At 44.3% G+C, this 60948-nt stretch overlaps 1 protein-coding gene across 1 annotated transcript; it reads left to right on the forward strand.

The window, feature by feature from the left end:
• The first annotated feature begins 19209 nt into the window (after positions 1-19209).
• Positions 19210-40105, forward strand: LOC142772268 (uncharacterized). The gene is made up of 8 exons (XM_075874467.1): positions 19210-19222; positions 21752-21980; positions 24367-24523; positions 31760-31872; positions 32960-33098; positions 34609-34776; positions 36691-36813; positions 39709-40105. Exons 2-8 carry the CDS (start codon positions 21760-21762, stop codon positions 39901-39903), a joined length of 1116 nt encoding a protein of 371 aa, XP_075730582.1. The 5' UTR covers positions 19210-19222; positions 21752-21759; the 3' UTR covers positions 39904-40105.
• Positions 40106-60948: the final 20843 nt, after the last annotated feature.

Raw genomic sequence — 60948 nt, forward strand, 5'->3', positions numbered from 1 at the left:
TCTAGCTAACAAAGAGAAGACACTTCAAGAGGCTGCAACAGCAGTTGAAAACTTTGCGAAGGCAAGCGGGCTCAGCTGTGCCCCAGAAAAATCTGAAATTATCAGGGTACATGGAAAAAGATACAGAAGTAACGGAAGCATTGACATGCACATTGAAAGTGTCAAAGTACGTGAGGTGACTGTCGCACGTATTCTGGGTTACTGGGTTCAAAGTAATGGACGAGCGAATCATACAACAAACATATTAAAATCAGCCACGAAACAAGTTGCACGAATGATCCATAAAATAACATACCACAAACAGGGCATTAAGGAAGGAGACACAATTAGATTAGTACAGGCACTTGTATTGTGTAAGGTTACGTATAGTCTACCTTTCCACGTGTTAAACAAATCAGAAGAAGAAACAATCGAGTCTATAATTAGGGGCGCCTACAAAGTGGCCATAGGGCTACCGGTAAGCACACCAACCCAAAAGCTTTCGGACCTCGGTATATATATTACATACCCTGAGCTAAAGAGAGCGGTACTGAATGCGCAGAGAAATCGTCTAAGTCAAACGAAAGCGGGGAGAGAGATACTTTCTAGGGTGGGCTTTCCGCCATACCCCCAGAACATGGACGAGGTTCTTGTAGAAATCCCGGATCCCGTCCGCAGCAAGATCTCCATCTCACCGCTGCCCAAGAACATGGACGTAAAAACAAACAGAAAGCGCAGAGAGGAGAGAGTGCGATGGCTCCGAAAAACATTCAAAAACAAATCAAATGTTTTGTATGTGGACGTTTCGAGGTACAATTTTAAACGGTCAGCTGCATCAGTACTTAGCAACGACAACTGCATGGTGACATGTGCATCACTGTACACGTCCTCGATCGCCAAGGTGGAATGCTTTGCCATTGCCCTTGCAATCAAAGCTCAGGAACAAAGAGATGAACCGCAGACAACTATCATTTCCGACTCGCAGGAAGCGTGCCGTTTCTTTTTAAGAGGCCGCCTTCTGATAAAAACAAGCAAGTTCTCAGGCGGGAGCTTGACGAACAAATACAGGCTGATCTGGTGTCCAGGACACGCAGGCCTGGAGGGGAACGAAAGTGCTGACGTTTGTGCTCGAGGGCTCACGAACCGAGCAGAGCTTCGATAGCACATTCAATCCTTTGAAACACTCCAAGAGAAAGCTATCGAGGAGGATAATGACCCATCCAGAATGGCCCCTCGCGAAATTCTTGCTAACCAGTGAGGCATGCGACAAAAATACAGCACCCCCCACACATCATTAGAGGGAGAGGACGCGATTGACCTCCACCAAATTCAAATGGGAGTCTTTCCCAATCTTCAAAGGTTACACAAAATTTTTCCAACGCTGTATGGGCGTGCTTGTCCGTGGTGTGGCGGCTCGCCATCGCTCTACCACATTTCATTGGGATGCCTAAAACGAGCACCAAATTTAGATACCTTTTTAGGTCAGTACAAGCTTTGTAATACTTTCGAGCAATGTGAGGCAGAGCTCGCCAGCTCTGACCCAGAGGTGCAGCTTGCACTTCTGCGTCACGTCAGACAGACGGCTGCAGCCAGTGGAGCCCTGGACTTGGGGCTCCACCCATCAAGCTCATGACCCCTGTCCCAAACCCTTGCAAATAAAGTTTTTCCTTCCTTCCTTCCTTCCTGTTCGTCCCTCGTAGTCGTAGCCGTAGTTGTATTGTGTAACCAGTCTTACGCTTTGACCTCCAAGGTGGTACCGGTGGGAGATTTCTCCTGTGCGTTGTTGAACAATAAAAAAATTCGCAGCGTGCGCGTTAACTAAAAGCCGAATTCTTCTGTCTCTCATTCCCCATTAGCAACCATTGGCATGTTCCAGTAGGAAACGTTAGTCGAAATAGAAGTGTTAAAAGCCGACTTCTGCTGTCTCTCATTCCCAGTAGCAGCCATTGTTTACCTCCAAGGTAGTGCCTGGTGAGATTTCTCCTGTGCGTGATTAAACAATAAAAAATGTTTGTTCAAAACGCCGTTGATTGATGAAATAAGCTACCGAAAGACGCCAGATGTTTTCTAAATGCAAAACGAAAAGACACCAGATGTTTCTAAAGCAAAACAAAAAGAAGACGCCAGCTGCTTAACGAAAGACGCCAGGTGTTTTCTAAAGCAATGGTTTTGTAATCAATACCATATCGATACAGGTTTGTAGTTGCCGATGCTCGTTGCTGTCGGTGTGTGCTCGTAAGGATAAGGATGCCGAAAGGCGGGCGCGCAGGGCAGTGGCGGCGCGCGCTCGCAGACAGGACTCTGAAGTGAGAGCACGCGAGGATCAAGCGCACCGGGAAGCTGCGCGACTTCGCCGACAAGATGCTGCTGTACGAGAACAAGAAGCCACATCAGCAAGGCAGCGTCGGAAAGATCCCGCCGTATGTAAACAAGAAGCTGCAGCGGCACGTCATCATCGGCAAGATCCTTCCGTACGGGAACGAGAGGCCACATCAGGAAGGCAGCGTCGGCAAGATCCTGCTGTACGGGAACAAGAAGCCACATCAGCAAGGCAGCGTCGGCAAGATCTCGCCGTACGTGAACAAGAAGCTGCAGCAGCACGTCAGCGTCGGCAAGATCTTTCCGTACGGGAACGAGAGGCCACATCAGCAAAGCAGCGTCGGCCAGATCCTGCCGTACGTGAACAAGAAGCTGCAGCGGCACGTCAGCGTCGGCAAGATCCTTCCATACGGGAACGAGAGGCCACATCAGCAAGGCAGCGTCGGCCAGATCCTGCTGTACGGGAACAAGAAGCCACATCAGCAAGGCAGCGTCGGCAAGATCCCGCCGTACGTGAACAAGAAGCTGCAGCGGCACGTCAGCGTCGGCAAGATCCTTCCTTACGAGAACGAGAGGCCACATCGGCAAGGCAGCATCAGCAAGATCCCGCCGTGCGTGAACAAGAAGCTGCAGCAGCACGTCAGCGTCGGCAAGATCCTGCTCTACGGGAACAAGAAGCCACATCAACAAGGCAGCGTCGGCAAGATCCTGCCGTAAGTGAACAAGAAGCTGCAGCGGCACGTCAGCGTCGGCAAGATCCTTCCGTACGGCAACGAGAGGCCGAGGGAGCACGTCAACGTCGCGAAGCAGATCTTGAAAACGTTCGACAATGGGAAGCGGCGGAGAAGCACGCATATCGCCAGGTGAATTAACGGAAAAAAATTTCACGGTATTACTTCCAGGAGCTTCGCCCAATCTCATCATCATTCACCTCGTGGATCTGCCGTCAATTTTTTTATTCCATAAAAGGTTTCTCGACACCATAAGGTTTGACTATGATGTCCTTAAACACATTTGTTCTCTGATACACTCTGCTCTCTTCTTGTCCTTTAGGATTACACATATCGTTTTCCTTTTCTTTAGATGCCGCGTCGTCCTCAACTAAAGTTGAACCCTCTTTGTAATCCTCCTGGCTTCCGCTCCGTATTTCTGCTCCCTCTAGTGTGTTTATAAGAAACGCTATGCCTACAAATGATACCGACCCGACGGTACCTAGTAGTGCGAGTAGTTACTGTAGTAAACAAAAGAGCTCAATAATGTGCAACTCCGGAATAATGTTCGCTAACTATGATTCTTTAGAGAGTATTTGAAACGGTTTTTTCACACTCCGTCTTTTTTAGACTACTGCTATTGTAGCTAATCATTCGTACCATAATTCCTTCGAAAGACCCCATATCTACGGAGCACCGAGTAATAAATGAATACCCTCCTCGTCCGCTCCACCTATCACCCTCAACTACCCCAACTCTTCTGTCGAGTGCACGAGTCTTTGCTCCGCCTTCACGGGGCCTGTGCCGCACGTTCAACCACCAATCAGATCAGCAGCCACTGTGACATCAAATAGGCAGACCATGTCGCTCATTGAGAGGGTGGTTGAAAGCGCGTTTGACCAAAAACAGCTATCTGCAGTGATTCGCTGCTCCAAAGCGTTGTGATAAATTACACAGGCTATGCGGAGAGCTCAAATCCGTTTGAAATTATCCTTTGGGGCTTGGTCTAGCGGCCTGACGTGTTTGCACAAACTGGATCAAACTGTTTCAGGATCCCATTAACGCGAATACAAGTAGATGGGAGCTTTTCCAATATTGCGGAGCATTACAGGGGCCCGGCTTCGTATGCTGCCGTATGATAGGCATGCTGTCGTCGTTGCTAGGCGTTCTACTCAGCAAGTATTATACTGAATGCATGCTAGTCTTCTTCCTCTTGGTACTTTATTGTCTTGATGAAATTTAAAGAAAGTTAGGAAGCAAGCGTGAAGTGGAAAGAGAAAAAAGGAGAGTAGTAGAAAAAATAAAAAGCAAGAAAATTGAAGAAATAGATAAATTAAAACTAGGAAGAAAAACAGCAATAGACAGAAAAGAAGGAGAGAAAAAAAACAGAGGAGGAAATAAAAAGAATACCGAAGACAAACGGTAAAAGCTGCTAAGCTCCGATCTTCCTTCAAGCTTGGCGGCCCTCGTGCGAAGCTTCCTAATTTCCTTTTACTTTGCCTTAATCCAAATGTGCATACAATCGCGTGTAAAATCAAGCCTTCCAACTCGAGCTCAGCAGTTCAACACTTCAGCAATTCTCACAGAGTGGGTGTTTGCCGCAGAGTCTAGGATCTCTCCCACTCTACCCTGGTCTATCTCAGCCGCTGAAAAGCTACAGTGGCTGCTACTACAACAGTTTCATGTCTGCAACTCTTGCCGTTGGTCGTACATGTCTAAAGCTGGCTAAACTGGCGTGCTAACCAAACTTGTTTCTTTAATATACATCATTGCTGTCATGTGACACACTTACACTTCGAAATATATTACTTAGTAGACCATGTCGGCAGAAGAAAAAGATGAAGAGAGGCACACAATGTGAAAAAGCAACGCAGTGATTCAGGGACAATCTGCGTTTCAGGAAACGTTTCTCTATGCTTGGCGAATACTCAATGAGCGCTGCTCAATAAAGCACGAACGCTCTCTCTTCGGATACCCATTTTCTACGCACTCCGTCTCTCAAAAGCTTCCAAGCTTGATGTTGGTAATTTGTGCTCCTCCCGGCGCATGCAAAACATTCTGTGCCACACTACCACCAGAAGACTGTCGGTGAAATTTAAATTCCTAGCACAACGTTATTCTCTGCAGCTCTTTAATAAAATTGAATGCCCCGTTTCGCTTTGTGTTGGTGCTTCGCAAAATGGGGCATGCGGCTCTACAGTATACCTGTGTCACGCAAAGAAAAAAAAAAGAACACACACAGATCGTCCTTGTTGTTTCGTACGTTAAAAACACGGTGAGAGATGCACAAAACATCTGCGGATGACCGCGGTGAGTCTTGTTTTTATATTTGAAAATCAATAGGCTTGCACGGCGGACGCGACGGACTTCTTAGTTTGATTGTTCGAACGGTTCTACCACTTATGCCCAAGGCTAATACGGCAGTGACAGGCCATGAATCTAGCATGGGCTAAGAGAAGTGTTCCGAGGGACCTGTAGAAATAATGAATTCAAACTAAAGATCTACATGCCATATTATGGAATTGTAATAATTATGTAGCCTCATTATCTCGACTGTGTTATTGCGTAGTTGATTAACTCTAGTGAGCACAACACCTTTTTACTATTCTTGGTTACTTATGATGTACAAATAGTTTTGAGTGTTCTTTTCTTGTTCTTGTTCACACAGAACAACGAAGCGGGAAAACATCAAGCCTTCCAACACTGCAGCTTGTAGTTTGCCGCTCCACGTCTCGCAACAATTCCTTACCAGCGACACTAAAGTAAAATACTGAGGTGAGCTAGATTGAAAGATTACACTTCTGTATCAACTAGTGCTTCATTCCTAGTGAGAACAAAACGTTCGTAAGCAAAAAAAATGACAACGACGAAATGGAAAAATTAAAATGCAGCCCTTGGTTGGGCCCAGGGGGCACTTCATTAAATATCCACAGATCGTCGGTTCTGATTACTTTAATACTATTGGTGCGCACAGTGAGAAGTTAGTTATAAAAATTTGGACAACAAATAATTGTACTGTTCGTCAAGCTTGTTACTTAATTCGTGAAGATCTAGGACGCCCACTGACTCACAGAATTCCACAGCCGAAATGTTGATGTCAGATTTTCCGCTAAAATGGACCAGAAGCGCCAACGGTTCTTGGTGGCTATTTTTGACGCAACAATTTTGTTTTTTAACGTGAAAAAAGTCGCGTTTGAGTCCGCCACAACTAAAAAAAAAACTCTAATGAAAGTTAACGTTTGCCTTCAGTTGCATTCAAAATAGAGCTTTCATTTTCTTCTTGCGGGCGATCAAAGAGTGGAACAGCTTGATCCGACGTTGCCTTGATCACCTTTATTGTTATATGCCCATTTGTAACTCGCTTCTCGAAAAATCGAGACTAACCGGTTATCTAGGTTACAATATTTTGCGATATTATTGCAACAATAAAGAATTTCGTATGGCACAGGTAGGTGACTGTGCTACAGCTAATACGCGAATGAATCACACGACCTAAATATTAAGTGAGGCGAAAGAAGAAGAAGAAGGCCACATCTCAAGCCGCAGCCATGAGTAAGCATCAGTTATGTATTGATCTCTGTTAATTTACAGCGCGTACAGCCGGTGTTTTCTTATCAATCACGTATATTAGGTGACATACCCACCTCTCGGCATTTACGCTGTCGCACGGCAATGATATCAAATTCACTTCTTAAATAATCGAAGGTCATTTAGAGAGCCTCTCAAAATGCAAAAATGGGTGTTCATTTGATCATGGTGTTTTTCGCCTTTTCGGAAAAATTTGCGACACCAGCAATCCGTTCAGACGACGTCATGAGGAAATAAGCTGTCGATATTTCCGCCTATGAGTGACATCACTTGTTAATTGTTTTTTACGTTTCTTTTACACTGTCGCGCACCCTTTTTAGTTGTCTCGCTTGACTATCGTTAACTATAAATTGATTTTAATTGGTTTGAGTGACTAAATCAAGTGCGTTTACCACTAAATCAAGTGCGTTTAAACGGCGGCGTTTATTCTCGTGTATCACTCTGCTCATAGTTTTGTCTGATCTTGGAAACCATGCAGAACAATATGTGCCATTGCATTGCGCGCTCTTAAAAAAAAGGTAGCGCTATTTACTAACTTTTCAGACAGTAAAGTGCTGCCAACGCATGCGCTACCTAAGCAGTAACTGCAGGTAGTAGACAACAGACATTTACTACCTAAGAAGCCTTCTGAGCCTAATCTGTGGTCGACTACCTTCAGCTACCACATAGGTAGCGAATGCCTTGGCAGCACTTTACTGTCTGAAAAGTTAGTAAATAGCACTACCTTTTTTAAGAGTGCTTGCTATAAATGCATGCAGTTGCGCTTCTCCTGTTTTGCTACAAGTTGGCACAGCCTTTTCCGGCGGCTACTCAGTCTTGAGCCGTGTCCCCCAAGGCTATGTGTAACCATTTTGCCTTGAATAAACCAAAGAAAAAAAACCTTACCGATATAACAGCACGTACACGAAAAAGCGCGAATCTTGATAGCCTCAACGCTTTATGCCGTCATACTAATAATGATAATTGTCGTGGTTCGACGTCCCAAAACCAAGATATGGTTATGAGGGAGAACCTAGGGGAGGGCTGCGCCAATTCTGACCACTTGGGGTTCTTTAACGTGTGCCTGAAGTCAAGTACGCGGGCCTCAAACAGTTTCGCCTCCACCGAAAATACACCCGCTGCGGCCGGGATTTGATTCCGTGATTTGGGTCAGTACGTAGTGCTGACATTGTGCATGCGTTTTACGGAAAAATCAGCGCCGGCCATATTGCCTTTCATGGTGAGACACTGCACAAAACGAAATTGGGGTGCTTTAGGAACTTTTTATACGTAGAACATTATCCTAAATGGCGGTCAGCTACAATGATGCATACAGAGACGTGTTGTGAGCTGCAAAACTGTGATAAGATGTGTGATTTTTCAAACAGCTTTGCGAACAAAAACATACGTACAGTCACGCACAATACGAGTTGCAACACGTCTTCTTTACTCAAAATCATGCCAGCACTACAAAGTGGTGCCTACACACATATAAAAAGGTGAATCAAACGCTCTCAATTTGTGCTACCTTCTGAACCAATTTAACAGTTGGCGGTCCAGTGGTTCAACCTCGGGGTCAGTTTTGAAACATAGAGCGTGTTGCAGGTCGTATCGAGCGAGAGTGCACGTGTCGGGTTCACAACTGACATGTTAGCACGAAGTAGGTCACGCACGCAAGTTTGTTTAAACCAGACTTGTTTGGATTGAAACTGCTGCATGCTTATAATGCACCTGACAGTTGTTGCAACGTGCACTGAACGCGCTATCTTGTATGCGAGGGTTACTGGGAGGGCAATGGTTTTCCGAAGCGCCACTTGGTGCTTTGTTGTATATGCGTTGTGGGAACTTAGTTATCACACGCGTGCTGCTTAAAAAACGCCCGCACCAACTGCCTCATGCTTGTTTAACAAGCCAGTGTAAGTGACTGGAAAAGAAAAATTCAGTTTTATTGTTAATTTTACTAACTTTCTACAAAGTTTAGGTGCACTTTTACGATAATCTGTGCTGTTCAACCTCTGCCTTTCCAAACGAGACTAGCACTACTAAAATAAATGAGGAAATCAATTATATTGTACATTTCAGTTTATTCTAAGGATATGCTTGAGACTGTGGTGATCTCAACTGTATACTGTCTACTCTCAAAACCTAGTCAAGCTAATTTGAACATCGCAGGAAAATCCTTAATTTTATTTTCATAACTACTCGAGCATGCTTCTGTTTTTCCTTTTTTTGTTCTTGAAGGTGAAGAACATGATGAAGACGAAGCTTTCGGTAAGCGTTCGCCTTGAATTCCTTTAACTGTATATTTAGGAGTTCCTATAGTGGCAGAATAGATAGATACAATTAGCTACTTCGCGAAATCTTTCCACACTAGAACATTCTCTGGCATCTCGTTTCGCAAGGCCAAACATTCGTGCTAAAGGCAATCAAAGTACATATGGCACAGTAAAGCATACACTGTTTCCTAACTCAGATGCAATGCCGTGGAAGCCGCCAACGCTTTTTGATGCGTTCGTATACCAATAAATAGATCAGTTATTTTACTAATTTATTCATGAGCTGTGCATTAGAAATAAACTAACCCATCATTTATACGTTTGTCAATACATGTCATTCTAGATTTTCGATCGCTTCCTTTTATACCATGATCTCCATGATCTGTTCCGGTAGCACGCTGCTGCAGAATATCTTGGAGGTCATGTTTAAAAAAACGAAGTTCAAGTGCGAAGCACGCCGGTTAACGCAATATGCTGGCCGATCTTCCAGCGTATGACTCATAAGTGAAACTGCAATTTGTGAAATGCAGCTACAGTGAAAGTTACTTGAATGTTTCATTCCTCCACTGGTAATTTAGTGAACAAGCTAGCCAGGCATATTTTTAGTAGACGCGAAGCAGGTCTTCGATTCACGTGTACAACGCCATACGTACGTGCGTCAGTACGAACACGCCACAGCGCGTTTCCCTGGCTGCAGTTGTTGGAGCTGAACGTCACGTCACAGCTGCGCGTTGATGTCACGCTCCTCTCGCACGCTTCTCTCACAGGTGTGCGTTGACGTCACACTGCCTCTCACCCGCAGCACGCTCACCGCAGCATCCGCAGCGGCCGGCTCCTCCACCTACTCGCAACACACTTCTCTCTCGCTTCACCGTCTCCATTGCCCGTAACGCTGGACCGCACATCGAGTGGAAACACCCTTTCGGATCGTTTGTTTACGATGAAACTAACGCCAAACCCAACCATGTTTTTGCGTATCTAACAAAAGTTCACTTAAGTAAACGCTACACCAAGTTTCGCTTCAAACCGTTGAACCTTCAATAGTTGAAATAAAAAAAAAAGAGGAATTGGACATTGGCCGGACACGTATGGCGTCTGCAGTGTAACCGCTGGTCCTTAAGGGTAGCTGACTGCATTTCAAGAGAAGGTAAACGCATGAGCGGGAGGAAAATAATTGAGATTGGGCCAATGGAATTAAGAAGCTTTTCATTATAACGTGGCTGCTGAAAGCAGAAGACCGAGTTGATCTGCGAAAGATAGGAGAGGCCTTTGCCCTACACGGGGCACAGTCAGGATGATGGTGACAATTTTGATGATGATGTTGAACCGTAGCTGCTAACAATGCAGAACAGGATACGTACTCTGAGCATGTCGATGATTTGCAGATGAACAACCCGACGAACGCCCACTCTCCGAACGTAAGCATTCTGTCACATGCAAATTAGTTATCCAACAATCTATATACGGTAAGTATATACGTGTGTCTCTTTTTCTTGTTTCTGCAGCGGCATCGTAAGTACAGAGCAATGCGATGGCGGCTTCATTCTATCTATTACTTCTTGCGGAAAATATCTTGGACAAAAACATGTTGCTCATTCATGTGAAGGGAATAATTTGCTAAAAGTTCAAGAATTTTGAAGTGAAAAGGAAACTAGCGCAAGTTAAGCAAAGGCGCATTGCTGAAAACAATGGCAGTACAATGACAGAGCAAGCAGTGAATGCTCATTGGAACGGGAGGATTATTGAAAAAGAGAAAAAAAAAGATCAGAAGACAACAAGAGGTGCGTAACATATTAACACCATCTCCCACTAAAGGGAACCTTGAGTAGCAAGCGGAGTGGCGCATGAGTCGACTTGAATTACCGTTCATCACGGGCACATAGCCTGATGTTAACTCGTCTTTGCAAGCAGAGCACGCCATGAATTCACGGTAGTTACTGTTGATGTCACTCGTACCAAAATGTTAACACCACGCGTGATCACGTGGGTTCATTGCTCCTCTGCAGAGCCTCGTACACCGACGCCATCACGCGATTGCTGAGAGATGGTAATGAGAGACCACAGCCTCTTACGCAGGCCCGAACTCACCAGCACTTGAGTGCGTTCTGGCAGTGCTTGGGCCAGCTGCGAAGTAATGGTGGACACGCGCACCAAACTGAGCTCAAATCATACGCTTCTTCGCATCTAACAAAATCAGTGCTCATTGCAGTAAAAGGTCCCGATGATTTGCCACCTACTGTTCCTCACTTTTTATATTCTCTCTAGCATCTGAACACAACATAGCGTAAAGTACAAACTTTACGAGGCAAAAAAAGTGGGGGCTAAGTTACTAATTTAAATATACAATAAAAACTGAATAATAAAATGAACAAGAAATAGAAATAAGTAATGTGTCGTGCGTTCCATGAAAAAAAAAACAATCGTGAGCTCTGCTGAAATGTCATGAATTGTCGGCGAAAAAAAACGTGTTACACAAATGCACTATGTGTATCTACACCTCATTTTCACACGAAAGAAAAAAACCATTGACAGAAGTGCTTTTGCAGCACTTCAGTAGTAAGCATCCACTTCAAGTAAGCATCCACTGACGTAACTATAGAAATTTATAGCTTGACGGATTTTGTTGTACGATGAAAGTTGCAAGAATTTTTCGGGAGCTTCAAACGCTTTCTTTCCTTTCACACAAAGGAGGGGGGGGGGCGCAAAAACTGCGCTCATATGGCAGCGCGCGTCATTAGCTTATGAATTTCGTTTCTTTTTGAACTCATGCGTCACTTCTAGTGTGATCGCGAACGTGGTGGCTTTACTATACTCTACTGTGCATGGCTATAATGTGGCAGGAGCTTCTTGGTACACACCCGCTAGGCTAGTTGTTGACAGCTTCTTTGTTTTTCAGATCGCAGCAAGTGTGGCGTAGTTCGCAGCCCCCACTGGTGTCCGCAAACACAACCGCACAAGACAAAAAATAAGTCACAGTTTCGGCACAACGAATAACCAATGAATGCGATAGCAACACATCAGAATTTTATACGAAGTAAGCTCATGATATGTAGGACTCATACAAAATGTATTGAAAACGGTCCATTGTGCTTCAAATAACAGTAATGCCTTAACCACAATATCTAAAGAGATAACGTAGCTTATGGCGTGAAAAAAAAAACCACGAGGACATAATTGAGCTTGTCCTTTTCTCGTGTTTTTTTTTCGCGCCATAGGCTACGTTAAGAATGAACCAACCCACCCAACAAGTCGCTCATCTAAAAAAGTGTTGTGAATAGTTGACTGCGTGACGTCCGACAGGAGGCGAACTCCAAGATCGGCATCGATATGCGCGACAAGCCACTGGTTTTCACATTAAAGCACATTTACGGTAAATTCTATACCGACTATCACCGGCACAACCTGTAGGCACACCGAACGAAAGTTGTACAGCAAGAAGTTTTTGACGTCTCTTAGCAAGTTTTCCGGTGAGCTGTACGTTTCCGCGATGTTCAAGTAGTACAATGTTTTAACGGCGCAATCATCGCCACAACTCATCTGAAGCAGCGAGTTGACTTTGTACGCCTAAAGCGACAGTGGCGTTGTGCATTTTGATGGTAGATGAATTCACAGGCACGACGAGACCATCAACTTCCGGAATAGTCCTGGACATTATGTGAACAACTTTTTATGTTCATTCGGAGTGGAAGTGGCACCAGAGACATTTTGGAATGCTGCTTTCATCCAGTTGTGTGTGCTTCAGTGAACCCACCCTTCCCCTGATCACACATCGGACACGTCAACGCCTAGAGAAATCATGTATGGCTTCTCGAAACAAAGTACATGCTTTGTTCAAGAATGTTCCTTGTAAGTTCATAGACAGTAAGCCAGTGGGAAATTATGTATATGCATAGGTCGCTGTTAGTGTGATGGACAGTATAAGCGGCATGGCCTAGTTGGTTAAAGCAGTGTGCCGAGACGTGAAAGGTCGAGTTTATTACACTTTTTTCTTCTGAGGTATTTTTATTTATGCACTTTATAGTTTTATACATAAATATACATATTCAGAGCATTACGGTGACGGCAACATTAGCCAAGAGTGTCTTTATATTTAGTATCACAGCAAAACAAAATAAAACCTATTCATAATGCACCGTGGTTCGAAACTGGGACCCCTTCAAGGCAGCCTAGTTTTCTACCACAGAGAAAGACCCCTGTTTGAAACACCTGGTGTCACAGCAACAAATTGTGCAACAGCAGGCGCCAAAGAAGGCAAATTGTGTAACGAGGCTTCACACAATCGATATGAGTTCTGTAAGGGTCGTTGAATGCTTCCAGCCTACTAGGAAGGGCTTCCAAACACTTTACAATGAATTGAGCCATTATTCTTCCAACCCATTATACAAATGACTCGGCCACTGCATTTAGAAAGATTAAATTGACTTAGTTTGAATCCTGTTTTCTCTATTTTGGCTCGCCCTCTTTCAAAATGACGTGTATGTCCGCGTGTATTGCAGGTCAGCTGACAGTGCAGAGCATTGGGCCATACCGCTTGGCGCAGTGGGTCTCGTTGGAGGGGCAGTCGTCCTTGCCGTTCTCTTGATCGCTTTGCCAGGTTTGTGTTTTCCGCAGCACATGCATGCCGTCGCTTAGTGTAATATAAACCACTTATAAATGTTTAATAGGACCCTGTGATTCTTATTCTCTTCATGTTTCTTCACATGGCAATGCGTATACAAAGCAAGGCTCACCATCTCAACAATACCCCGTCAAAAATATAAGCCTGTGGAAAAAGTACTCTTAAGCAAATTTTGTATTTTTGGTGACTCGCTATAATTACTCAACTGCAGTGTAGCCAGCCAAGACAACCGAAACTCTACATGAAAACTACAGTCTGAGATTCCAGGTTTACTCTTAGTTTGTTCTTGCCCAGTTTCTCGGACGGGTTAAGCGTTGTTAAAACATAAATTGTTGCAATAAGCAGAGCGGAAAATTTTTATAATTATACACTTTCATTTTATATGTACCTTTATGCACTGGTAATATAAGAGTGCATTATAATATTAACCTTCTTTTATGCTTATACTTTCACAGCCAGCAGTTTGAAAATTCATTTTAAATGCTGCAGCCAACAGCGTACAACAGGACGGTTGAATTGTGCTTTTAATGGTACTGTTTGTTTGATGCATTTATCTGCTTTGTATTCGTGCATTTACGTAAGAAAACAATCGCGAATTCTTTTCAAACGCATACTAAATTAAGGAATGCTAGAACAAACACAATATTGTTATTAGTGTTGTTAATAAAGCAACGACCTCTTTTGAACTTTTGCGCATTCTCGTACCAGTCACTGCCACTGCAGAGCTGGTCACAGTGCAGCCCACCTAACCTAGGTTGCAACAGGCATGGTGGGTCGTAGTTATGTTAAGCTGTTCTACTTTGAAATAGTCGATCGTTTATTCGGCACGCTCTTCTCCTTTTTTAGATGACGCCGTTTTCACTTCCATTCTCTAGGTAACTTCGCTTCAACTTTCGGTTTTGAAGTTCAATGCCGCTGGCCACTTACAAACTTGCTTCTCGCTCACGCTTCGGTGCCTCGTGTAGTCCGGCTAAGGAAGGCCCCCGAACTAGTCTGGTCAGTAGTGAACGTCAAGTGAAGGACAAGGATACGAAGCCTTCATTGTATCCTCCATCTCTCCTAAACATTGCGACAGTATATGAAACAGGGCGCGTCAAAAACTGTGAATTCTCTCTTTTTTAATTTTTAAAGCATCGAGGGACACCATTGTTTCTCTTCCAAGCAATTCTGAGTGAGCACATCTGGTTTCGCGGATATTCATAACAATTTCTACAAAAGTACAACTCAATGCTTCTGGTCCTAGTTATAAGCTTTACTGGACATACGTGATACGATTGCAAACCTCGAAATTGTAAGTGCCCATTGAGTATGAGGGTAACAAATAAGTATTATTTGTTGTGGCGTGAATCTTCAAACCAACGTTACGATTATGAAAGACGCCGTAGTGAAGAGATCCTCTAATGGCGACCACCAGGGGTTCTTTAACGTGCGCCTTGGTATAAGTGCATGGGCGTGAAGAACGTTTCCCTCCGTCTGAAGTGCTGTCTCTGCGGCTGGGATTCGATCCCCCTACCTACGGGTCAGCTGTCGCGCACCGTAACTACAAGACTACCACGGTGATTGGTATAATTGACCACTTTCACTCAAGTATTGCCGGCAGCTGAGGTCGTTGTTGCAGCTATAGCGCAGAAAGTATCAGCAGCATGCTCCCCTGCATGGCCTTTGAAATTACTTAGCGCGTGAAGCAGTAAGTTAAACCATGAAATACATCAGAACGCGCAAACGCTGAAGTGCAAGTGCTGCCACAGAACACCTGTGTAAACGATGAAGGTCACGTGTAATTTATTCGTTTATTTGTTCAACGAGCGGGGCGCGCTTTCCTAGTTCTCGTACTGGGTTTGATTACAGGGTCGTCCAGATCAGCCGCTTGGCAAAGCGAGGATACGCCTAAGGCTGGTTGGGGAGGCCCTGCACCATCGTCGACAGCATCACTGCCCCCACAAAAAACTACTGCATCGCCACCCAGTGTTGGTATGTATTTGCCTTAGAAGCAAATGCTCACATAGATCATAAGAGAACATAACTGGCTGTCGCCGCTGCTATGCGTGAGACATCAGTATTTATCTATGTAGCTGCTCACATTAAATTTTGATCTTTTTAATTATTGTTCGCAAATCACAAAGGAAGGTTTGTCAATTTATGGAGAATAACTTTCGGGATTTTCTCATGTCATGCATAAAACACCGCAAAAGTTCAAGCGAAAACTGACGATGTACTAATGTCACTCACGGTGCTTGACTTATTCTAAAAGATGCCACCACACCAAAGGAAGCGAAGCAGTCCTGATAGAATGCGGGAAACTTTATCCGTTTCTAGCGCTTTCGAGGGTAAATTATGAAAATAGAAAGAATACAAACACGAGGGGGGGATGCTAGCCTTCAAGAAATTTCACCCTCCACAAAGCAGAAAAGAAAGCACGCCCCGAACTCCTCGCCGCTGCTTAAGTAGGTCTCAAACATTATTTAAACTTTTCTTGTTCGTACGTCTAAATAACACATGAGGGGTGAAACACGATGTGCATGGTTATCGCTTTCAAAAGTGCCCTATTCTTAATGTAATCATGCGAATGCTAGCACCTGCGAACGACAGTCCCTTAGCTTGTCGTCCATGGATCACCCACTCGGATGAACATGCTACAAAATTAAAGATGCCACGAAAAACGCTGGTATTGCAAGGAAATAAATGCATAACATGCTGTTTCGAAAAAAAAGAAAGGCAATCCTCTTTTGTTAATTGTGTTATTTGCGTCCTGGTTACTTTCTGTGACTTTGTTCTGCTTTAGATATAGCACTGAGATCCCGCATTTAGCATCAGTTCAAAAATTGGGAGACCCTTAAGGTTCACCTTTAAGAGCTAAACGCGATAGCGCAATCTGGCCCCTAGTGCGCCCTTCAACCGCCAAGTGCATACATATTAATGTGTTTTGTTACACACATGCACACACGCACACAAACGCACGCGCGCGCAAGCGCGACATATCTATGTAGTAATGGTATAGAGGTTTTCGATCTATTTAACATCACAATTATAACAACGTCCTGAAAATATTGTACAGTGATTTAGCCACATGATCTTGTATTGTGAATTGCGCAGAGGCGTGAGACTTGTTTTCGTAAATGGTCATATTCTGTCGCCCGTCTAGCGTTAGTTATCTGGCATGTTCTTCGACATGTTGTTCGACATGTTCTTCTGGAGACCTCTTCCGGCCAACCGCAACAACCATCGCCTTATGATCGGTGAAATGGCAACTACAGTACTTCACTTCTTTAATGGTGTCATGAGAATTGAAAGCTAAATCTCTGCAAGTGTTATGGTTTGTTGAATTGACATTTCCTTGAAGGAGTATAAAGAGTCTCACATGCCTCACAGGTGGCAGCACATTATCTGGTGTTTGCTGTTTGCTTAATTGACGCCTCAGGAAAGGAATGATATTCTTTTTCGCTAGATGGACATAGTTGTCCATTTTTTTACATGTTTGAAAGGTCCTGCGTGTTTTAGCGGAGATGGCTGCACTATCCCGGCGTTTTTTTGACGTAGTTTGATTGCCTCCCAAGTGCACCTACAAATCGCCGAATGGGCTCGTTTTCGTCGTGACACCTGTCGAACAAAATGCGTTACAAAGACTCCTTCCACTACATGGCATTTATGTAGCTTTTTTTTTTGAAGCACCTGCGAATAACATCGTGGCTTTGTGGTAGGACACCTGCTTGCAACGTGAACGGCCCGGGTTCGATCTTCGAGGGGACTAAAAATTTTATTCTTTATTTTATTTGCATTTTTCTCAATTTTTCGTTCACTGACAATTTTTCGCTCACAACCAACGGTGCCGACGCCGACGGCGGAATTCCTGCGGCAACACCTCTTTAACGCTTTTGCGTTAATAAAAAAAAGACGCAGCGTTTCGAGCAGTTACGCAAGTGAACAGAAACAGCGCCCATTCTGCTGCGATTGTTTGTCTGTCCAGTAATCGTGGCTACATTGTGGTTGCAGTGATATCTATGTTGATGAGGGGCGCGGTTATGACCGCACAAATTAGTAACAGTCCTCTAATGCCGGTTTCATTTAGATAGACATCAAACAAATTATTAGCCTAACAAGAATACTAAAGGCCCTTCTCTATACATTGTGCGGCTTTTTATCGTTACTTTCGCACAAACCGTTTTCGCAAAAGGCTAAGAAAAACAACTTGCTCAAGTGTAACGCTTCTTAACGTAGCTATCACGACCTGAAGGTATGTTTGGCTTGGTTTGGCAAAGATCACCTAGAGGTTAATAATTAGTAATTGCATTGCAGTTGTGTGCCATTTTGCAGGGAACGTTAGCGGAGTAACACACACTTCATCACCAGAACTAGGCTCTTCATTGTTAGTTTGTTTGTTTGTTTGTTTGTTGCTTGGTTCGTTATCGTTCGCTATGTGCTGTTCGTCGCCTCATCTCCCCGCATATATGAGTGCTTCTCCTCGACGCACCATGGGGAGAAAGATCGTGCCCACCCGCTAACAGACAGACAGGTTGTCGCTCTGTCTGTTTCTATTGCCAATAGAAACAGGCAGCGTCTGTTTCTGCATAGAAACAGACGCTGCCTGTTTCTATTGGCAAACAGACGCCTGTTTCTATTGTCTGTTCTATTGCCTGTTTCTATTGTCGTTGAGCGATCGAACCAGTGACATCACTGTGGCCGCTAGGACTGGCGGAAAGGCACACGGAAGAGCACGCGGGCGTCTGTATGCGGTTAACCTTCTCCTTGTAATGTGCTTCCGAGGTGGCGAGGAAACTAGCAAGGACAGCTGCGACGACTCTCCGTAGTGGATCACGTGGCTCGACGTCACATATCCCAAACTTACCCGCTGCCTGTTCAAGGCCATTGCGGCGAGATTAAGGACCTTGTGGAACATGGCGTAGAAGAGCTCTCGCTACAAAGTTGTTCTTTTAGGAACACTGAACACCTCCAAGGCATTATTTATGCTCCTTCAGTTTATTTTGTTGAGATATAGCTTCATGAAAACTTATCACCTACGGTTTCCATTTTGTTTCTCAAAGCTTCGTCTGTTGCGAAATACTCGTTTCAAATTATCGCTATTTTTTTTTCACAGTGACCAGGTCAAAGGCCACAACAAAAGACACAATGGGTAAGCTTTGTATAGTGGACCTTTCTTGTGACCCTTTGAGGGAAGCAATAAGGCTAAGCGTATTTGAAATCATAGATACACTTGTCAGTGTCAAAACATATTAGAAACTAGTAAACTCACTCAGTGAGGAGAGTTAAGGATAACTGCTTGAGTTACACTCATAAATCGAGTGAAAAAAAAACTTAAGCTCAAAACTTCAAAATAAAAATTTCAACTTGGAAGCACAAAGCATAGGTGTGTGATATCACCAGACGAAAGAAGCAAAAAGTTTTATTGTATGCGTAAACAAAGGAATAATACCATCTTTTCCTCAACGTGCATATTTCTTTTCCTTAAAAGTGATTATTACCATATTAATATTATGTTGAAAGACAATTGCATATTTCTGTTGTCAAGACCGTTTTCTCAGTTCTTAAAAACACAGTTGTGTTTTCTTTATTCACGTGGCGGTGTGAATAAACAATCAGATCGTTCAGCGGATACTTTAATGGGATGTAGTCAATCTAAATATCTTGTGTAACGTAAACCTAAGAGTTTAGAGCAAATGAAAGGGCCCTGATTTTGCTGTGAATCAGCAGATAACAACGTTGACCTCCATTGTTTACAGCCACAACGACGACCACGTGTAAGCTGTGTACATTGTCTGATTTTTTAAATAAATATTGTGTTGCCATGGTTGCCTTTTAAAATAAGTATATGGCAGAGCCATGGGGTCATTTAGCCATTCTACGCGCAAACGAATCGATTAGGTAAACACCAATAATAAAATAGATTTTGTCCTCTAGCTGGTTTGAAGTATTAAAAGCACTAGAAAAAACTAAAGATAAGTAAAAAAATGTGCATCAAGAAAGTTTGTTGATAAGTTTCTGCAGGAATGGAAATCAAAAGTCATGGTCCCTCCCATTAAGGCTAATGACAACACTAGCGTATCGCAAGGTTATAGCAAGCCTAAAAAATTACGGCATATTCACGGGGTGAATGATGATGAATGGGCGAAGCTCCGGAGGGATTCATCGGTAAACTGTGAATCTTCCGTGTAATTCGCCCAGTCAATCATCATGTAAAGACGTGAGAAACGCTGTGTGTGTATATACACAAATAAACTTTTATTTGTTCTTAGACGATGGATGGCTTGCGATGTCCCTTGCCTCGCACGCTCGCACATCGGGATTCTGTCTGCGAGCGCGCGCTGCTGCCGCCTTGCGCTCTCTCCGCTGTGCAGCCTTATCCATCCGGTGACTCCGAGCGCGCGTCAACAGCGAACGGATTTTATTACAACGCTTCCCCTTGCGTACGTCGCCGCAGTAAATCGAACGATTGCCTTCAACCAATGACACGTGCCATATGTGACATCATTCCTATTTTATAAGATCTCGCGTCTTTCATCAACTACAAGTACCGCTTCATAGTTTATAACATCTTGCATCTTTTCATCATCAGCTACAAGTACCACCATTTAGTAAACACTACAAGAACTAAACGAGAGGTGGCTACATACAGGAGACGGTACCGCCATCTAGTGAACACTGCAAGAACTAAACTAGAGGTGGCTACATACAGGGGACGGTACCGCCATCTAGTGAACACTGCAAGAACTAAACTAGAGGTGGCTACATACAGGCTACAGGGGACGCACAGCCCACGCCCTAAGGAGCTTCGCCCCTAAAAAGAACAAGATGCAAATGTGAATACATAGCTAACACATTTACCTATATATATATATATATATATATATATATATATATATATAAGGAAAGAAGTGTACACTTAAGGGCTCGTTTTTCTGTGTTTCACACAATAATATTAGGATCTAACAGACAATAATGCCAAGGAAAGTATAGGGGAATATACTAGACTGAATCGTAAAGTGAACATGAAGAAATGTGGGTGAAAAGATAACTTGCCGTGGGCAGGATCCGAACTTGTGACCTTCGAATGACGCGTTCGATGCTCTACCACTGAGCTACCACGACAGCTATCCCCCAGCCACTTTATTGGGTTCATATGTGAATTAGCGTGGGAGTGTCAGTCAGCGCCACCAGTAGCCATTGCGGCGAGTGTAGCACACTCTTTTGAGCCTATTTGGCGTCACGTAACACGTGAACTTATTATGAATGGGCAGCTGACCAATAGTCCCTCGTATACATCCTAAAGGCACCAAGTCTGCCAGTACGAGACCCTCGTTAATGAAGTAAGGAAAGAAGTGTACACTTAAGGGCTCGTTTTTCTGTGTTTCACACAATATTATTAGGATCTAACAAACAATATAGCCAAGGAAAGTATAGGGGAAGATATTAGACCGAATTGTAATGGAAATATGAGGAAAGTGGGTGAAAAGATAGTTTGCTGTGGGCGGGATCCGAACGTGCGACCTTCGAATGACGCGTTCGATGCTCTACCACTGAGCTACCAGGACAGCTATCCCCCAGCCACTTTATTGAGTTTATATGTGACTTAAACGCGGGAGTGTCAGTCAGCGCCACCCGTAGCCTTGGCGGCGAGTGTAGCACACTCGTTTGAGTTTATTTGGTGTCAAGTAGCACGTGAACTTAATATGAGTGGGCAGCTGACCCAATAGTCCCTCGTATACATCCTAAAGGCACCAAGTCTGCCAGTACGATATATATATATATATATATATATATATATATATATATATATATATATATATATATATATATATATATATATATATATGCGTTGATGGACTACCTATTTCATGGCTGAACATAAAATAAAAACAAACCACCATGAAACAACTGTGACAACCGCTGGGGTGTATGTGGAGCATGTTGCAATGATAATAATTATCGCTCAACAATTTTATATGATAATTTTATTGCTTATTTCTTCGCAATCGACTCCCGCTTTCATTAACATAAAAATCGTTTTACAGTCAATTATATATATATATGTTTACTATGCCTTAACACTTATTTAATGACTCCCAAAGATAACAACTGACAATATTCCGTATAAATACCAGCTACAGATGACGGAGGCACCGACAAAAATTGATTAATCGGGTTGAATAAATCTTTGTTTTTCATTACCAACACACGGCGAAATGCGCATGGTCAGAATACGTGAGGCTGTGCGGGCTATATCAATACATATAAATAAAGACTCACCCGTCACGCTCTCGCTGTTCCAGTTACTCCGATGTGGAAGAAGCCGCTGATCTGCATGTTCAAGGCCACCTTCGATCCGGGCCTCCTGTTTCCCGAGGACGGAGTGTGTGACCTTAGCTTCTTCGGGGCGCTGGAGCAGAAGCACGCTTTCCTGAAGGACGAAGGAGGAGAGTACAACGCGGCGTTGGACGCCTTTTTGGCGGCAGCCGGGAAGCAAGACAAGACCGAACACGGAGTCAGCCTCGACCACTCGTGAGACTAATCATTTTAGAGACTATAGTCTTTCTTGGGATACTTCAACAACAAAAAAATATTCGCATATCTCTTCGTTTTTTTATGTCTGTTCAACGATTCAGCCACATTGCGAAAGTTTTAAGGGGAGATGGAGGGCGTAGACGACTGAATATGCAATTTTTCAATTTTTAAAGCACCGTATTTTCGTATGATTGACAAGTGCTTTCAAGAAGCGGTGAGTTCTTCATGATGTTTCAGAAAGCCTTCAAAAACAGCCAGAACAGGCTTGATCCCGTGTCTGCACTGTGTGAACTCGAACTTTAATGGTACTTTTTCTGAACACTAGTTTTTCTTAGAAAAGGAACGTTGTCTCTGTAGACCCTGAAGCTATGAAATACGGACGTTTCTGACCTTTTTTCTTAATATCATACTCCCTTGCTGAAACAAAGAATGTTGTTGCCACCAGAATTGTATTTTTACTAAAGTTCGCTTCAAGCAAATGGGCCTAATATTCTAGTGATGAAACTTATATTTTTAACTAATCAATGGTCGTGTCTACTATTATTTTTTTGATTCAGAAGGAAAGCCTGGGAAAATGTATTAATCAAAACTGATTTCACTGTTTTACAAGCAAAACCTTTTTCACGATTGTTCTTTCGAAAATAAAAACAAACAATTTAATTTTTATTATTTTTAGAACTGCTTTGTGATTTCGTGCCAAATTGACAAAACATATAGTAAAACCCCCATTCAAGCAGCTTGAAAAGTTTTGTGTGCTTAGAAAAATTCACAACTTTGCCGCAAAGGCCGAGCAATGAATGCGATAGAAACAAATTGAAAGGCCACGCGCAGAATGTCAAGCAAATTAAAACGTTCCTCACGTTTCTCACGCACAAATGACACACGAAACGTACACACAGGTACACATAAACGGGAATAAGATTCTCAGTTGTTACTTCGCTGTGTTTTAAAGCGCGCCCTTTTCACAAACGAAGGCTGTGCAACGATTGCAGTGACCTTTATCACCCGGTAACTATACAATATACTCGTTCCGATAAAACCCAAAGGCTAGCTAAAATGCGCGATTCTCCCCACTGCAAGATAAGGGTGCGCGATCGAGCTTACACCCCCTTATTCTCTACGCGGGCCAAAGTACGCGTGAGAGGTGAGAGCCGCCGCGTGCTCACTGGGCCATTTTGCTGATAAAGCTGAAAACAATATAGTCCCCTCCCCACGCCCCCCGAGATTCTCGCCAACAGCAGTAAGTGGTAGATATGAATAGCTTGCCGTTTGAACTATGAAGGAGGTTCCCTTTGGTGGCTCAGTGGTTAACGTCTTGCATTCACGACGCGAAGGTCCCACGTTCGATTCCGCGCAGCGGAGTCTTTTTTTTTAGTATTTTTGCGTTTTTATATATAAAGATATACGGTCCATGACACCGACGCCGGCAGTGAAGTCCAGCTGAGAGTGTTCATATATCGCAATAAAAAAGATGTTAAGTATCTAGAGTACCAGGTACTCTACTGTGGCACACCGTAATGTCGTTATCTGGGCTTCAGGCACGAGGATAGAATACGTAAAGATTACTGATCGACAAGCAGTAGGATTCGAACACCTGCCTGTGCTATCCACCTCCCTTTAAGCCCATGCTGAAGGCCCACCCATATTGATCTGGCAGTTGCGTTTATACTTGTGAACATTATTAAGCAAAAGTCAAATATTGCGCAAAATTGAGGCCTACCCTTAATAAGTAAGCGTTATGTACTGTGTTTTTTTATTAGGAAAATGCTTACATACGTGATTCTAAACACCGAAGTGTAGAACCTGTTCTTGCTCGCGACACTTATGCCCGGAAATCATAGTAAATCGTAGATTTACTCACTAACTGTGGGTAAATCCTACTGTATTAATGTGGCAATCATACCAGAACTCCCACTATTCACACAACTCCTTTCTACGCCCATCACTACATCGGTCAGTCCCACACTTATATTTAAAGCATTACTTCTTTACCGCGAGGTGGCCGCGCTGAAGATATCCGACATCGAATGTATATTGTAGAGGCCCCACTTAATGCCACTTCATTCAACTTCACTGCACACAGCCAGCTTCACTGTTTTATTAGTGTCGTACAAGCATAGCTGCCGAACTCGCAGTGCACTGCCGTCAAGGCTCTGTTTATAGAGCGTCGAACACGCAATTCAAAAGTTGTTAGTTGAGATGCCTCCAACGAAAAGATAGGTTTTTTACACAATTTCGTTCTTTTCAATATGCGTTAGAACTATCGCGCTACAGTTGAAAAACAAAAATGTCCCCGTTTGCATTACTCTGCTAAATTATGTACCGATTTCCTTACCTGTCTACGACAACTGTTTTGATTCTTTTGTTGCTTTTTTTGCTACAGATGTCACTTGAAGACAGCTGAGGTTTTGAAGGATCCCGTCAGCAAAGAAACTGTGAAAAAGCTGTGGGGAAAAAAGATTTACCACTGGGGATTCTTGACAACAGATGTGTACCGCGTGACAGAAGTCAACATGACACTTCTGTTTGAGATTCTAAAAGTGAGCATTTCATAAATCTTAAAAATAGCCACCACGTCGAACTTGATGCGACTAAAAAATGAGGAAGGTAGAAAACGTGCTAACTCTCTGTGATGTTTATTATGCATTTAAACACGCACTACGACGTTAATAATCGTATCAAAATTGTGGTGTCAAGTTGTTTCAGGAGGCACTTCAGTAAAAAACACAAAGAAATATTTATCAATGAAGATTGAAGATGCAGTTGGAAAACCTAACGTTTTAAGACGAACATTTAACATACAAATGATGTGCGTGAATGCTTATGATTGCTGCAGTGAGAATACTTGAAGGATCGTTGCTCGTTTCATCGAGTAGTTCAATAGGGAGCGGATGGATATGCAAACATGTAATTATGTAGTTTTAGCTTTTTGCGGCTACAAATATGAGCCTATTCGTGATATGTGCTTGGTCTTGTTTCAATTAGTGCCACAGGCAGCATTTCAAGCTACTGCCTACAATAAAGATAGGGATTTGGATTTAGGAAATAAGGCTACTTGTGTAATACATAAGGAACTATGGTGTAGTCCTTTTGCAGGCGAGTGTAGAAGAATGAAAGAAGATAGCAAAAAAAAATAGAGACACTCCCTTCTCGAGATGTGAGTACACACTCGACAGAGCGCTCGGCCAGGATACCTCTCTTCTGAAAGAAAATATCGATTTGTGCATGGTGGCTCTATGAATAGAATACGGTACCTCTAACGTTGGAGACGTACGCTTGAATTAACCTCTTTTTCTCAAGCCACCGCTTGTGGCTATGTTGCCGGGGAAGAGGAGGGATGACCTACAGATGACCATAGTTGTGGCAGGATGGTGGAGCCATCCGCCTGCAATGTGGAATGAGATGGTTTTGATTTCCATTGTGGCCTGCCACGCTAAGGATTTTGTAGGAAAGGTATGTTGAGCCCCAGATCGTGCATGGTAATGTTTGAGCACAGGTACTCATCACGAAAAGCCATCGCTCCAGAGGTCGTCTCTCCTTTTCGGTTGTTTTTCTTCGTATCACAACCCTCTTCCTCTTGCTCCGTGTTGTATGCGTTGTAATAATGAGTGCCTTTCCTCACGTCACAAATGCTGGCTCGTAGCACGCTTCTCACTAAAGCCGCACGCTTCAAAACGGCTGCTCTGTTTTGACGCACGGAAGCTTTTTCGCGAGCTCTGTGTGCGCTTCAAAGAGCAATGCATAATATTTGAATCCCGAACTGGTATAGTTATCAGGTTGTGGGAAATCGCACGACACATGCGTTAAGAGCATTTGTATTGGCGCGTAAATTTCGACCACTAACGATGTCATCTTGTTTCCAGGGAATACAACATCGGGTGAAAGAGCCAAGTATAAAGAGTAACTGTATTTGTTGGAGGCTTCTTCAATCGAAATTGGTTTAGTACCGATTGATTTACCGGGTGTGACAGTCTCTTATTGATGTAATAGAAGGTTTAAGCACTGCGCACGCGCAGAGGTCAGGATTTTTTAAAATCTTCAATCTACTTTCCATCATAATAGGCGTTACCAACAGTCTGTATAGAACACATGCGCTGTCCGTCGTTTTGGTATTGTTATTTATGACACTGTTTAGTGCAATTACTCTCGCAGTATGACTTTATAACTTGATTATTTGACTTAGACAAGCCAGCGGAATTCACAATAGCAGTTATCTCTCCAGTGGATGACTTTCAAAGTTTAATTCAACTCTTTCCCGATCTCTCTTTTTTTTACGTCTGTCAACGTGTCCAGGCATTACGCACTCGCTACTGATAGCGGTAAGAAAGTATACTAGAAGGAAACAGTGCGAAAAACAAGAAAGTAAACAAAGCAGGACACACGCCCAAGGCTGAGACCCCTCCGCCATCCTGCCGATTAGCGGCCTCTTGCACAATCGCATTGAAGGAACAGGGGCTTGCAATCTTTGTTTCTGGTTTCTTTTAATCAACGACTGCTTGTTTTGCTCACCTCGAGATGACGCGAAATGAGGCTTTCGTTGACCTCGCTCCCACTTTCCATAAAACGTACTGCCAGCAGCCACCGGAGCATGCAGGCCACGCACGCCCATGTTCTCTTTCATACAAATTGGCACTGCACACGGCTTCGTACACATTCAATATTGTCGCGGTACAGCGCGAACCAAAGGCACAAAAACGTTGACACAGCGACTCTCAGCAGCCGAACAGCAAAATCGCCTTCTTTATCTTCAATCAGCCAGAGCTCCACTACCTGGTGTCCGCCAAATCCCCTTATCGTCGTTTTGGTCCAGTACACTTGCGTCATTTGCCCCCCCCCCCCCTCCTATTGAGCATCGCCCCGATGCTAAACCAGTAGTGCAGTTTTTTTGTCTGTTCTTTAAGAAGTGTCTTGCGCAGTCATTACCTTTCATAAGGCTTCATGCGCACAACGTGAACTAGTTCAGGACGGTGCTGTTGAAGCCTCGTACTATATGAACTGTCGGGGACGACCTCGTAAGTAACATCACTCAGTCGTCGCAGTACTAGATATGGCCCAAAGTATCTCCTTAGGAGCTTTTCAGAGAGTCCTCGTTTTCGTATGGGCGTCCAAACCCATACTCTGTCGCCGGTCTGGTAAACGACTGTTCTGCGGCGAGAATTGTAGCGGCTCGCGTCGTACTCTTGTTGTTGCTGGATTCGCAGGCGTGCTAGTTGCCTTGCTTCTTCCGCTCGTTCTGTAAACATCTCGGCGTCTGGTTTAATGTCGTCGCATTCGTGCGCTAGCATCGCATCTAACATGGTTCTTACTTCCTTTCCGTGAATTAGGCTGAACGGGGTCATCTGGGTTGTTTCTTGCTTGGCAGTGCTGTATGCAAACGTGATATATGGCAAGATTTCGTCCCAATTTTTGTGTTCGACGTCTACGTACATAGAAAGCATGTCTTCAATTGTTTTGTTCAGACGCTCAGTAAGCCCGTTCTCTGTAAGCTGGGATGACGAGCAAATACACAGATCCTGTCGAAGAGAAGTTTCTTTTGTATAGTACTCCGCTCCGTAAGCAAAATGATGACAGCGCTCTTACGAAAACAGTTGGTGCCTTCTGAGATCTTCCCTCCAGGTAATTAATTAGGGCAAGTAACTCAAGGTCGCCACGTCGTTGCTGTGCAATAGCGGTTGAGTCAAGCACACCAAGAAATGCTGTTTCCTCCTCATCGGATAGAGTTGCCGATTCAATGGGTGAGTGGGATAGACAGTCGGCGTCCATGTGGTGCTTTCCTGAGTTGTGTACGACAGCATTGTCGTACTCCTGCAGCCTGAGACTCTAACACGCTAATCTCCCGGAAGGATCTTTAAGATTTGTCAACCAACACAGTGAGTAGTGGTCGCTGATGACTTTGAAAGGGCGGCCGTATAAATACGTGCGATATTTTGTGACCGCCCATGCCACGCCGAGGCATTCCTTCTCAGTCGTGGAGTAATTAGTCTCGGCGCGAGTTAGTGTTCGGCTTGCATAGGCGATTACTCTTTCTGAGCCCTCTTGCAGCTGCACAAGAATAGCTCCAAAACCAATATTGCTGGCATCAGTGTGTAGCATCGTTGGGGCTTTCTCATTAAAGTGGGCAAGCACTGGAGGCGTCTGTAGTCGCTGGCGGAGGTTCTTAAAAGCAGCTTCCTCTTCGTTGCTCCATTGGAAAGCAACGTCTTCTCTCGTGAGGCGGGTCAACGGTGATGCGATGCGTGCGAAGTCCGCGATGAATCGCCTATAATACGCACGTAGTCCGAGGAATCGTCAGACAGCCTTCTTATCAGTCGGCACCGGGAACTGTGCAACAGCTGCGATCTTTTCAGGATCAGGACGAACTCCTGCGTGACTGACAACGTGGCCAAGAAAGTGCAGCTCTTCATAGCAAAAGTGGCACTTTTCAGGCTTCAACGTCAAGCCCGCAGACCGTATGGCTTGTAAAACTGCATCAAGTCTTTTAAGGTGCTGGTCAAATGTTGCGGCAAAAACTACGACATCATCAAGGTAGACTAAGCAGGTTTTCCACTTCAACCCAGAAAGTACGGTATCCATAAGTCTTTGAAAGGTAGCAGGCGCTGAACATAAACCAACGGGCAAGACTTTTAATTCATATAAGCCATCTGGTGTCACAAAAGCGGTCTTCTCGCGGTCTTTTGGATCTACCTCGATTTTTCAATACCCACTCCTTAAGTCCATCGATGAAAAGTAACGAGCATGTCTAACTATGTCGATAGAGTCATCTGTACGAGGAAGTGGATACACATCACTCTTTGTCACCTGATTGAGTTTTCGGTAATCTACACAGAAGCGCAGGCTGCCATTATTTTTTTTAACGAGGACTACAGGTGACGCCCAGGGGCTTTTTGAGGGCTGAATGACATCATCTTCTAGCATTTTGTCGACTTGCTCTTGTATCACTTCGCGTTCCTTTGCAGCCACACGATAGGGGTTTTGGTGAAATGGTCTCGCCATGTCCTCGGTAATTATTCGATGCTTGGTTAGAGGCGTGCGGCCAACTCTTGATGTTGTCGAAAAGCAGTCTTTGAATTCGACCAGTAGCTCAAGAAGCCTCTTTCGCTCGTTCTTAGGCAAAGTACTGCTAACGTCAAGAACTGGTGTCGAATCAAGCTTTGGCGCCTCGTCGACTACTGCCAAGCAGCCTTCTGCGTCTGTGATATCGTCGAAGTGAGCGACGGTCATGCCTTTTGGAAGGTGCCGGCGCTCATCACTAAAATTTGTCAGGAGCAAGTCCGTGCGTCCAGCTGCGACACTGACGATACCTCTTGCGACAGAAATGCCATGTGTGAAGAGGAGCGAGGTTATTCGGTCTCCTACTCCTTCGCCGTCAAACTGGACAGCGGCTGCCACAGAAACAAGCGTGCATGACCGAGGAGGGAGAACCACATCGTCATCAGTTGCACGCAATCGGTTTGGTCGCGCCTGTGTAAAATCAGGTGCGCCCGAACGGTTGCGGAATGCAATCAAACCGTCTGGGATATTGATGACGGCGCCATACTCTCGTAAGAAGTCCATACCAATAATCAGATCCTTGCAGCATGTGGCGAGAACGACGAACGACGCAACGAAAGAAGAACCTCCTATGTCAATTCTCCCTGTGCATCTTCCAGAGGGCATCAATAACTGACCACCTGCCGTCCTTATTTGAGGGCCTGTCTGCGGTGTCTTCACTTTCTTGAGGCGGATGGCGAGGTCCTGACTGATGATAGAAAAGTCGGCACCGGTGTCGACTAAGGCTGTTACTTTCTGGCCGTCAAGAAAAACACTCAGGTCAGCGGTCACAATGTCGTCGCTCTCATGTCTTGTCGTATTTACAGTGTCGTGTAATGGGGGCTTTTCGTCGTCATCTTCATGGCCTGCAACCTTACCCCCGGAGGTCGCCGCCCTCAGTTTTCCCGTCGTGGGCTGGGTGACCTTCTTGCGTTAAGGTCCGCTGAGGTACGTCGGTGTGACGAAGGTGAATGAGCGGGAGAAGGAGAGCGAGATTGACGTCCCAAACCTGGCTGGCGGGTAGGTATTGCTTCCTCGTCAGAAGTACGGTATTCGTAAAAGTGAGGACGGGATCCATGGAAAGAGGCGTCCTCACGGCGTGGTATGTATTCTTCGTTTGCACGTCGATCGTCAGACCATGTTCAAAGAGGGCGGAACGAATCACTGCGGTGCCAGCAATGACAGGCAATATGACCTGCACCTCCGCAGTTAAAGCATAGTGGACGCCGATCGATTGGGCGCCATGCGTCTCTTCTTCGGAGCGGTGGAAGTCTGAGCCTCCCTTCTTGTGACGATGTCCATGGTGCTGCTGTGGACGCCTGGTGGTACGTCAGTTGGCTTGGCGGTCGGCTCAGGGTCTGCTCTTGCCGTGGTGACACAGGGGTCATCGGCACTGGGTGATATAGTGGCGATGTACCAGATGGTTAACGTCGCAGAGCATCGGCATAGCTCATGGGACGTTGCTCGTCACCAGGACCAGCGGTAGAAAATGCGTGGCGGACTTCGTCGCGTACCAGTTCAGCGACGGATGCAACGGGGGTTTGAGCAACTGGATTACGGAACTTTTGCAGTTCTTCGCGAACTATCCTCTAATGAGGTCTCGCAGGGAGCTTTGATCCTCAGGTATGGCAGCAGCATTGATTGGGGCGCTACTAGACATTCGATGATACTGCCTGCATTGTTATGGAGCGCCCGCTCGATAGCCATAGCCTCCTTGATGAAGTCAACTACGGTACTTGGAGGGTGGCGCAGTAGCCCGGCGAAAAGTTGCTCCTTAACGTCGCGCATGAGGTAGCTCAACTTCCTATATTCAGTCATGTTCGGGTCAGCTCGACGAAAAAGACGAGTCATATCTTCAGCAAACATAGTAACGCTTTCATTGGGTTTTTGAACCCGTAGCTCCAACAGCTGCTGCACACGGTCGCGTCAATCGACACTGGTGAACGTATCGACAAGCTGTTGTCGAAAGTCACCCCAAGTTAACAGACTGGCTTCTCTGTTCTCATACCAAATTTTCGCACCGCCGTCAAGTAGAAATAGGCGCGTGAGAGCTTTTCTTCTTCAGGCCACAGATTAATCTTGGCGACACGCTCGTAGTGCTCAAGCCAGTCGTCCACGTCTTCATGGGCGCCGCCATTAAAGTGATAGGGGACCAGCGGTTGAAAGATGGTTACCTGTGAAGGCTGCGTTGGCGGGGGGCCTTGGGGCGCCGGTTGTGGACTGGCGTTGGCCATTTGGAGATGTAATCGGCACTTGCGAGGTTCCGTGGAAGGCGTGAACTCTGGAGCGAGGCCTATCAGCCGCCGACTGAACTGGTGCACGGGAGTTGCAATGGGTGACAATGCGTCCGAGCTAGATGAACGGCTCCCAGTGGGAGTATGAAGCATTAGGTAGGGTTGCGTCCCAGCCCCTCCACCAGTGTCGCGGTACAGCGCGAACCAAAGGCAGAAAAACGTTGACGCAGCGACTCTCAGCAGCCGAACAGCAAGATCGCCTTCTTTATCTTCAATCAGCCAGAGCTCCACTACCTGGTGTCCGCCAAATCCCCTTATTGTCGTTTTGGTCCACCAGTACACACGCGTCAATATGATAAATGAAAACTGATGGCTTACCTGTGGATCACCATAGGCCATTTCACGTGGCGTGCCATTTCGCTAGTAACGTATAAACTGGGTTAGGAGCCCTTTGCATCCTTCGCAGAAGTGACATTTCTCAATTTGTATTGTACGTTTCGCTTATTTTTGCAGAGCTTGAAAACGATAGTGCAAGAAGAGATAAAGCCAAACCGTGCTCACTACTACATCTTCACTGGGGCGCTTGCGTCACTGTACGGGACGACACTTGTAACACGACTGCTGAAGTGAGTATGCTGTTGACGTCGTACGGAAATATGAGTAGTCTTTAGGATACCCTTTATAGGGTATATCTCAGTTTTTCTTTTGCGTTAACTGAATTTTCAGCAAGTACCAGTAGTATATATGCTACAATTAGCGGGCCAGTCAGATTACGTGACGACACTGTCATACTTACCCAACAAATAAAGTTGCGCTACAGAAAATAATATATAACTCAACATTCAAGCTCTAATCTACTTTTGTAATCAAATGGCATTGTAACGGAAACGTTTGAACTGTTGTATTTCATCACTCATACTCCAATTGAAAAAATATATAGGGTGAACTAGAAGTTTTGAAACAAGCCCCATTTGGCTTTAGGAACGTAATAAATGCAATATTGTTCTTTGCACTCCTTACGAAAAGAAACCTTTTTGTTCACAATGCATGAATATAGCACTCATTTTTCCGTTTATATTTGATTGAAAAAATACGATTTATTATTTTGGAGCCTTCGTTGATTTTTCATATTGGAGCGCCGTGAACGAGACAAAAACGGAGAAGGAGATTATTCAAAGTGCTAACGTCAACACACGTTTTACTGTAGTACATAGACGATGTAATATAAATAACGAATATGTAGGTACCTAAATTATGACGGGCTTATTAGTCGTTGCCTCTGTAACACGCTCTATACCACGATACTGAGACATGATGTTCTCTAGCGTAACCTAAAGATGAGCACATGGGTGTTTTTGCAATATCGCATCGCAAGATTCCATGCAATGGAAATATTCAGCGATATTAAAAAAATATGAGTATAGACTAGTGTGATTATTGCGCTACGCGTCTTTTCTAGTTATCAGGTGATGAAATCTTGTCACAGCAACAAGAAGAAACAGGACTCATGCGATGTAGTGGGCCGCACGCCCCTCTTTAATAATGAATTAGAAATAAGACGATTGGTTCTGTCCGGCACGTTTGCTCGGTCATCTTCGTTCGCTTGTAGTTTTCAGTCCAGTATTTTGCGGTGTGATACTCTCGATAAATTCGACAGCACTATTAAGTGCTCACGATAATTTTTTTCCTTTCTGCTTTTCTGCTACTCACTAGGACTGTCGTGTGGCTCGATGGCATAGGGTTCCTGGGGCACCTCGTCGAAGACGATAGAAATTGGAACTCAGGTCGAATGATGCCGCCTACATTCTGGGAAGATTTGAACATGCCAGACCACGCGTACATGTATTACCTGGTACGTAGCCTCTGTTCTATATCGCAGTTTACGTGAACGTTTTACAGTTGATCGCCAAGTCTGTTGGCTGTTTTTAGAAAGAGAGACGTAACTTCGAAGCTGTGGGCCGCACCACCATCGGTCTCACACTAGAATACGTCGGTGGCTGTGCTGTTCCAGCAGGCGCTTTGCGCTGTAGGTACAATAGTAGGAATATAAAAGGCTACATATAGTCCGGTCTGTTCTGTACAATCAGGTCTTGTGTGCCGAGTTCAAATACGCTGAGTGCGGGCAGGCAGGTGACGGCGGCGGCAAATTTTTCTATAGAGACCGGCGCATGCACCATTCCACGGTGATGGCTTCAGAGTGGCGCACGTGCACTGACGTCATTGAAGGTGTCCGCAGTTTTGCGTTTTTTATTTGGGGCCTAGGCAATTTTTGCATTCTCTGCTTCTTTACCCATGTTTTTTGTTGATACACGTGTTTCTTATCGCTGTATCTTTCTTTACGAGCACTGCGTTGAACGTTCTGGGAGCAAAAAATAGCTGCATAGGTTGCTTCAATAACGAAAGTGGGTAATGTAAGAACACTTGAGGGCGCATTCCGAATGCTTCCCATGCATTTCTATGGCTCTCCGTGGCGCACCAGGCAACACCACGTTTAGTGTACACTCTATCAAGACCTAGAAACCTTTCGAGCAGACACCGAATCATGTGGTTCGATGATCAACGTCAAGTAAACTACGGCCGCACTTTCCAAAGGCAGCCCACACACCATCATTTTGTTGATCACCACCACCTTGCCGCTGCCATGCGCAGTGCATCGTGGTCTAACGCTAGTCACGTGAAGCGCGTGTAATAGGAACATGCTCTATTTCTGCGCCGGCGATGCGGAACACGCCGAATCTCGCCAGGCGCCCCGGCCACTACATGACGACAGACTATAAGTTCTCCACTTTTCACCGGCGTAGCTTAATCACCCAAAACGGGGTCACGAGTGCACACATCTTCGAACTGTATTTAGGGCTTGACTTTTTTCATGTGCAGTACGTATTTGAGATTTTTTGCTAACAACACTTGTGGCTTACAGAATTATGCACAATAGCAGATAAGATAAAAAATGTCACGTGATAAACAATCGAAGGCGTTGTGATAGCAATGTGACAATGCCCATCTGAAAACTTTGTATGTTAGGTGACGCTTAGGAAGTTTTGTAAGTTGCAGAACCACAGAACCGTAAAACCCTCTCTTTTCCTTCCGCTACATACTTTATGCGTCATCTCTCCCGACAATATTAAGCCTAAAAAATTCGTTTTTTGCAGTAGATTTACGTATTTACCTATTTTTTCGTTCAATCTGGATCCCACAACGTGTTCGGAAGGGGAAAAAGATTAGACAAACCACCTAAGTGTTATATATGTAAATAAATCCTTGCAAAAGGTGTACTTTCGTTACGAGGAGTGTACAGAAGTACTTCAGCCGGATTATCGAGACTTTCGTCTGATCGTTTTAATTTTGTTATTTCGGTGCAGAGAACCGCGCATAAGGGTGTTCGACATCTTCATGCTCAGCATTTGAATGATACTACCTTCTACATAACCGTGACGATGGCTGCCAAGCGATACATTCCGGACGAAATCTACGCTTACAAAGCGGAGATGCTGCACAGCAAAGAGACGTTAGAGGTTCCCATCATGGACGTAAGTGGGATATTTAAACAGTTCAACTGTCACTGCGTTGACTGATAGATATATGGAGTTTAACGTCCCAAAACCAACATATGATTATGAGAGACACCGTAGTGGAGGGCTCCGGAAATTTCGACCACCTGGGGTTCTTCAACGTGCAGCCAAATCTAAACACACGGGTCTAGAACATTTCCGTCTCCATCGGAAATGCAGCCGCCATAGCCGGGATGCGATACCGCTACCTGCAGGTCAGCAGCCGAGTACCTTAGCCACTAGATCGCCGCGGCGAGGCAATAGGCGTGGATAGTTGTCAAGATTTTGGAGATTCACACTTCTGTACAGACATTTATTAAACAATACCACACGTGTTGAAGTTGGCTTTGTTGCAGGACAGTGCAAACTAACAATCAAAGCACGCTCTACAGGCTTACGAAATGCCGTTTTAATGGTCGTACAATCCCTCACATGGTTCTATGAATTTTTTTAGTTAGCTTGATGAAGTGTTAAAAACTGCAATCGAATATGCGTTGATAGTTGTTAGGATATTGCAGATTCACAAAACTCTACAGACATTTATAAAACGATGCCACACTTTGTTGAAGTTGGCTTTGTTGCATTCAAGTGCAAACTAACAGTCAAAACACGCTCTACAGGCTTATGGAATGCCGTTTAGAAGATCATGGAATCACCTACGTAGTTCTATAAACTTTTTTCAGTTAAATAGAAGAAGTGTTAAAAACTGCAATCGAATATGCGTTGATAGTTGTTAGAATAATGCAGAATCACAAAAGTTTTGAAATAATTATAAAACAGCGCCACACTTCTTTTGAAGTTGGCTTTGTTGCACTACAGTGCAAACTAACAGAAAACCCCGCTTTACAGGCTAACGAAACACCGTATTAAGGATCGTACAATCCTTCACATGGTTGCATGAATCTCATTTGAGCTAAATTGAAGAAGTGTTCTTCAAAGAATAAAACTAAGAAAAAACAGAAATCGCAAAAAGAATGTGAGTGTATACACACATACGTGCATGAGTTTTCCGCTGCACACTGTTTAGGTTGGCTTCGTTTCAAGACGTTGCGCACTAACAGTGAGAGCACGCTTTACAGGCTTACGAAACGTTTTGCTGCTTGACAGCTGTATGACTGCAACTATTTTACCTGATACAGGTGTCTTACACAAGAAACATGCATAGTATAAATAAACATTTAAAGCATGCCCCCCTACATATGCGCATGTAACTGCACCTTCGTCACAATCTGCTTACGCAACGTTAAGGAGCAGGAGACATGAACATTGCCTCTTTGCCTGTTCATTCATCTCGATCCCAATTTTTTAGGTATGTTGTGGCAACCGTCGGGGCATACGCGCATACGTTATATAACACACAGTAGTGTATAGGCATACACACTGTCTACTGAATAAAAAAACAAATTCTGCGCATATGATACGCGTTCATTCCGCAATTACTCAGTACGTCTTCTGAAAAACCATTTGTATTCTCTCACATAAGTAACGTGAGTTTTTCTCTAATATGGATCACAGCTTATCACACGTGATCTATGCTAATGGACGTGATCTTCTCGCAGATACACACGTGACAAATACTTGGCACCATACTCTGCTTGAAAAAACAACTCCGAATGATCCCCATTTAGAGCATCTAGATAAGTATAGAGATAAGGAGACACACAAGCCAACCCCGACGTTCTAGATCTCCATATATATTTGTTCATGCTACATTATAACGATAACGAAACACTGTTAGGCCAAACGAAAAGTCCTCCCACATGATGTCAATAGTCAGGATAGAATTCCTCGCCAGCTGAATAATCACTACACTCTACCTGTATGTAGCCATCACTGGCGCTGAAAATTTATGATGCTTAATAAAGTGCATTTCTTTTGTTTACTTTGCCACAGTACTGCAAGAACCCGAACTATGAGTTTGGCTTCCAAGAAAGCGAACCCATCGCACCTTACTATGTTAGTCAGAAGGAAAGAAGATTTATCAGCTTTGATGATTCGAAGTCTTTGGGAATCAAGGTAAGTGTAGGCGCAATTGCCTAACAAAAAATAAACAAAAATTTGGGAACCATTAAGCTTCGCCTTCAAGAGTTGAAAAATACCGCAAAAGGCGGCTCTTAGTGCGTTGGAATGATATTTTCTTGAAGGGGTATAAAGAGTCTCGCAATGCCTCACAGATGATGGCACATTATCTAGCGTTTGATGTTTGTTTGATCAGCGCCTCTGGAAAGCCGTGATATGTTTTGCCCTAGATGGACATAGTTGTTCATATTTAGAGGTGTTTGAAAGTTTCTGCGTGTTATTATTGGCGATGACTGCACTCTTGCGGCCTTTTTCGATATAGTTTGATGGCATCCCAAATGTGGCTACAAATCACCGATTGGCCTCGTTTTCGTTGTGACACCTGTCGAACAAAATGTGTTAAGCAGACTCCTTTCACTACCTGGCACTTGTCAGTGATTTTTCCGAAGCATCTACAAGTAACCTATTGGCTTTCTGGTAGAACGCCTGCTTGCTACGCGAACCGCCCGGGTTCGATCCTCAATGGGACGGAAAATTTTATTCTTTATTTTATTTGCTTTTTCCAAATTTTTTGCTCACGGACGATTTTTCGCTCACACTCAACGGGGCCGAGGCCGATGGCAGATTTTCTGCGACACAAGCTTTCTAACGGTATTGCGTTAAAAACGCCATATAGGGCCATAGTTGATGGAACCGGGTTCTCTATGCCGGATTAACTTTTCAGTAAATGTACACGACACTTGTCTTAAAAGGAACGCAATGGCATTGATTTCTTTTTCTGCAGTCGTCGCATAAGTTCCAAAGCGTATTGCAATGATTAGTCAGGTGTCGGCTGTGCCAATTTTTCCCGCGCTGCATGGCTAAGTCCTGTCTACGCACTGTGAGTGTCAGTATGACTCTTTACTCGAACCTTCTGAGACTTGACAACCGTTAAAAGAAAAAACACTTAGACAATAAGATTTAGGTTCTGCTGGTGATAGAAAAACAGCGCTGCCCTGTCGGTGCCCGAGACGCATCACCCAAGGTGGTATAACAAAATAGGGGCAAGTGAAAACTGCTGCTATGCAAACATTGGTGATGGACTTGTTAGTCGCTTGAAGAGGAAGTAAACGCTGACTGTTTAGTAAAATCGAGAAAAACTTACATTTATATATATAGACTCTACAGAATATACATTGTTATGGACAAAATGTTACAAAATGATTGTGACTGTGACAGACGCCGTAGTGCAGAGCACTGAAAATTTTGATTACTTAGAGTTCTTTAACGTGCACTAAAATCTGAGCACATGAGCCTGCAGCATATTCGCCTTTATCGAAATTGCAGCCGCCGCTTCCGGGATTCAATCCCATGAGTTGCAGATAAGCATTCGAGTGCCTTAGTCACTAAACCACTGCAGGGGGGCTCATTCCACGTGGGCGTACTTCGGAATAATTTTTTACATGCTGTAGTTTTCTAACCGGCTCCTTTATTTAAGCCCATTGGTGTGTTTACACTTTACGACAATAAAAAGTGACCATCGGATTCAAAAATCACAGCCTACCTTCGAGCTTATCAGGCCAACACGTTATCCACTGGGCTCTCCTGGCCGGTGTGGCAGAGTCGCTGACAATAATGTTGATAATAGAGACAATTCAGTTTTTTTAGAACTTGTGACGATGCATTTAATATTATAAACGACTATAGTTGCATCACTTTCCAGGTACAGCTGTGTCTTTGATCCTTGTAACAGCGACAGTTACAATTTCACTGAATCTTGGAAAGCAAAACATCTTGCATACCTGAAAAAAACACCCGCTAAATGAGGCATTACTGTTCCATTCAGTTCATCACTTTCCACTAACTTACTTTTTCTGAATAAATATTAGGACCATAAACTAACTGAACAAAACACGCGTGATCCTTTTGTCTGTTTTATTGTTTTTTTTGGTTTCAAAATTACATAGTCAAAACGTTTTTAAATATATTTCACTCACAGGAAAGTGCATTGTGATTAACATTTTTTATGTTCGTCGTTCTTTGTTGATACTTTTGTGTTATTGCATTATCATGACTCATTTTGTCTACCTTGTTGGTATAGCCTTTACGGTCCTCTGCATATGACCAAAAAGTCACACATGTGATCCCTGCCGGGGTGTTCTCATTTCGCTGAAGATCGAATGTTAAAAAACTTTCTACTGTTCAATGTCTAGTGCACGTTGAGTAACATCAGATTGTCGAAATTTTGGAAGCCCTCTTCTAAGACGTGACTCATAATTTGACTTTGTGACTCATAAAGTGAGTTTCATAGTATATACAAGAACGTGGACACAAAACAAATCTAGTTAGAGACACGTATAAACGCCTTCACCTTCACAGTATTCGGTAAAAACACTCGAAATGACTCTGGCGCTATAGTCCATGAAAGGTGCAACGCATGGCCATTCGGCGAGCGTGGGAATTATGGGTGCTCCATAGATATGTTTAATCCTAATAGTTTTGAGTCATCTCATCTTCGCGTGGCTTGGAACTGCTTTGTCACGAAACAAAAATCAGTAAGTGTTCAGCAGCTATGCTCTACCTCCTTAGCCGTTTAGACTAACAAATTCAAAGTGGGTCACGAAGTTGAAAACAGTTCGTTCTTTAGTTCGAAAGAAACCAATCACAAGAATAAACAAAACCACAAGGGCGTTCAACGCCCGAAAGCTCTAAGAGTAGGCGAATCCAAGTAATACTCATCATTCCCCTATCGCTCGTAGATCACAGCGATAGAGTCCGTACTAGTTAACTTTCGGAAACCCTATGCCTTCACTGGCCCTGCAGGCAGTGATTGCGCAATGTTTACAAATCACCTTACGTATTGAGCATGGAATATTTGCGACAATACTGAAATGATTTTTTCGCACCGTCCAGCTTTGCAAGGGTAGGAAGAAGCTGCTTGACACCAACTATGGCCTCATCGTATACAGCACAGAAATGGACGATCCAACAAACCAGTGCGGCAAGGGCGTCTACCCGCGAGTCAAGTTCTTAAGAAAATTGATGAACTTCTTCAGACAGAACTTCACTTCACCAAATTCTCTGGAAGCTTGCCAACAACTGACATGAACGCTCGGCCGCAGTATATAAAGAATATACGCTGATCAGGTGTATAAATACTGATTATATTATTGCTCGATGTTTGCTCTTACGAAACTACCTAATTGTAAAACAACTGAGTAATTTACGCAAATATTGCGATAACTTTGATTTTGGTAAGCACATTATACCGAGAGAAATAAAAAGGTAACGTACGTGTGCCTATGGTATCTAGCGGCTGTTTAGGAAAATGTGTAAATATAAACAAAACATGAAAATGGAATAGTCGCTTGCTTCTTTAAAAACTGTCGTGAAGTGGCAGAAATCTACAGAAATTTTGATAGTCAATAAGTTAGCTTAGCCCTTCGTAAAAGACAGCAGTAGTCAAGTCAACAGACACAACAGGAGTCCTTTCATTGTACAGCCTGTCGTCACTTGAAATTTCGAAAATGTGACCACGGCATAGTTATTGCGTACACATCGGGTTTGACCAAGTTAACTAAATTAAGAGCTCCCCTATTACATTGAAATTTTATGCACAAGTTCAGTTTAACTAAAGAAGCAATTTTATGAATTTTATGGCCTGCACGTCACCTTGGAAATCGATCGCGTTTTTGGAACTCCACTGGCTTATAAGATACAACGCAGCAGCTCTCAACGTGAGCGTTAATAAGTATTTATACACGAGAAATAGACATCAAAAAGTCAACATTATGAATCTAAGCGTTAAACTTTAAGGCATAATTGCACAAATGATGGCAATTTAAAAAAAGTATATGAAGCTTTTAGAACTTTTTGCTTCTCGCTCTTTTTCTTTCTCTTTCTTAATCTATTAATATTTATTTCTTCTCTATTTTTGTATGTCTTCTCTGCCTGATCAATTCTATGTACTTATTCTCTATATATATTCCGTCTCTTTCTCAATTTCTTTATCTTTTATTTGCTTTACTTTTTTGCTTTATCACCTTATTTCGGGCTTCCTGATTGTATCTATGCATGTCTTTCTGCTTATATATTTACTTTTTATCTCATCTATCTTGCCACGCGTTTCTTCTTTCTTTCTGCGAATTTATCTTTCTCCCTGTGCTACGCTTTACTCTCTTCTCTCCTCCTTTCCATCATTCTGACACTAACTCCTCATTCCCACAACCTTTCTCTACTATGCTATGCAATGCTATGTTCTGTTCTGCTAGCGTACTTGAATAGCACAGTAGTAGCGTTGCTCGCCTTCGGATTATGAGTGGGCAGGTTATAATCTGGCCCTGTCAAGGAATGCCTTCTTCCAGAATATCCTGCAGTTGTTTTATTTTGGTGCATTTCTTTATCTTTCTCTTTTATTATGTCTGGTCATGTTCTCCACCCATAAGAGTGATCATACCCATTAGTGGGCTAACCGGCACACGTGTGGTGATACGAAACTGAGTAGCAAGAAGACGAACATAGCACGTGCTGGTTTGGTATAGACAATCATGAGTCGACCCTAAACGACATATTAACGAAAAGGGAAGAGCTGTGCTTAAAGTAACGCTTGAGTAAGCATATACACTATCTCACAAATGGGTTTCGGTGCTGCTATATAGGGCTATTACCTTTTGTGTTTTTCATCTTTAACAACTTAACGAACAGTGTTACGGTAGGTTAGTGTGCATGAAAATGGTTGAGTTGATGCGCAAGATGTTTTATAGTCTTGAATTCATTGACGTCAAGTATAAAAAACAAGAAAACACCACCCTAACATCCAAATATGACGGCGCCCATAAGTCATAGGTAAAGAAAAATTGGAGAACCTTAAGCTTCGCCTTTAAGAGTTGAACGCAATAGCGAATAATGGCCCCTAGTGCGCCCTACAACCACTAAATCTATACTTTATATTATGTTTTGTTACACACACACACAAACACACGCAAGCACACAAACACACAAATACGCAAGGGCGACGTATCTGTAGTAATGAAGTTACTGTGCAGTGTGGCCACTTCCCTCTGCTAGAACGGCGCTCTGCTGTAGTCGAGACACATTTTCATGTCTCACAGATGGCGCACCCCCCCCCCCACACACACACACAGGCACGCGTGCGAATGGTACATATAGGTTTTTGATGTAAAGCAAGGTCACATGGCCTTCAATATACACGCCGCGCGCTCGCTATCTCGGAGGTCATAAAGAGTCTCTCAAAGCCTCACACATGGCAGCACATTACCTGGCGTTTGCTGTTTGCTTGATCAACGCCTCTAGAAAAGCATGGCATGTTTTCCGCTAGATGGATACCTTCCTGAAAGTTTCTGTGTGTTTTTAGCGGTGATGGCTGCACTGTCCCGGCCTTTTTTGACGTAGTTTGATGGCCTCCCGAACGCGCCTACAAATCGCTGAGTGGAATCGTTGTCTTCGTGACACCTGTCGAACAAGATGCGTTAAGAAGACTCCGTTGACTACATGCCATTTATTTAGTATTTTTTTCCGAAGTTTTGTGGTAGGACCCCGGCTTGTCACGTAAACGGCCCGGAAATGATTCTCAATGGAACCACAATGTGATTCTTCGTTTTAGTTGCTTCTTTCTCGATTTTTCGCTCACGAAGAATTTTCCGCTCACAACCAACGGTGTCGATGGCGGAATTTCTGCGACACGAGCTCTCTAATGCTATCGCGTTAACATTCGTTTGGCTCGCCAATGACCAGGCTTCGATCCCCACTCGGATCTGAAAGACTCTGGTTTGGTCCCCACTCCAACCGAGAATTTTTCATCACTTATTTCATTTGCATCCTCCTCGGCTTTTCGGTAACGCACAAGATGTGTTGAATTTTTGCTCACAACCAACGATGCCAACGCCGACACTGACACCAGAATTTCTGTGATACGAGCTCTTTACCGCTATTCCATTAATAGCCTATACCAAAAAGCATTGTCTCTAAAGGTCAATACCGAATTCTTACTCGGGTGATGGCGACAAACTCAAATATGGAGAAAAGAAAGAGGGTGAGGGTGTTTCCTTGGAAACCGGTCAGCTTCCTGGGTAGCCCTGTCGATCGTAACGCGATGTTCGAGCTCTGCGCTCAAACCGATTAACAGCTTCAGGCGGCGTGTGAATATCGCTGAAAAAGATCTACGAAGCCGTGCCAGTACGCCGAATAAACGTTCTGACGCTTCGTTAGCTTCTAAAGCACCACCTCCGCTTTTGGTAGCCGAGTTCATTGCCACGATAAATTTATGGAAGTTTGAACGCATGTTGTCTTTGTGTAAATATTGCGTTAATGTGTGTTCAACACTTATTCAAAGCAATGTTGCCATGGTCTCTCTGTAACTTAGGTGAAGAAATAACAAATGCAAAGACCGAAAAAAGCGGATAAATCATGCTTAGTTTGCCTATTGGATGTAGGAAAGCCGCTGCAGCTCCAGCGTACGTAACAACATTGCGCGGTAGTTTTAAAGCAACGGATGCTTTCAAGCTAGACAGCGCTTCTCTTCACCCTTGTGTCACTTTTGCAATGAAAATTGGGCCGGAGCCTGGTGGATTCCCGGAATTGGTAAATACGTGTGAGACGTTCACTCCAAGTTTTCTAGCATAAATAATAAATGTGCTGGTCATTGAGCAATATCAGTGCTTAGGAAAATACTATTGTCTTTGGGATATGCGTGTGGCAACAGGGCAATGCCCACTTATAGAATGATTTTTGCAAATGACCCTCTTTATCTTCTTTAACCACTGAAATCACCAGTTTTTCAAACTATATCTGAAAAGCCCCTTCTGTAAGGTTGTACGCTATATTGCTCCTGTAAACTCAGGCGTTCCTCAAGGATCCGTCCGTGGGCCTCTTTTTTTCTGTTATATATATATATGATATCTATCGTCACTGACCTTTCTGTTCACATTAGGTTGTACGCCGACGACTGTGTCTTATATGAAAAGATCACCTCAGTTGACGATCAAATTAAACTAAATCGGAACTTTCTAAAAGTAATTTCGTGGTGTGACAAATGGCAGATGCCTGTTATTTTGCTAAAACAGTTTTTATGAGAATTACCCTTAAAAAAGACCCTTTTTTTGTTCCAGTACTCCACCAACAATACAATTCTGTCAGAAGTAACTCAATACAAGTACCTTGGTCTCTGGATTACAAAAAATCTATCCTGGTCAAAGCACATAGATTTTGTAGTAGCTAAATCTCTCCGTAAACGTTTTTTCCTAAGGCGTTCTTTGAGATCAACCACACCAAGTATTCGTCTCCTCGCTTACAATGCTATTATCCGTCCTATACTGGAGTATGCTGTGGTCATATGGGACCCGTTCACTCAGACTGATATCCAAAAACTTGAAAGGGTGCAAAAAAAGGTTGTTAGGTTCATTTATAACTCGTACGGTCCTATTTAGATTACAAAACTTCTCTTGAAAAGCAAATTTCCAAATATTCCGGACCAAAATCGAATATTGCGCTTAAAATTTCTTTTGCAGTTAATAAAAGGTCACTATGCAGTTGACACATCACATATCGTTCAATTTTCATTGGGTTACGGAACAAGACAGAGACACAATCTTACTATCTCTCCATTGATGCAACGAACAAATTGTTTCAAATATTCTTTTTTTCCGAGGACTATCGTGGATTGGAACAATCTACATAACGATGTTGTTACCTTAAATACATTGTCTGCATTTGAAGAGTCACTGCAGAAATGATTGTTATCTATGTTTGTACCTTGCTTTTTGTTGATTCTCTTGTCTCGATGAATCACTGCAGCTATCAGTTACATAAGTTTGTATTACATTTGTTTTTGATTGTTTGTTTGCCTGTTTCCACTGATGTTTATGTTTATGTTTTGTACCACCCCTGCTATGATCTTGTAAAAGATCGCAGTACCAATAAATAAATAAATAAATAAAAATATTTAAAACGGACCACCGCTACGTTGCAACTTTTTTGCACAAGGGAGGTCAATAAAAATAAAATAATAATTGGAAGACAATGCCTGGTTAACAACAACAAAATTATGCAGACTAATAAACAATAATGTTCAAGCTAGTTTTCGGTAATGGAACTTGTCCCTTCTAAGAAGCGCAACGAAACCTTCACAGAAGCAAGAAACGCGCGCCCATTGTGTTTTCAGTCTCTCTCTGTGAGGATTGTTGCTTCACGCTTCTTAAGACGCACAAACTTAATTAAGAAGCATGTAAACAAAATTTTATAAAAATGCTGTTCTTAGTCGAGCCTCTCATTTCAGAGAAACGTCAGTGTGCATCATAATCGCCTATCTGGCACAAAAATTGGGTAAATCCCACGACTAATCACTGGACCACAACAAATGGCGTGCTACTTACCATAGTCACGTGATTTAGACGGGACACTTTGTGGTTTTAAAATGCAGCGGATATACTACGTCCTCAAATTTTAAAGGGTTTTATCAGCACTTTTTCAGGTATCCATAAAATGTTTAATTTATTATTTATTTATTTACAAGTACTGCTGTCCCATGCCTGGTACATTGCAGGAGCGGGTACAAAAAAATCTACGAAATGCAAGATCTTTCACTAAAGATTTCATTACCACACGAATTCACCTCCGCAATGTTCTTTTTCAGAATTTGTCTAGTACAAGTGGACTTACAAATATTTGTCACACGCTGCAATCGCATGCTCTCTTCTCCTGTCCCGACGAAAGCACTGGAAGCAAAGCGTAAAGGGATCTCACGGGCAAAGAAAATACATCATGCTCGCTTCGTGATTTCCAAACTTTTTTTTTGTTTCTTTTTCATTTGGGTGCGCGGAGTTTCAGTAAGATCGCGTGCGCACGCAAGGACAGGTCGCGGCCTCACGCGGCGATACCTGTAACGGCCGAGAGTGCCATGCTCAAACACACCAAATTGCAAATTGAACCGCTGTGGCGAGTGATTTTTGAGCTCCTTCCATCACTTGTAGACAAAGAAATCAATTGTCAGCGGACTTTGAGAACTCATTGTGAATTTGAGGCCACCTGCTGCACTAAATATTTCGCTCACGTGCTGTCGCGAGCCTCTGTTACCGAGCGGCACCGCATGGTTACCATGCTCAAACATTGTTGCAGGGCCCCTTTAAAAGTGTTCAATAGATAGTAGTGATTGAACATATTCGGAATACGTGCAGAGTGTAGAAATTCGAAACCCTGATTCTTCCCAGTTTGAGCAGCGTCTGCCAAGCAGATTTAGTTGCATGTTTTTCAAATCTTCGGGTTTTATAAACCTAACCGGCCCCTTTCTTAGGATTTAGCTAACGCGAAGCGAAGCCGTGAATAGGTGCGTTTTTGACGAGCCTATCAAAACAACACGTTAAAAGTTACCTGCGAAATCTCCATAGATTCTGTATGCGGCATAAATTTCCACGAATTTCGCCGCATGAACATTAACGTTCTGCGTACACATTCATTTGCGTACGGTATAGCCACTTCGGGTACGCACATGAAGTACCCGTAATATGCTGGTTTAGGTTTACATATAAACGTGCGGTGCACCTTCAAAAGCTAAAAGAAATAAATAACGAAGGCCTTTATCTATTCGCTTAAGGCGAATCGATGATGAAATCCATCTAATGTGCCTAATTTACCATCGGCCTCGTATAACGCGAAGGACGCTTTATATCGCTATAATTTTTATGATGCCACACACTCCCTACTTTTTTTTCAAGCTGACTTTGTTGTTATTGATAAACAGCTAGATAGAATGACTGGATGACTCATTAAAATTCACATATAAAATTCACAAAAGAAATTGATGAGGGTGCCATTAGAACATGATATTCAAACTATTTACTTCGAAAGACTAACGCATAGAGCAAGTTCATATTGCATTTCAATGTCATTAAAACTCTGGCATTAAGTAAAAAAACAGAAACTTCAGTGCATAGAAAGGAGTGACATGCTCAGTTATGTTCAAAGACTGAGTGGTGTTCTGAAAGGCATTTCCAAACTCAGAAATTTGATTCATCGGCTGCAAAATATAGCAAAGCGTGCGCGCTTCTTTGTTTTTTCCAGAGTGTGCAAAGAAAGTTCAATATACCTAGTGTGTCTTCGTGCGCGATGGAATTCAATTTAGGCATGGTGCATGCAATGGTATGTGTTACAACAGAGAATGAAACGGAAGATTACACACCATAAATAATGAAGTTTGAATATGCGTCTCTTACATCCTGGAATGCTGTTGATATGGCTTAGCCATCAAGTTTCAGTATAGCATGAGTAGAATAAATGCTCAGGTGTCTGCTATCTACGTCAGTGTTTTACCTTGCAATGGGTACAAATTTTGGGCTAATTATGGTTATCCACTTCTTACGCCTTTCGTGGAATAACATATATTTGAATTCAACAGATGTATGTATTTGCTTTTGTAGAAAAACGTTCTCAATGAATTATTATATTGACTGCTTTGTGTTCTTGCTGGATAAAGAATCAGTGCATAAAATTGAGAGTATGTGATGGGAATATAGAGTTTCAAGAATATAACATAGCTTGAAACAATGGTATGGTAAATGTGGTGCGCAAAAAATAATTAGGTGGGTTGAAAAAAATAATTAACTAGAGGGCCAATAGAGACTGTTCTATGTTCTTAAGTAAGATCATGCGATAAAAAATATGTAATAAGTGGTTGAAGTATGCACAAAGAAACAGAATATCACTATCCCGTTCAGCTCCGAAGCTGCAGGATTCGCTGATTTTTTTTTGTTGTTGTTGTGGAAGGAGTGTTTTTTGTTGCCCCGGAAACAAGGGTGCGTAACGGGAATGGACATTCCTAATTTTTGATGCCCACGTGCGACTGACTGTGTTGCGCAACGGTAAGACGCAATGAACGCGCAGATGAAGTTGTCTTACTACAAAAAGTGAGAGTGAGAAAATTATTAAAGGCAGCTTAATGGCCGCTGCGCTAGCTTAATTAGTTGAAGACCATGTTGTCACGAGAAGAAGGGAAGCGTCCGAGGTTGTCGCTCATGGAGACTTACTGAACAGGAAGATCAAAGTTCAGTTTTTGGTTTAAAGTTATGCGCAGTTACTTTGGGGATCTACTCATGGCATCGGTGTTGACATAAAAACACTTGATCTGGGTGCTTCGCGAAATTTGTACGACCTGCACGGGACATCAGCTTGCATAACTGACACCCTCTTCTATTGGTGATTGATTTCTTTCGCGCGCGTGCGTGCGTGTGCGTGTGTGTGCGTGTGTGGCGTGAGCGTAATTAATTAGAATAATTATTTAAAGGCCTTTCGGTGAATACGGGAGAGTGTTGTCTTGCGCTGATGCATTTAATTACTTGATGAGGCGAAAATTCAAACAGTGAGGTTGAAACGAAAGCAGCCAAAATACAATGCCATTTTTTTTCTTCTAATTTTTGGCCAATTTCTTCACATGTGTTTAGCACCGTTATTTCAATGAGCTCATTTTTTGAAATTCAGCCTAGATCGCCGCTTTGCAGTTATGGTTATTCCAGTGCGATAATTAAGAACAAAGTATTATCTCGAGGAAACTCGGAGCAGTGTTGAGAATCTATGTTCGGTTTTAAGTGAACCGTTTGGCTGTACGTCCTCATTCTTCTTGACATATATTACCTACAGCACACAGTAAATGCGGTGCATTTTTAAAGAAGATATTGGGTTTATAATTTTTGCGCGAACTAATAATAGAGCAATTTAGAGTTGAAACTTTGAGATGTTATACAAAAAACTTGGGCACAACGCACAATGAATGCAAACACCATGCGATCTTAGGAGAAATATTAAAGAGGAATATAAAACAAAACGTATGGAATACATATTTGTGAATATATGTGTTTTTTGTCATTTCGTGTAGATAGCGTGTTCAGACAGTTGAACTGATTGGTTTCTGTGCCACAACTTTGGCACTACAAATAAAACTACAGCGCCACAAACGGAAAATGGTTCATCCTGCAACACATCATGCAGGGTATGGGAGAATCTTTGTTTTATGAAACTTTTATCTTTCGATATTTTTTCTTTCTTTATGGTGATACACAAAACATGTGTTTCAGAGACTGAAGTAGTTTGCCGTAACTTGAACGATAAAGTCTGTAGCCGAGCATTTTCCCTAATGGAAGAGAAATCCACCATAAGATATTGGAGTCACGTTGCTTGCACAGCATGGAGATCGTTTGCTGCAGCCGTTTTTTTAGCTCGGTTTTTGACATTGCGATTTGAAAGCTGATGCTCATGTTGCCGTCTGGAAAGCTTTAACTGCGGAACACATTAAGGGTCTGTCTTGTCGTTCATCCACCTAATGTGCCGTAATCTCGCTCACAGTAGAACTCTCAATTGAGGTCATGAGAAGACTGGCAACTTGCTTGTGATGATTGCGGCAGCGATGGAACGATTTACCACGTTCTTTGGCGCTACCCTCGCTGCGGTGTGCACAGACTTTCGCTAGTTGCTAGGTTGACCCGCCTAGATGACAGAGCATTGTCGCAACATCCAGTACTCTAATGGGACAAATACTATTGTCTCACAGAATATCCATCAACGAATTGAACTTTTTCGCGTAGTAGTGGCCTATTTATTTATTTATTTATTTATTTATTATTTATTTGGTACCTCAAGGGTCCCGAGGGACATTACATGAGGGGTGGATATCATAAGTAAAGATAAATGATAAACAATATAACAAGAAACATCAATAAGACTAAAATACAAAGTGTAGATACAAATGGTGGCAATAAAAATAAGACAATCCATAGCTATAGACTATTGAATAGGCTATAGCGGCCTCGCTGTTGTTTTTTTTTCGCGTGTCTAGTTTTCTTTTGCCTTCCTATCACTCTTTCCTCCACCTTTCTTCTCCCCTTTGTGCAAGGTAGCGAACCCGATGCTACAATTCTGGTTGACCTCCCTGCAATTCCCTCAATTTATTCTCTCTCTCTTGAACGAGGGTAAATTAAAGAACGCTAATATTTGAATTACCAAAAATAGCCGAGAATAATTTGCACTACTAAATTTAATATCGCTAAGTGTTTCACATATGTAAGGCTGACTTAGGCGGAGTGCGAGAAAGACGGGGTGCACTTCCACATCGCCAAGTTACCGAGTGCCCTTTTACCTGCGTCTCTGTGTCGGCGCTGCGTTGATACGCGACTACATTTCACGCGGGAGGCGGCCGGAGGCACCTCACTGAAGAGGACGCATATATCAACTGCCATAATAAGCAGGAACCCAATAAAACGCAACATAATGTGGCGCACACGTCGCATTGCAAGTATGTGAGTTTGCCTAGGCAGAAGGTACTCGTGTCAATGAAGCCGTACATGCTCCCATTGAACAATGCTGTCATTAACGCTTTCGTGAATGGAAGAACGGGAACTATACGATCAGGATTTATTTGGTACCCGTACGATGCACTTCCTCGGGTTTTCACAGTATGCAGCAGCCTTAAATTTCTATTTAATTCGGCATGTTCTACATTCCAAAAAAGAAATGATTCTCTTCAAAAGTGCACGACCAAAGTCTTGATCCGATATGTGGGTACGTTGTGAGAATGAAATGATGATGTCCCTGCACCAGACAAATGTTCGCTATATTGTATGCTACGAATAAGGCGTCGCAATGGTTGCTTATTTCGTACCATTTCAACACTTATCAATCAACAATCGCGGGTAAAAGCGAGGTGAAAAGTCTAACGTCCATGCAAGCTAAAAACGGCCACGCTGACCCTTCTGAATGTGATTACAGTTTGTTGATGAACACATATATCAGCTCCTTCTAGAATGCCCACAACATGAAACATCAAGACGTCGCCTTAGATAACCCTTAACGACTTCAACTCGCCGACCATTCAGTTGACGAAAACTACTGGGTTCGTGGCCAACAAGAGGTTTACAGAAATACGTGGTAAAAGTATTGAAAGCTTTTCTTGAAGACGGTGGTATTCTTGGACGAAAATGGCACATTTAGGTCATTCTCGCAGTTTTCCTTTCTTACCGTGACACCGCCTATTTATAAAACTGCAAACCAACCTCCTTGCTGCCGAGAGTTACGTTAACAAATACGTCAATATTGACTATATGCAACGGTTCCATGATCATTTTGTTAACATCCCCCCCCCCCCCCGCATACGCCTATATACGGGATAGTGGAAGACGTTGTTCTCAAACCTCGTGCCCTATCTATTATGCCAAATTGTATATTGATTGTGTTGTGTTTAGAGAAAGTTGTCTACAATTTAAAGTACGAAGCACTCTACTATGGGAGAGTATTAAGCCGCCCCGTGGGCCTCACGTGAGCGATCACACGCAGCCGTTCATACTCTGCATGTGTTTAGAAAAAGTTGTTAACGATTTAGAGTACTTGGTGCTCTACTATGCGAGAGCTGAAAGCCGTCTCGAGTCCGGTGTTCATACACAACGATACTCAACTCTGCATGTAACACCCAGAATTCTTGAATATCTGGGCCCTACGTGCACCACCTTAGTTACCTCTCAGGAATAAGGAGTAGTCGGTGCCTCATTTGTGCGCCGACATTTCCTTAAATGAGGTCAATAAAAAAGTCAGAGTTTCAGGACTACTGATTCGTGTGTTGCGTTATTCTAGGGGCATGATGCTCGAGCGCAATCTTTTAAATGCGAAGCATTTCATAGCGAACTTCGGCGAGTTTGAGCGTATCTATCTAGCCGCCCACAACTTTTAGCTCTCCTCACCGTTTCGATAATGGTATCAATACTAAGCTTGCTATGGAATAACATGACTTTACAAAAAACATATTAGACTAGTTATGACATGAAAATCATCACATGTATGTCAGGAATGTCATGATTTACATTTTATGGTCCTGCAGCTCTTGCGCTGGTTTTATACGCATGAAATGTTGCAAAACTGGTATGGTATGACATGATTGCATGGCGAACACACGTGACAGACCCTAACATGAAAATCGTGACAAGCGTGTCATGTAACAACATGACTACATGCCACGCTAATGATGCGCTCGCAGCCGTTTCGCTAGCATGACATATACGCAATTCAGTATTAAGGTACGTGAATGGATGACAAAGGTAGGTGAGTGGTGCAAACATGGTAAACATGAGATGCGTGTCATGTAACAACATGGCTACATGCTACGCTCATGATGCGCTCGCGGCAGATTCGCTAGCTTCACATATGCCAAATTTGGTATTACATGACGCCAATGGGTGATGAAGATGTGTGACTGGTGCAAACATAATAATCGCGAGATGCACGTCAAGTGAGAACATGACTACATGACACAGTCAAGACGCCAATACATTTAGACACGACGCGGTGCGCGTGCTCGCCGGCGTTCATTTCGTCGTGTCACGCTGGCGTTGCCATGCCAGGCGCTGATCCTGCCATATACTCGCAGGTGCGCAACGTGCTGCGTTACTTTGACACATGTGCGTTTCAGCGCGTGTGGCGCTCCTCCGTCACTAAAAGAGAGAGACGCAGTGTTGTCTGGGTAACGCATCGGTATAGCAGCGTGTCGCATTTCGCGCCGGTTGCCGTCAGGCCACGCCACGGACGCTGGTCGCGCCTAGTGTCAGACTACAGAGTGCTCGCATTTTGCTAACGTAGCGTCGCTGTGCGCAGTGTACGCGCACGTCTACGCTACATTGGAGTATATTGGGCTCTTCGTGATGCGCTCGCGGCCATTTTGCTAGCTCCACATAAACCAAATTTTGTGTTACGCGATGTCAGCAGATGGCGAAGTATAAGACTGGCGCAAACATGATAAACATGACACGCGTGTCATGTAAGAACATGACAACCTACCACGCTCATACGTGCTCCCGGCCGTTTCGCTAGCTCTACATATACTGAATTTTGTATCATGTGAGATGAATAGAGGAAGGAAAACGACACATTCAAATATGATAATCATGACACTGAAGTCATGTAAGGCGTGATTTACTTCCTCCGCGCAGCGTTGTGCTGATTTTGAAGTGACACATCAACATTTTTCATCCATGTTTCGCATATCACCGATTCCCACTGTACGTGGGATCTGCCAATTTTTTTTCTAGATGGTCGTCACGTAATTTTAGTTGGAGACTAACTGTGTGCTAAATATGTGAAGTGATTTACAAGGTCACGGCTAGGGTTGGTCTGCTTGGAATTCACGTAAGCTGCGGCTTTGTCCAACATTTTCTATTGCTGGATGTGCACAACGGCATGCACAGGAATACCTTTTTTTGGACATGGTGCTGCGGACCATCCTTCAGCAGACTCAACTGGGCTTATATTCCACATGATTTAGAGGCTTTTGTCTCCGCCTCACGTGTTCCGCCCATCCCACCTTCGCCTGTGTACACCTCTGACTATCATTGAATTCTATTGAAACTCAAAATTTCATTTTTTTTTTCGGAGAAACTTTAGCGTCTTGATGTTTTTGTCCTCCTGGACACGTGCTCTCAGTCAAATTTGTCCCGTGCAATAGGCACCAGACAGTAGATTAGAGGTTGCGACGAAGCCTTTTGGGCCGCCTCGGCATTGTTGGTACCGACCGCCAGGGATACCAAGTAAATGAAACTCTCTCTGAACACATTGAGTCGCTGATGTGTCAATGCCCTTTTTGACGCGTTTTCAAAGAACGCTTCCTGGGCGCTTACATAATCATCCCTGACCCCCATGCTCACAAATAAAAAAAATGTCAGCATATCCACGGAGTGAATGATGGAGAGTGGGGCGAAGCATCTGTCCGTCCATTCCTTCTTGCTTCCGTCCGTCCATGCGTGCGTCTGTGTGACCGTCCGTGCGTTCATTCGCCCGTTCGTGCGTGCATCTGTTCGTGCGTCCACACGTCCATCTGTGCGTCTGTCCCTTCGTTCGTCCATGCATCCGCCCCTGCGTCCGTCCATGCATCCATCCGTCGGTGCAGCCATCCGTGAACCCGTCCATGCATCTATCTGTGTGTCCGTTCGTCCATCTATTCAACCCTCCATGTACCACCATCTCGCATCTTTTCATCAAATATTCCCGATATAGAAGCACCGCCACTCAGTGGACATTCCAAGGCCTAAACGAGAGGTCGCACATGCACGCTTTCTTACGGCTTGCGCTTCGTGTCTACTTCCCACCTTTAACCACATCGAATGATTGATTGATATGTGGGGTTTAACGTCCCAAAACCACTATATGATTATGAGAGACGCCGTAGCGGAGGCCTCCGGAAATTTAGACCACCTGGGGTTCTTTAACGTGCACCCAAATCTGAGCACACGGGCCTACAACATTTCCGCCTCCATCGGAAATGCAGCCGCCGCAGCCGGGATTTGAGCCCGCGCACTGCGGGTCAGCAGCCGAGTACCTTAGCCACTAGACCACCGCGGCGGGGGCCTTTCACCACATCGACTTCATGGTATATACTATGTATGTAGTTCACTGTATTCATGGCACTGCGGCCCAACGCTCGCTAAACCTTTCTAAAACAAAAGAGGTTACGCCCGGCGAGTATAACGTAGCAACCGTTTCTTGTCAGATATTGCTCAATGTACATGCCAATGACTGCTAATAGGGAATGAGAGACAGGAGAATTCGGCTTTTAGCTAACGCGTACGCTATAAATTAATTCATTGCTCAACAACGCACAGGAGAAATCTACCACCGGCACCACCTTGCAGGTCAAAACGTAAGACTGGTAACACACTACGACTACGACTACGGCTACGAGGGACGAACGGGTGCTGCTATAAGTAGCTTCGCCCCAAAAAGGAAATAGTATGCACGGGCAAATCCTGTTTTTCTGCGTCTACTTGCTAGACTACGCTTTGGGAGGCTCGGTTTTGCTGCGCCTGCTCGCTAGGCTGTCTGTTTTGGCGCTACCATGAGTTCTTGTTAACTGCACTGCCGGTTGCCTATACGGGTGTCACTCGCTGCGTCTGTTGCATATGATTAGGATGCGCCTAAACGCAGTAGCGCCTGCACTGCTAAGTTGAAGGGCGTTCAGTTCGTCGTCGCGTTTCTGAGAACCTGGCCGATACTGCAGCGAAATTACGCATCGCCCCTTGCGTACCGAAACGCCGTCTCCCCTGGTGCGAGCTTGGTAGCATGAACTACGTGAACGCTTCGAGCATTTGATTGCCCTCTCGTATCTGGCGGCGGCTGCATGGCTTTGCAGGCACTAACATTGTGCAAAACCTGAGGTGCTATGCTATGCGAGGATACGTGTTTTGGGCAGTCACAATCACCTGGTTTTTTACGACCACGCGAACACCACCTGCACAGCCACTTTCTACGCGTGATCGATCGTTTCTTTAACGCATTTCGAATAGATGTCATGTTCGGCCATGTGGACAAAGTGTGATGTAATACCGCCTATGCTTCGACGTTTGCCTCACGCTTCTTTCCCACTATTGTGGGCCTTCCCCGGAATGTTCCCTCTGCGGCAAACCTAATGCCACCCTTTCCAATATCCTATTCAGCTGCCCTGCTGATCCTCCCCCGCCGGAACAGCTTGCCATCTCAAGCTGGGAGTACTGGGAAGTCCTGCTCTCGTCTGGAGACCCGGAGTTGCAGCTTGCTGCAGTGACTAGGGCAGCCGATGTCATCGGGCCGAGACGCATGACCGTGTAGGCGTGGTGCGGGACCGCGCGGTGGGCCAAGGACCCCGGGGGGCCCAAACACACTTGCTATAATTAGGTTTTTCTATCTATCTATCTCGCCTTCCTCAACAAGCTTCTACTTCTCTACACGTCCTTCCATCGCCCGAAGAGGTAAAGGCAGCACTACGATCTATGAAACGGGGGATGGCCCTTGGGTCAGACGGTTTTCCAGTTGAATCTTACATCTCATTTTGGAAAGGGCTGGGTACTGCCTTAACCACGGTTATCCGACGATGTTTCGGAGATCGTGTTTTAGGGGTGAAGCTCCTATAGCGGCACCCGTTTGTCCCTTGTTGTAGTCGTAGTCGTTGTGTGTAACGAGTCTTAGGTTTTGACCTGCTAGGTGGTGCCGGTGGGAGATTTCTCCTGTGCGTTGTTAAACAATAAAAAATTCGCAGCGTGCGCATTAACTAAAAGCCAAATTCTACTGTCTCTCTTACCCATTAGCAGCCATTGGCATGTACCCTGAGCACTGTCTGACAAGAAAGGGTTGCTACGCTCGCTATACTCGCTGGGCGTAACCTCCTTCATTTTAGAAAGGTTTAGCGAGCGTGGGGCCGCAGTGCCATGAATACAGTGAACTAGCATATACCATGAACTCGAGGCGGTTAAAGGAGGGAAGTAGACACGAAGCGCAAACCATAAGAAAGTGTGCGTGTGCCTCCTCTCGTTCAGTCCTTGGAATGTCCGCTGGATGGCGGTGCTTCTATATGAGGAATATATGATGAAAAGATGCGAGATGGTGGTACTTTGAGTGTTGAATAGGTGGACGAACGCACACACAGACAGATGCATGGACGGACGCACGGATGGCTGCAAGGACGGATGGACGCATGGATGGACGCAGGTGCGAATGCATGGACGAACGCAGGGACGGACGCACAGATGGACGTGTGGACACACCAACAACGCATGCACGGACGGGCGGATGGACGCACGGGTGGCCACACAGGCGCATGCATGGATGAATGGATGGAAGCAAGAACGAATGGACGGATGGATGCTTCGCCCCACTCTCCATCATTCACTCCGTGGATATGCTGCCATTTTTTCCCATCAAATTTTCGAGATGGCCGTAATGTACCAATAACAAAAACTGAAGCTTGGAGACCTATCACGCTTCTTTGCGTTGACTATAAGATATTCGCGACAGTGATCGTTCAATGTTTAAGGGCTCTGTTGAACGCCCTGATGGGTCATCATCATGCTTCATTATTGCCTGGACGAGAAATACATAGTTTGTCCTTTAACCCGGTATATCATAACATGTGCACTCTCGCGATCTGCGCGTGGTCTTCTCGTGTCTTTGGACCAAGAGAAAGCATTTGACCGACTAGAGCACATATACATCTTTAAAGTGCTTACAGCCCTTGGTTTTCCTAGTTCTCTTGTGGAATTAATTAGAAATACTTTCTCTGGTATAAAAAGCATGCTAGGTATAGATGGTTGGGGTTGGATTGGATAAACTTTTGTTGTGTCCTCCAAAACACAGATCACTATGTGGCGGGCAGCTCCCACGTAGGTACTGAGATGCCAAGCTCCTCAGTCGCCTCGCGGGCTTGGTGGACAGCCCAGAGCTGATCTGCCAAGGACGAGTTGCAGATTGCCGCCTCCCATCTGGTAAAGGTGATGTTCGATAAATTGGCGAATTTGGTGCACTGTCAGAGCATGTGTTCTAATGAAGCTATTTCCCCACAATGTGGACAAAGATTACTTGGGTATAGGTCAGGGTACACGATGTGTAACATTTTCAAAGTAGGGTACATCCGCGTTTGCAAAAGCCTTAATGTAAGTGCTTGGGGCCGAGTTAGATTTTTCCGAGGTGGAGAGAAAATCCTTCTAGACAGGTAGAAATGTTTAGTGAGCTCGTTATATGTTGTAAGAATTTCCCGGTTATCTCCGTCACTGGTAGAACGCATCCCCGCAGAGGCGTGGTTGGAAAGGTCTCGCGCCGCCTCGTGTGCTGCTTCATTAAGATTGAGAGGGAAATCGTTGATTTGTCCAAGGTGAGCCGGGAACCAACTCAGAAGATTATGTGTTATGTTCTTGCCTTGCAGTATTCTCAGCGTTTGTTCAGAGACCGTCCCCTTGGCGAGCGACCATAGTGCTGTCATGGAATCACTGTAGACGACTTCAATGTTATCCATCTTGAGTGCTAAGGCGAGGGCCACCTGTTCCGCAATGATTGGGTCTTTCGTCCTGACTGTCGCTGAGTTGACGACAGGGCCAGCGTCATCGACAACCACTGCCACAAACGCTTTCCCATTGGCGTAGGAAGCCACGTCAACAAATACGACCACTCGTTCCTCGTTTGAGACTTCACGAAGTATAGTCCTGGCCCTCGCTAGTCTTCTTCCGACGTTGTCTACTGGATGTATGTTTCTTAGTATAGGAGATACCGTGATATTCTCCCTGATGTTGTCGGGGATATCATTGTAATTGCATCTGATTGCCATTAGGTGTTGGCCTAGCTCCTGCAGGATCATTCTCTCCGACCTTGTTGTAGATAACCTTGCAAACTGTGCTCTCTCTTGGGCTTCTGCTATTTTTTCGAGCGTGTTGTGAATGCCAAGCTCAAGCAGACGCTCGGTGCTGGTATGTATGGGTAGGCCGAAGACCTTCTTGATAACTTTCCTGAGGAATACATTCAGTTTCTCGGACTCTGCTCTTGACCAGTTGTGCATTGCTGCCTCGTACGTGAAGTGGCTTAGAACAAATGTATGCATCAACCTGATGAGGTTGTCTTCCTTGATCCCATTTATTTTGTTGGCCACTCTGCGTATGAGGTGCACCGCACTGTCTGTTTTCCAAGTTAACTTGGCTATAGATTTGCTGTTGGCGCCGGTAGACTCTATCAGCATGCCCAGGACTTTGATGAAGTCGACCCTCTGGATGGCATTCCCTTGATTTGTACGGAGGTGGATGTCTATCTGGTTTAACGGCTTCCATCTCCTGGGCTTTGGTCCCCGGCGTGCAGTCCGATACAGTAAAAGTTCTGACTTACTCGAGGAGCACTTGAGCCCGGAAGGACGAAGGTACTCTTCTACGGTGCCAATTGCCTCTTGCAGAGTGCTCTCAAGCTGCCCCTCGCTTCCACCTGTGCACCAGATGGTAATGTCATCTGTGTAGATGCTGTGCTTCAATCCTTCAATGCTCAATCATCTCTTTGACAGTCCAATCATGGCAATTTTAAACAGCACTGGTGAAATCACTGCCCCTTGCGGCGTGCCCCTTGCTTCTAGTTCGATTGCTGCGGTCTTGATATCTGCAATCTTCATCACGGCTTTCTGATCTCTAAGAAAGGACCATACATAGTCATAGAAGGCTTTCCCCAGACCTAGCTCGAAATTGCTTCGAGGATGAATGAGTGGTGGATGTTGTCAAACGCATTTTCTAGATCTAGGCACAGAATTGCTCTCACGTCCCCGGTTTCATTGTCAATAACTTGGTGTTTGATAAGCTTCAATGCATCTTGTGTGGATAGCCCTGCCCTGAATCCAACCATATTGTGTGTATATATGTCTTTATCTTCCAAGTACTTGTTTATCCTGTACAGTATGGCATGTTCTGCAACCTTGCCGATACACGATGTCAAGGATATTGGCCTCTTGTTGTCCAAGTTAGGGGGCTTTCCTGGATTAGGAATAAGGATCGTGCTGGCCAGCTTCCACTGCTCTGGCAACCTGCCTTCTTTCCATGCTGCATTGATCTTATCCTTTAGGGTTTCAATTATTCGTCATCAGGGTTACGAAGGACCTTGTTTGATATACCGTCCGGGCCAGGGGCTGACCTGCCGTTGAGATAATGCAAGGCGCTTCTGATCTCCTCGATGTTAAAGTCGCCCTCAAGACCTGGATTGGGCGGGCCCTGGTACTGTCTACTTGGTGGTGCCAATTCTCTTTTGATTGGGAGGTACTTATGCACGAGCCGCTGCACAACTTGCTGATCTGTAGTGCGCCCTATCTCTTTATGCGAAATTCGAGCGATAACATGCTTTTGATTTGTTTTGGTGGGATTTTCGTTGAGGAGATGCTTTAACATATTCCATGTCTTGCCATTGCGCATCTCACCATCGACGGAGTTGCAGATTTCGTCCCATTGCTGTCTGGATAGTGCACGACAATGTTCCTCGACTGATCTGTTTACCTCAGCTATCTTTTTTCTCAGTTTTAGGTTCAGGCGCTGACCCTTCCATCAGTTTAGTAGTGCTTGCTTTGCCTCAAGAATATTAGCGAGCCGGCTATCCATTCTTTCAACCGGAAAATCTGTGGTAATGGTAGAGGAGACGGATTTGATGTCCTCTTTAATCTGTTTGACCCACTGCTCGAAGCCTTGTCTGTGGCCATCTTGTTCCCTTTCCATTCTTATCTTCCTGAACTTATCGCAGTCTGTGAAGTGAAATTCTCTCTGCTTTTTACGCTCCACGGAGAAGGTAGTGGCTAGAATGCAGTGGTCACTCCCTAGATTTACAGCAAGGTTCATCCACTGGGCCTTTTTGATGTTCCTTACAAATGTAAGGTCCGGGGTGGAATCCCTGCAGCAAGATGTACCAAGCCTTGTTGGTAGGCTGGGGTCTGTGATTAGGGTGAGATTAAGTTCACTGGCACTTTGCCAAAGTCGATTTTCTTTCCCAGTGTTGTACTTGTAACCCCATGTATGATGAGGGGCGTTGAAATCACCTGCTATGACGAGTGACATTCCCCGGCGACATTAATAGCTTTCTTTAGAACTGTCCTCCCCGGGTTAGAAGCCGTGATCTCGAACTGAACGCCAGGCAGCTGGCCATTAGGGTGCCGCCCAGGCTGATCCCGACCCCGATGGTGGCGTTGAGACCTCGAGCGTTCCCGTGATTGGGAGCGGGCCTTGGGTCTAGAACCTCTTCTGGAACGCGACCTCCCCCTGGAGTGGGGCCGCCTTTCCTGTTCTTCTGTAGTCTGGATGCTCTGGGTCCCGTAGGCTGGAATAAGCTGCTTGTCGTTGATGTCTGGACTTGATGTGATTGATGCGTCTTGGGCTTCTGCGGCTGCTCGCGATCTTTCCCAACGTCTGCGTCTGACGACGTATGGTACTAAGAACCTGTTCTTGCACTCGTTGTCTGCCGTGGGATGGTGACCGTCGCACAGCTTGCATCTTGGATTGCACTGGTGCAGGCTATCTGGGTTCTTGATCTCGCAGCCTCTGCAGATGGTTTCAGCTGGGTTTGGACAGACGTCCAACCGATGTCCCAGCTTTCCACAAGACGTAACAAATATCGATGTTCTTACGGTAACGGGAGCACTGCAAAGGTGAAGGTCCATATCTCACGAATCTGGGCACCTTGTGGCCTTCGAACGCTACGATGATTGTCCCGGTGCCCTTGATTCTCTTGGCCTGCAGCGCGAGTGGGTTGTTCGGGTTCACAATCTTTCGGGTCAAAATGTCCTGAGTATCGCTTATGGGGATCCCGCGAATCACTCCTTTACAAGTATCGTGGGGTGCCGTGGCATACGCGCTAACCTCGAAA

The sequence above is a fragment of the Rhipicephalus microplus genome, chromosome 9 (assembly GCF_043290135.1).
Source record: "Rhipicephalus microplus isolate Deutch F79 chromosome 9, USDA_Rmic, whole genome shotgun sequence".
Taxonomy (NCBI): domain Eukaryota; kingdom Metazoa; phylum Arthropoda; class Arachnida; order Ixodida; family Ixodidae; genus Rhipicephalus; species Rhipicephalus microplus.

Excerpts from the sequence above, each read along its gene's own strand:
- LOC142772268 (XM_075874467.1), top strand. The coding sequence starts at position 21,760 with ATGTGGAAGAAGCCGCTGATCTGCATGTTCAAGGCCACCTTCGATCCG. Across the intron at positions 21,981-24,366 it reads GGAGTCAGCCTCGACCACTC|ATGTCACTTGAAGACAGCTG; the intron begins GTGAGACTAATC and ends TTTTTGCTACAG. Across the intron at positions 36,814-39,708 it reads CGAAGTCTTTGGGAATCAAG|CTTTGCAAGGGTAGGAAGAA; the intron begins GTAAGTGTAGGC and ends CGCACCGTCCAG.